We start from the raw sequence: 55,810 nt of genomic DNA, 5'->3' as shown, positions 1-55,810 counted from the left end.
CTGTAACTGGTGTCCACTTCCTGTAACTCACATCTTTATGACAATAATCATCAAAAATAAATATGTGAACTGAAGCCTCGGTCTTCCTAGTTCTGTTGCTGTTTGTCATTTCAGGGGAAGGAAGTTGAAAATGAAGAAGAAGGCTGAGAACAAGTCATTTATCCTACAAACCTTGCAGATGTTCTGTGTGCCCCAGACCACGCAGGTCTCTTCATTACCACGTTCAAGGATCATCAACTTAGACAATACAAACTTGGGATATGTACTGCTTTTGTATTGTTCCTTTGGTTTTAAACAATTATTATGGAGAAGTGTAAAATTTCTCTGATTCCTTGTTGGCCTGATGGCCCACTGGCCTGTTAACCCACTTCCTCAAATGTATACTGTCTTTTATTTTGAAAATTTCCCCTTAACTAAGCATGTAGTATCTAGTTACACTTCCTCTGACGCAGCGAAACTTATTTTTTCATACGTGGAACTTAAAAAGCAAAAATTCAACTGCCAGAAGAACAAATAAATTAGTGAGTTCGCCATTTTAGAGCGTGGGAATGGATAATTCAGAATTATTATCAACATTCTGATGTGGCATAACATTTAACTTCACAATTAGGCACCAAACAGCATGTCAAGAGATTAGGGCTTCAGGGTCCAGCAAACCGGTTCAGATCCCAGCTCTTCTACTACTGGCTGTGTGAGCTTGAGCATACACCTTCACTTCTCTGCCTAAAGGCTAAGAAGTATTGTCTATCCTTAATTACACTGTAGGTGTAATACAATACATCACATAGCAATAAATATAAAATCGGCATGCTCACACCATGTCACAGGGATGTTGCTAAGATAAGCAGTGATGGACCTACTGTTTCTAGAACAAGTCTTGGTTGCAAGATTATCTAGAAGATTCTAGAATTGTGTGCTTCAGACACATTATCTTAAAAAAAAATGTCTTCCGGGGCAGGCCCGGTGGTGTAGTGGTTAAGTTCACGCACTCTGCTTTGGTAGCCCAGGGTTCCCAGGTTCGGATCCCGGGCTCGGATCTACACACCACTCAACAAGCCATGCTGTGGCGGTGTCTCACATATAAAATAGAGGAAGACGGGCACAGATGTTAGCCCAGGGCCAATCTTCCTCAGCAAAAAGAGGAGGATTGGCAATGGATGATAGCTCAGAGCTGATCTTCCTCACAAAAAAAAAAAAAAAAGAGTCTTCCATTACAAAGTGGGAGATGCTGATGCTGATTTGAAACCAAATCAACCTTTCCCACCCTCAGTCTCCCCATCACAATAAGTAGCAACTCCTTTCTTCCGGTTGTGGAGGCCAAAACCCTTGTGCCACTCTGACTCTTCCTTCTCTCTCATGTCTCACATTCTATCTGTTGGGAAGTCCCGTCGGTGCCACCACTAAAATATCTCAAATCTGACTTTTACCACCTCCATGGCTACTGCCCTGGTCCAAGCCACCATCGTCTCTTGGCAGATGATTGCAATCACTTGGTAGCTGATCTTCCTCCCTCCTTCAGCCCTTTCCCCTCTTCAGTTGTTTTAGATGATCCTTCAGCAATGTAAGCCAGAATATGCTACTGTTTGACCCCAAACACTTCCATGGCTCTCTTCTCAAAGTAAAATCCCAAATCCTTCCAGTGATCTATGAGGAGCCTCATCACCTCTCTGACTTCTTCTCCCCCTTGCTCCCTCCTTTCCAGCCTCATTGGCCTCCTTGCTGTTCCTCAAGCACACCAGACATGTTCCTGCCTCAGGGCCTTTGCACTTGCCAATTTCTCCGCCTAGAATGCACTTCTCCCATGCTTGTCCTCACAGCTCACACATTCACTTCCTTCAGGTTTTTACTCAAATTTTATCTTCTCTGGGAGGCCTGTCCTGCTCACTCTGTCTTAAATTGCACCCCCCCACTTATACACATTTCCTACCACTCTTCCCTGATTTATTTTTCTCTTTAGAAAAAAATTTTTCTTCACTTTTGAACCTTGTATATTTTCTGTCTCCCCCATTAGAACATAAGTTTTACAAGCACAGGAATTTTTTCTTTTTCTTTTAATCTCTTTCAGTCACTGCAGTATCCCCAGTGCTTAGCAAGTACCTGGCACAGAGTAGGTGCCCAATAACAATTTATGGTTAAATGAATGAATGAATGAACAAATGAATGATTTATTCACTAAATTACAAAGTGTTAAGAAAAGCTGAAAGTATTAAGCGCTGTTTGTTGACTTGGCGTGATTTGACGTGCAGTGACATCTCGGAGGAGGATATGCCGGATTGGGAAAGCTAAACCTTCGCTACAGAGATTTCGATTTATAACGTGCTCTAGAACGCTTGAGCAAATGTTGGCAGCCATGGCCACTGTCACTCTCCAGACACCGTCACTTAGACAAGGATGTTAAGTTAAACCCTTAATAAGATACATTATTAAAAATTAAATCTTGAGCTTCCAATCTGGATGTTGTGGTCTGAATGTTTCTGTCTCCCCAAAATTCATATGTTGAAACCCTACCCCCCATGTGATGGTTTTAGGACATGGGATTTTTAGGAGGTCATTAGGGTTAGATGAGGTCATGAGGGGTGGAGCTCTCGTAAATGGGATTAGTGTCTTTCTCAGAGTCACCAGAGAGCTTGCTTTCCCGCATTGCTCTCTGCCACACAAGGATACGATAAGTTGTCAGTCTGCGACCCAGAAGAGGGCCTTCACCAGAACTCCACAGTGCTGACACCCTGATCTGGGACTTCCAGCCTCCAGAACTGTGAGAAATAAATTCTGTCATTTATAAGCTACCCAGTATTTTTTGCTGTATCAGCTCAAACTAAGACACTAAGGGAAAGTTTTTCTTTTTTTTTCCCCAATGAATGTCTCAAGAGAAAAAAGAAAAGAAAAAGTTAAAGGAGGCCATCCAAGTAGACTAGCTTCCCTCCTGTTATGGGCTGAATTGTGTCTCTCCCCTCCCCACTAAAAATTTAGATGTTGAAACCCTAGCCCCCAGGATCTCAGAATGTGACTGTATTTGGGGATAGAGCCTTTAAAGAGGTAATTAAGGTAAAATGAGGTCATTAGAGTAGGCCCTAATCCAGCATGACTGGTGTCTTTATGAGAAGAGATTAGGACACATCTAAAAAATACCTTCACAGAAACATCTGGGACAATGTTTGACCAGATATCTGGGTACCATGGCCTAGCCAAGTTGGCACATAAAATTAACCATCACATGATGCTTGATAAATGATTGAACAGTTGACCAATTCATTAAAATAAGAGAGCAATTGACTTAGTTTAAGCTATCACTGAAAGAAAAAAGTACAGTACTTTTAACCTTTAAAAAACAAATTTCAGGTTGGTTGGTTGTTTTTTTGTTTTTTTGGGTTTTTTTTTGGTGAGCAAGATTGTCCCTGAGCTAACATCTGTGCTAATCTTCCTCTACTTTGTATATGGGATGCCGCCAAAGCATGGCTTGATGAGCAGTGTGTAGGTCCATGCCTGGGATCCGAACTGGTAAACCCCGGGCTGCAGAAGTGGAGCACGTGAACTTAACCACTACGTCACTGGGCCAGCCCTGCAGGTTGTTTTTTTTAATAGACATATATATTTTCTCTAACTCTAATTATACTTAAGGTGTTTTTATGAGTTAAAAGAAAATGGGCAAACGTTCTGGATGGTGGTAATGGTTGCACCACTCTATAAAGTTATTAAGAATTGTTGAATTCCACACTTAGGATGGATGAGATTTGTGGTATATAAATTATACCTCAATAAAGCTTTTTTTTTTTTTTTTTGGTGAGGAAGGTTGGCCCTGAGCTAACATCTGTTGCCAATCTTCCTCTTTTTGCTTGAGGAACATCGTCCCTGAGCTAATATCTGTGTCAATCTTCGTGTATTTTGTATGTGGGATGCTGCCACGGTGCAGCTTGACGAGCTGTGTGTAGGTCCGCACCTGGGATCCAGACCTGCGAACCCTGGGCCACGGAAGTGGAGCGTGCAAACTTAACTACTATGCCACCAGGCCTGCCCCAAGCTATTTTTTTTTTAAATGACTTGGGCAATAAATGAGCTGTTGATCATGTAAAAACATTTCTACTTCATGAAAAACATCCAAACAAGAGAGAATTCTAGGGCTGAGATAAAACTAGTCTCCACAGTATTTCAACGTAAGTAGAATAAAGTCTGGGGACACTTGAAAAATAATACTACTGACAAAATCCTGATAGCCACAGAAAATAATCTTTAAAAAAATAACTTTGTTTCTGTTTACAAAGGTAACAAGTTTTTTCTTATAGATTTGGATGACACTGAAAATGTTGACAGCTTTGGGAAGAAAGTGGCTGAAAAGCCTTCTTTGAATTTAGCCACGATGCCACTTGTCGCCTGGAAAGGACTGGGTCTCCCTTCATACTCAGAAGGACATCCACACTGAGCTTCTAGAGGCGTCTAGAGGAAGGAGCTTCCTTCCTGCCCCCTCTGACAAAACCTAGAAGACGCAGACAGGCAGCATCTGCTCACCTCTGGGCCCCTGGTTTCCTCCCAACAATCACGTCATTCTCAGCCTGCCATTTCCTTGTTTATTCTCCTCCTTTCCTCCCAGCACTGCTGTCTTCTCTACTTTGTTCAACTTTGCCAATGTTTCTCATTGTTTTTAGGATAAGCACAATCTTTCTTTTTTCCCATCCTATGGGAAGTTTCCCACCCTCAGGGCATGACTGCACTCATCGCAATCTTTCAACAGGTGTGAAATGAGACTCAACAGGCTAAGGCCACCACCTGCTCAACCACCCCTCAACTGTCTTTCTGAAAGGCCGTGGACTGTGTGAGGATACAGACACAGATGTTCGGTCACACCTACTGATTCACACAAGGCCCAGGGACCCACCTGTGCAGACCCCACACTCAGCACTTGGAACGGAGCTCCACTGGAGGAAGAGAAAGCATTGTCCCTTTGAGAAATGCTCCTTGAACCCAAGGGTCTGGCTAGGGGGCCAGGTGACAGAGAAGGTGGCAGATCCTGGACATGCCCTCCCTGATCACCACTCGGGCCAAGCTCTATCAATCACCTGCTCTCTGCAGTGCCCAGGAGCCATGGGAAGATCAAGGCAGCACCCAGGAAACTGTGGGATCCTCTCTGAAAGGCCTGACCAGGGAGTCCAAGATGTCAGCACCAGGGAGAGGACTTGAAGGAAAGGCCAACAGCACACAGTAGGGCTGCTCGAAGCAGGCGCAGCTCTGATGATATGTGTGAGCCCTCCCCCTCTGCCTTCCCATCCTGCTGCCCGTCTTTCCCCATCCAGGAGCCCTAGAAGGAATGGCTAGGGAAAGGGAACCCTTGAAAAACCTGGACGCCCGGCAACACAAGCCAAAAGGACATCTGGATTGTTGAGATTTCAGATTTGCCATAAGGGTGACACAGAGGACACGCACACACTGAGTGTAGCCTGGGACACTCCAGAGATGCTGGTATATGGATTCGTTTTCATATATTTCATAAGTGATTCATTTTCATATATTTATCATTTATCCAGCCACTTTACAAAGCTAGTTAAAATCTTTAGCTGAGTCTCTTGAGTGTTCCAGAACAGCAGTGCTCAAAGTGTGGTCCCAGAAACCCTTTCAGAGAGGCTGTAAGGCCCAAACTATTTTCATAATAACACCAAAAGGTCATTTGCCTTTTTTACTCTCATTCTTTCACACATGTGCAGTGGAGTTTTCCAGCACCTGCTTTACGTGTGATGCTGCACCTGCTGGGTGCAGAGCAGACATAAGACTCCAGCTGCCTTCCAGCAGGCCAGAGATTAAAGAGATTTGCAAAGTCCCAAAAGAGTAGCACTTTTCTCACCAAATGCTGTTTTGTTTGGGAAAATCTAATCTAAAAATATGTTGCACTAACATAATTGATTTGTTACTTTTGAAGAATTAATAAGTGTTTTAAAAATTTTTATCAGTCAATTTCTAATATGGTAAATATCAATATATATATAACCCACATACACAAAAGTTGTTTGGGATTCTCAGTAAATTTTAAGAAGGTAAAGATCAAAAGGTTTGAGAACTGCTGTTCTAGAAAAAGTATTATACTTATGCAAATAGTGGTTGTTTTGTATACTTAGTACCAATAATTATACCTCTTTTTCACTTCTTATTTTACTTTGTTAGCCAGAACTTCCAGAGTCATGTTAAATAATTGCTGTGAGAGAGTGGGGAGATAATTTAGTTCCTAGCTGAAATGGAAAGGCTTCTAATATTTCCCAAAGCCTCATCATATTTCCTCAGCTGTGTCCTGTTCTAGGATATGTGACAGGTGTTCTAAAAGAATCCCCATTTGTGATGCACTGCTCCGGTAAGTATTGCAGGGTAAGGATTTTTCTTTTGGTATTAAAAAATGTAGACTTTTTTTTTTTTAATTATTTTTTTTTAATTTTTATTTATTTATTTTTTTTCCCCCAAAGCCCCAGTAGATAGTTGTATGTCATAGTTGCACAGCCTTCTAGTTGCTGTATGTGGGATGCGGCCTCAGCATGGCCAGAGAAGCGGTGCATCAGTGCGCGCCCGGGATCCGAACCCCGGCCACCAGCAGCGGAGTGCACGCACTTAACCGCTAAGCCACGGGGCCGGCCCAAAAGATGTAGACTTTTGAACCAGCCCTGATGGCCTAGGGGTTAAAGTTCAGCATGCTCCACTTCGGTGACCCAGGTTCAGTTCCCGGGCATGAAACCACACCACTCATCCGTCAGTAGCCATGCTGTGGCGGCGGCTCACGTAGAAGAACCAGAAGAACTTACAACCATACACAATTATGTGCTGGAGCTTTGGGGGGAAAAGGGAGGAAGATTGGCAACCGATATTAGCTTAAGGCAAATCTTCCCCTAAAAAAAAAAGGGCGGCCTTTTATCGCTAGCAACTTTGAGCAAATCTTTTTACCTCCCTGAACGTCAGTATTTCTCATCTGGAAATGAGGCTATTGGACTGGATCAATGTTTCTGAACTGTGGTTGCTTGACGTTAAAATCCCCTGTGAAACTGATGAGGGAAAGCTTTCTTCACAGAAGAATTCCAGCCAATAAAGGCAAAATTAATGAAGGAATCATAAAATTAACTGTTTACAACTCCTAATGGAATAATTGATTCAGGAAAGTCTCATCAATGGATCTTAAAACCATCCAGTGAAAACTTGGGGAACTGAATAGTTGCCCAGTGACAACATGCTACTCCACTGATTGCTTACTAATTGCAATGGGAAAATGGACCTTTACCATGGACAGATCTGGCTGTCACTGCCTGAACTGAGTGGTCACTAAATGCGAGGCACTCGACATTATGGGAGTAGCGATATGATGTAAAACTATGAGGTATTCTTGCCAAAACGTTTAACTTGAACCTAAGTGAGCCTTTAGGTGAGGGGTAGATCCAAGTCTTGTGGGGCATAAAGCTTATCCAATGTTGGGGGTTCCTCTTTAAGAAAAAGAATCCAAAATTAGGAACAAAAGTGATTACGTAGAATGAGAAAACAAAATGCAAGCTACAAATCTCAAAAATGGGTCAAATATCGTGGACATCACAAAAGCCAGGAAAATAACATAATATATGTGTATTAATTGACTGCCTGACACATCTGTACAATACTTTTCCCCTCCGTGTTTCCTTGCATGCTCTTTGATCTATTGTGTAATGTTCTTTTCTGTAGAAGGCAGGTTTTCACCCTGGCTGCACGGTCAAGGTGTGGGTCCCCATCACCCACTCAATTAACTCAGAGGCTCTGGGGACAAGCCTGGGCATCGCTAGTCTTTAACCAGACCCAGATATTTCTAAAGTACAGCGAGAACTGAGAACACTGGGCTGGGCCATCTCTGGGCCTCCCACACCCCCAGCTATGATTTGCTCTAACTCACACAGCAGGATGGCAAACGGAAGCTTGGCAAGAGAGAAAACCAAAACCCCAGGGCGACAACCGGCTCTGTGCCCCAGAAAACCCACAGTGGGGCACTGAGAGCACGTGGGCTGTGTGGTCCTCCCTCTGGCTGTGTCGCCCAGTTCTTCTCTCCTCACCCTCCCTGCGCCTCGGAGAGTCCTTCACGAAGAGCTGGTCTCGAAGACTAAACAAAGCCCCTGGATGATAGGCCCACAGGGGTTCAACAGCATGACACCAGGGGACACACTGGTGGAATGTGTGACCCCGAAAGTGATGTTCTGTACCCCTTAGCAGCCACTCCCCATCTCCCAACCCCCGGCATCCATTAATCTATTTCTGTCTATGGATTTCCCTATTCCAGCCATTTCATGTAAAGGGACTCGTAAAACACAGGCCCTTCTGTGACTGGTTTCTTCATTTACACAATGTTTTCAAGACTCCTCCACGTCGTAGCAGGTATCAGCACTTCATGTTTTTTTATTGCTGAATGATTTCTGTTATATGGCTACACCACGGTTTGTTTATCCATCACAAGTTGATGGACTTTTGGGTTGTTTCCACTTTGGGCTGTGAGGAAGAGTGCTTTGGCTGCCCACTTTTGACTCACATGAAGCCACTTCCTGAAGCCACCCCATAATGCATTGGTGGCCATGTCCCTCACAGGCTGACCCAGACTAACACTTCTCCCAGTGACTCAGGCGCTGGGCCCACAGTTCAGATCCGCCTGGTCTCCTAACCCCTTCAGACACCCAGCCCTTAGGGTGAATCAGGGCCCCTATTGTTCTTTCTTCCATCAGCCTCAGTCAGGCTCCCCTCTGCCCCTAATCCATCAGACATGCTCCAATAACACTGAAGGTCAAAGCAAAAGAGTAGAGAGCCCCAGTTGCTCTTTTTCAGAGTCTTCTTGCATCTCTGTAAATTAGTCAGTCTATTTGCATCTCCCAAATTGAGACATCTCCTAATTTCACCTGCCACAGCATGTGAACCCCAGGCCCTTCTCCAGCCAAAAGTGTTCTGCCATGATCCCACCACCACCATCAGCAGAATCCTTGGGAGGTTGTCTTGCGACTATGTAAGTTAAGGGGCCACTCATGAGGTTAGCCTTTGACCTCAAAGTAAGTTCCAATTTCCACTCCAAAAGGAGGAACTGCTACAGCCCCTAATTCAGTGCTGCTCCAGCTGCACCAGCCTTAAGACGCAGCCTCTTCCCCTGGTCTGCGTTACACATCCCTATAATGTGACTGTATTCAAGGGGAGACCGTCTCAGGGTAAGAGAGCCTGGGATTGTCCCCTAGGACTGGAGAGACCGTAGCCGTGACTTCTGCACGCCTATTTAACCACAGCACAAGATAAAACCAATGCATCCCAGTTTACTGGGACTTTCCCAGTTTCAGCACTGAAAGTCCCACATCTGAGGAAACCCCGAGCTCCCCAGCAAACTAGGACAGTGGGTCAGCCTGCAGAGCACGTACACTTTAGCCACAACACTGGCTAAAGACTGAGGTGTGATGAGGCTATAGGAAGTGTCACGTGGTCCAGGCTGTGAGGAGAACAGCAGGAGATCAACTGTGGCCGTGATGCGCTGGGTTATTCACCTGCCCCCCAAATGTTAGGATCCCATTTCAGAGACCAGCAAACTGTGGATGGGGTGACTTTCCACGGTTGCAAGGCTAGTGAGTAACAGATCCTTGAAGGGAGGGATACAGAATCCAGCAATGGGCTGGACCCGGCATCATTTTGGACTGGGTTTATTATTACTATTATTGAGATAAAATTCACATCATATAAAATTAACCCTTTTAAGTGTACAATTCAGCAGCATTTAATACATTCACAATATTGTGCAACACCCACCTGTATCTAATTCCAAAATATTTTCATCACCCCAAAAGGAAACCCTGTACCCATTAAGCAGTCACTTCCCACTCCCCCTCCCCCTAGTCTCTGGCAACCACCAATCTATTTTCTGTGTCTATGGATTTGCCTATTCCAGACGTTTCATATAAATGGAATCATACAATATGTGACCTTTTGTGCCTGGCTTCTTTCACTTAGCATAATGTTTTCAAGGTTCACCCATGTTGTAGCATGTAGCAGTACTTTGTTCCTTTTTATAGCTGAATAATATTCCATTGTATGGATAGACCACATTTGTTTATCCATAGTTCTGTTTATTGAAGATTTGAGCTGAGCTCAAATTTGTCCTGAGCCCCTCCAGGAAACAAGGTAGAACTCAGCAAAGTTCTCTTCTGGCTGTTGCTTTTTAACTCACAAATAAAATAGTAATACATTCTCATTATAAAACAAACAAAACAATACTCGTCAAGCAATGAAACACCAGCACTCTGAACGTGCTCCAGCAGTTAAGAAGCCCGGGCTAGGTCTGCGAACGGGGCTCCGAGAGCTTGGCGGATCACTGCCACACCGTCTGCATCTTTAACCCCTCCTCCGCTGGCGTCTTCCCCCGCCTATACACATGCTCAGGTCTCCCTCAACTTAAAAAAATAGACTCAAATTTCCTTTGGTCCTACCACTTCCTCAGCTCATCACCATGCTTCATCACCACACTTTTCTCGGCTTCCTCACACCCACTCATTGGTTAATCCCTCTCGATTTGGCTTCCCTGCCTGCCGCTCTCTGAAAGTTGCTGCTGTGCCCAGCAACACACCCCTGGCTTTGGTCCAACCTCTCCCATCCTTTCCTCTGCAGCAGCTGACCCTGTCAACCTGCCCCCTCTTTCTAAGAACTCTCTCTGCCTTCGTCCTCCTCTGCCTTATCTTGGCATCATTTGTGTTCCTGTCTTATTCTTTCATTGCAAGATTCTGGAGGCAAAGTCTGTATTGTCATTTTACATCCTTTGGAAAGTGACATGCCTTACCATTTCTCAATAAATATTTGTTGATCTGAAGTCAGTGAAGCTGTTTGCGTACATCTATTTCCAGAATGAGACAGGGTCCACCCATCCCACTCGAAACTACCCTGCATCTCAGTGAAATGATCAAGAACCTCTCGATTGCTCTTCTATGGGACCTTAGAATGTACCAAGGAGACTCGTCCGCCAGGGTCTGATTTCTCAGCATCCTGAGAGGGGTTTTAGCATGTGAAAGAGCACAAGACCTTGATCTGAGATGTACGTATTTTTTATGCAGTGCGGGATGTAATCAGAAGGCTTCGAGGAATAGTTTCCTGAGTTTCTTGATGTTTTCAGTGCTTACTGCTACTTTCACACTTAGCTAAGTAACCTTTGATACTGTGTGGTTATAACATAATAACCACATGTCACTTTGTCTTCTCTGTCAAAGGTGAAAAAATCGAAGGGCTTTAACCACTGGTAAAAGTGTCTTCTCACATCAACCACATAGTAGCAAGTATGTGAGCCAGAGGGCTATTTCCACTAAGCGGAGGGAGTACATATTGCAAGCAGAATACAAAATTGCCCGGGCTCGGCTGAGTTTAGATTAGCCAAAAGGCATTACTCTGGGCAGCTAAATCTCTATCGATCCCTTTCCAGGTAGTTCTAAACCAGCCTCGTGGCTGACCCCAGCTTCTAAGGTCTGTTTGATGATGCCGTCAGGAAGTCCAAGCCGTGTGTGCCTAAGCGTGCTCAGGGGCATCCCAGGCTGCAGCCATGCCTCCCTCTGCCATAGGGTCTTCCCCCAGCTGTAATGGAACTGCTTCATGGAAAGCAGGTCCTGCCTAGAGGGGTGCCTGGGGCACCGACTGGCCACCAGCATCACATGTCTGGGGGCTCTTCAAGGCCACACTCCCCTCTCCTCTCCAAGGAGGAGCCCAGACCCTTCCTGTCCTGAGGGTCTGCCTTCCCCCAGTGACCCATCAGCCCAGGCCGCTTCTCCATCCCAAAAAGCCAACTCTGGGTCTAAGGATGTTCTTACACCCCGCCACGGGGCTGGCCCTCACCAAGTGATTTTCTAAATTCAGTAGTATCCCAATGAAAATGCCAACAGGAAAAAAAGGACTGAGATCCTAACTTTTTCTTTACATGCACATGAGTTATAGATTGGTGAAATATGAAACAATAAAAGTCCTAGAAGAAAACATGAATGACTTTAACAATATTAAACTATGGAAATTCTTTCCTTCTAAGGAAAAAAAAATTCAGAAGCATAAAGTGAAATAATTATCAATTTAATTACATTAATAATTAATTCATTGATTAATCTCTTTTTAGAAGGTAACACTTCCACGTATCACAAAATTCAAAAAGAACAAAGACTTAAAAAGTCAGTCCCCCTTTCTGCTTTCTCTCCTGGATGGTGCGTATAATATACAGTAGTAACTTTGGGGTGGGGTACATTCCAACACCCCCAGTGGATGCCTGAATCCACAGATAGTACTGAACCCTATATATACTATGTTTTTTCCTCTACATACATACCTATGATAAAGTTTAATTTATAAATTAGGCACAGTAAGAGAGTAACAACAATAAGTAATAATAAAATAGGACAATTATAACAGTATACTGTAATGAAAGTTACCATACATCTTAGCAACCTCAGCATACGATTTTTTTTCTTCCCATATTAAGTCGAGAACTTTCACCTTTTCACTTAAAGGAAGCACTTTATGCTTCTCTTTGGCATCTCCGAATTGCCAGCATCACTACTCTTGCTGTTTGGGGCCTGTATTAAGTAAAACAAGGATTGCTTGAACACAAGCACTGTGATACCGTGACAGTCAATCTGATAACCAAGACGGTGACTAAGTGACTAAGGTTTGGGCAGCAGATACAGCGTGGATCCCCTAAGCAGAGATGATTCACGTCCCGAGTGGGACAGAGCAGAACAGTGCCAGACTCCATCACGCTACTCAGAATTTCACGCAATTTAAAACCTATGAATTGTTTATTTCCGGAATTTTTCATTTAACATTTTTGAACCACGGTTGACCTCGGGTAACTGAAACCCCAGAAAGCAAAACCACAGCTAAGGGGGGACTACTGTACCACCATTTGTCTTTTTAAAGGATACACATACATAAGAAAACAATTCGTGCTCGTGCATTGAACCATCATTCTTGTTTTCTTGTGTATCCTTAGAGAATATCCGGTGCATGCACAACTATATTTTAAAAATACAAATGGAAGTATAATATACACGTGCCCCTAGGATTTTTCACTTACTCCAACCAAGCGATCAACCTCTATCTCCACATTTGGTCCTACCTCATTCACTTTCAGTTGTTTAATGCTGCTCTACAAAAAAATTATGAATTTCTGTATGGGAAAAGCTACCACAAACCAATTCAAAAGACAAACTACAATCTGGGGACATATTTGCAACACATATGACTGAATAGGGTTAATATTACTAATACAAATCAATTTTAAAAGGGCAATAACCTACTCAAAAAAGGGCAAAAGATGTGATCAGACAGTTCATAGAAAAGAAAATTCAAATGTTCTTAAAAGATGGTCAACTTCATTCACAGCCAAAAGACACAAATCAAACAAGAAGTTTTTTGGTTTTATGGGGGATTTTTTGCTTATAACATGGGCAAAAACTACCCAGTTTAATACCTTAGTGCTGGTGTGGTTGTGGGGAAAGAATGTGCCCACCAGAGCCGCCTGGAGGTGACATAAAGACCATTCCCAGCCTGGTTCTGGGGCATCCTCACCTATTTTCTGGCTCACCCAAGGCTCTGCTACTTAATCCTCTTCCACAGACTTGTTTTCTGCCTGAACTGGCCATGGTGGGTTCTGTTGTGTCCAATTTGGACCCTAACACAAGGCCTCCGAGCCCCAGTTTCCTCCCAGGTAAGAAGAGGATACCAATTTCTTCTTTACAAGTGGGTTGGGAAGATGCCCCAAGATACCAAGTCCTGATGTTCAATAGATCGGAATAGTTATCAGCACAGGCGCACAGCCCCTTACCTGGAAACAGCCAGACATGTTTTGCATTTCGGGGTTTTAGAAAGGTGATATGGTACAGTGACATTATGTAGCACCTCCAGCAGAGTGTGGGCTGGCACCCTGTAATCAGACCATTACGGTTCCTGGTTCTCAAGGGAAAAGTGTAACTATTTCACATTTAATTATCCCATTAAATTTGAAAATTATCCCATTACAGCTTCTTGTTAACTCGGGTCATGAGTTAAGACAAACTTATGATTTTCAGAGCTCTTTGGATTTTAGAGTTGTGGATTAGGATTGTGGATCCATATTATATCTACTATATTTTCCCAAGCCTAATTATTTTATTCTGTGATACTTGGTTTTTAAAATCCTTCACCACCAGCCTGAAGCAGGACGTATCATTTTCAATGCAGCCAACTCTGGCCTCTCAACATATCTTCTCTCCTTATCAGCTCCAGTGACCTTTGGCCCGCAGGCAGGGTGAGCCGCAGTTTGTATATGACATCACTGGGTTGTTGGCATTCCCAATCTAAAGTGATGCTAGAGGTCCCCCAGGCCTTGGAACTACCTGAGGGCGTCAGAGCCTCCCAGACTGTGTGGGGATCATTGTGGTTCCTCGTCTGATTTCCAAAGGAGAAAACCCCAGGGATTCCCAATTCAGATTAAGGGTTGAATATCTTTAGAGTTAAAATTCCCTCTCACCGAGGTTCTCTAGAAGGTAGAATTTGACTCATGGGATACAGATTGATCTGCTGCCTCGACAATCATTGACTAAGCATTTTGCAACCCTATGTTTCAGGTCTTAAATGTGACATACAATTTTTTTCCTTGTATCTTTTTTTCAGCTTGATTGAGGTATAATTGGTATGCCTTATGCTGTGCATATTTGAAATGTACATTAATGAGTTTTTACATATATGAAACCATCAACACAATCAAAATAATGGATATATCCGTCACCCCCAAAGGTTCCTCATTGTGCAGTTTTAAAATAAAAGAGGTTGAGATTATAAAGAAAGTAAAAATTTCCTCTCAGCAAGTTTGTAAGGAACAAATCCAGTTGTTTGTCTTTTTGACTTGGTTTATTTGTAAAAAGCAAGCAAAACTCAAAAGGTTGCAACAGTACCACCAGGATAATATACAATTAATTCCACCCTTTTTGTAATCCTATATCTGCCACTTCAAAAAGAATCCAATGCAATGTAAGGTGGTACCCTGGATTGGATCCTGGAACAGAAAAAAGATATTAATGTTGAAATAACATTTGGGGTTTAGTGAATATTAAGGGACCAATGTTGGTTTCTGGGTTTTGACAAATGTACCTTAGTAATGTAAGATGTTCACCTTAGAGAAAGTCAAACTGGATAAGGGACATATAGATCTCTCTGTACTTTGTATCTTTTCTGTAAATCTAAAATTATCCAAAATGTAAACTTTATATAAAAAAGATTCCACTGACAATTAATTACTAAAGAAGAACCATGTTGTATCACAAGTGCCGTGTTTTGTTTTGTTTTTTTTGTGAGGAAGATCAGCGCTGAGCTAACATCCATGCTAATCCTCCTCTTTTTGCTGAGGAAGACCAGCTCTGAGCTAACATCTATTGCCAATCCTCCTCCTTTTTGTTTTTCCCCAAAGCCCCAGTAGATAGTTGTATGTCATAGCTGCACATCCTTCTAGATGCTGTATGTGGGACGCGGCCTCAGCATTGCCGGAGAAGCGGTGGTCGGTGCGCCTGCGGGATCCGAACCTGGGCCGCCAGCAGCGGAGCGCATGCACTTAACCGCTAAGCCACAGGGCCGGCCCAACAGGTGCCGTGTTTTAAACACAAAAAATTTTATTTTACCTCTAAACCATGGGCAAGCAATAGCTGTTATCTTGCAGTTTAAAGTAACAACAAAACACATTTCACTTTCTAGGGCTACCTTTCCCTGATAATTGGTTTTATCATCTTTTCTCATTCTTTTTCACTGCCGCCTGTGGCGTCCTTTACCTACCAATTACGACCATTTCTACATGCAAGGTTGAGCAGAAGGTTTCATTTATTTATTTATTTATTTATTTATTTTGTGAGGCAGATCAGCCCTGAGCTAACATCCGTGCTAATCCTCCTCTTTTTGCTGAGGAAGACCGGCTCTGAGCTAACATCTATTGCCAATCCTCCTCCTTTTTTTCCCCCAAAGCCCCAGTAGACAGTTGTATGTCATAGTTGCACAGCCTTCTGGTTGCTGCATGTGGGACGAGGCCTCAGCATGGCCGGAGAAGCGGTGCGTCAGTGCGCGCCCAGGATCCGAACCCGGGCCGCCAGTAGCAGAGCGAGTGCACTTAACTGCTAAGCCACGGGCCAGCCTGAGCAGGTTTTAATTCTTGGAAATAGGATTAATCTGCTTCCAAAATGAAGGGGCTCAAGAGGGATTTAATTCGTGGAGTAGAAACAGCCTTTTCTGTTTGGCGTTTGCCCTGCTGTTGGTACACCGCGGCCGTGGGGAGGCTCAGTAGGTGGAGCCAGGCCCTTGAGTGGCGGCGGGGGGCGGGGGGGGGGGGGTGATGGAGGACCCGGATGTGGATGCCTGAGGCAGTCGGGGTGCGAGGAGCAGGCCCAGGGAAAGCAGACCCATCTCTCTGAATGGGTTGACAAGAGTCTCAGCTGTGCTCACAGCGGGTTCAAGGCCAGTCTGCCCTCCCCACATTTCCTGGGCTTTGTGCGACCCTAGAGCCCTGGAAGGTTGGACTTGGAGCCTGATTTGATTTGATTTGATTTACGCAGCAAAAATGATTCAACAGCTCTTGTTTGCGAGTGTTGTGAAGCCAACGTTTTTAGCAGATGTGCTTTTTCTGCTGATGAAAAGATTTATCTGGGTCAGGAAGTGCAGACTATATCAGTAATCAATTTTGCCCACTAGTCTTCTCTCTTCTTGGCTTCTCTCACTTGGCTTCCTGTTTAGACGACATTTTTTTCCTCGTAGATAATTATTAAATTATTAAAGTCCGAGGGTATGTTGAAGTTTAGATTTAGCGACCATGCTTTGGTCACGGCTGTGTCTCAAGTGTCTAGAACAACGCGTGGCACGTGGGAGTACTCAGTAAATATTTGTGGAGGAATAAAAAGCAAACGGGTCCATCTCTTTCGATATTTGGTTAAGTAAAAACTTTGGTGTTAGAAGAGTGTGTTATTTGCTAGTGTTGCCTTCATTTGAAGCCAAGTTCCTTAGGAGGCAATGTGAGTAATGTCCATTTGGGAACCCAAAGTGTCTCTCTGTCTTGATTGAGATGGTCCAGGTAGGTTCTGGAGCTTCATTTGCATAGATGCCCCTGTGCCACCTTGGGGAGGAAGTGAGGAGGCGTTTGCAGCAACTGTATCTGGGTCCCCCGGTATTTGATTGGGACAGTGCCAGGAGGCAACAGCCCCCTCCCCACTGCATGTCCTGGGAGAGCCAAGGCAAGTGGGAGGCTCCCCTAAGTCAAGGGAGGTGGTGCAACTATGAGCTGGGGGTGAGACCCTTTGATAGGCGGGGAGAAACTCAAAGAACACCTCCGAGCACTTCCAGGTGCTGGAGCCCGTGTTTCCCACAGGCTACAGTTGGGGACCTTGAAAAGCTGTGTGGACTGGTACCTCTCTGGCACAGCTTGACGGGTCCCCTCAGTTCCTGCCAGGGGTTCCCCACTCCCCACATGGAGGGTCCAGCCCCCTCAGGACCTATCCCTAGCACTGGAACAGAAGAGAGAGAAGGGGCTCCTACAGAATCTGCAATGCAGACACCAAGAGAACCTCCTGGGACAGCGTTCAGTCCGACTCATCATCCGCCATCACCCAAGACACGAGATGCTGTGTTTGCTGATTGACCTGGGGGTCTTCTGCCACCTCCACTGAAATGTAAGTTCCAGAAGCTCAGAGTTTTGTTTTTTGTGTTCAGAACAGGGCCTAGCATGAAGTAGATGCTCAATAATCATCTGTTCAACAAATGAGAGAAGGAAGGCGGGAAGGGAAGAAGGAAGAAAGGAAGGCAGGAAGGACGGGCACATGCTCCCCAGTCCCTGGACTCCTTCTGTTCTTGCCTTCACCGAGAAATGTACCTAAACCAATTTGTTTGTTTTGTTTTGATTTGTTTTGTAGGGACACTCAGTAAGTTACATAACTGGTGTTTGAGGTTGCAAAGAAAAAAGGAAGGTTCATGTTGGCAATAGTGTAAGACTCTGCAAGAGAAGGGAAGTTCACAAGGCATTTACCAGCCACGAAACGTCGAGTCAGCGCCACGTAAAGGCTGCTGCAGCATGCCGATGACTTTGCGTGACTAAGCAGGGAAGGAGTTAGCCAACAGAAGGCTATCGCTTGAGGACTGCTGAAGAGTGAACCTGAAGCATCTAGCATCTTCTTCCCCTGGCCCAAGTTATGTTCCGGGCTTTGCAAAGTCAAGACTGTATCTGTAGAACGTCCGGAAACTACAGGCAGCCCGATTTTTACACAGTCATGAAGTTCAAGCATACGAGAAACGAAAGATTCCTTCCCGTGCTGTCCCCACTGTGGTTTCTGCAATCTTCTCAAATAGCGCGAAGTAATGCTGCCTCCTTGACGTTTTATTGGTGCCCAGGAATTTAGGAGTTTCAAGACATAGACTATGGTCATTGCTGGGTTGTAAGATTATGGGGGGATTTTTTTCTCTTGATTATTTTACTGTATTTTATAGCTTCACTACAATGAGCAAATACTCTTATTAAAACAAGGAAAAAACAGTCATGAAAACTTGCAGGTGTTTAAGTTTAGAAGTTCCGAATCAAGTAAAATTCCATTTTAAGTTAGCCCACAGACTAAAGGCCCAACAGAGGGAAAAGTCGCGACTGTCTAGAGCAGAAGTCAGACCAGAAGCAAAATGCACGTACTTGTAAACTGCCTTCTCTTACCTCACATACTAGGGCACCTTTGGACAGAAAGCAGCCTGGTTTTTATTTTGGTTACTAGGAAGCTGATTTTAGTAAATGCATAGGATTTTTTGACTTACATGTGGACATATTGCCTCCCCACCACAACATACTCTGTCTTAGTTTCCTAGACTGGTATATTTGCCCTAGGCCGGTGTGTGTATGTGTGTGTGTGTGTATATATATATATATATATATATTTTTTTTTTTTTTTTTTTTTTTTTTTTTTTTGCTGAGGAAGAGTCACCCTGAGCTAACATCTGTTGCCAATCTTCCTCTATTTTGTATGTGGGTCACTGCCACAGCATGGCTGACAAGTGGTATAGGTCCATGCCCAGGATCTAAACCCTCGAACCTGGGCCGCCAAAGCAGAGTGTGCTCGACTTAGGCACTATGCCAGGGGGCCAGCTCAGGCCTATAATTTTTTATCTAATATTTGGTACTATGTATTATTTTTTATTTACAAATCTTTATATTAAAAAATAATACATGCATATGGTACAAACAGCCATATAGTATATTTCTTATTCTAAGCTGCCTTAGAATTCCAGAGAACGAGATATGGCATTAATTTTTTTTATTATTGAGTGGTAGGATGCAGCTGGTGTTTCGCGGCTAAGCCACCACGTTGTTCCAGGTGACTGGCATTATTACATCACACACCAGCTTTTCCTGGAAGTCTCACCTCTGGCATGAGCCTTTTCAAGGGGAATGTGACCCCAGAAAGAATTGTTCATGGAGAGGAAGGAATTAAATGAAGAAACCTGCTGTTCCCGATAACCCTTTCTCTTCCCTACTGTGAAGTAATAGAAAATATATATTGGTCTCTGCCCCCAGTTCCTGGCACAGAGCTCCTAAAACCCTATAATTTCCTGAGTAAGATCACTAGGCGCATCTTTTGTTCTAATATTTGGTCTCTGCCCCCAGTTCCTGACACGGGGCTCTTGAAACCCTTGTAATGTCCTGGGTGATAGGAGTGGCTTTTGTTCTAATAAGGTGACTCTGGCTGGGCTCCAGATGGGGGCTGGTCACTGGAAAGACCAAGTCATGACTTAGAAGCTTGGAATTTTCAGCCCGCCCCCAATTCTTTTGAGAAGGGAGAAGGGCTGGAAATGGAGTTAATAACAGATCATGCCTATGTGAGGAAGCCTTCACAAAAATCCCAATACTATGGGGTTCAGAGAGCTTCCAGGTTGGTGAACACATCCACTTATGGAGAAAGTGATGCACTCCATCTCTACAGGGACAGAAGCTCCTGCACTCTGGACCCTCCCAGGCCTCACCCCACATATCTCTTCATCCGGATGTTCCTCCGTATCCTTTATCACCTCCTTCGATAAACTGGTTAATGTGCCTCCCTGAGTTCTGTGAGCCACTCTAGCAAATTAATCGAACCCAAGGAGGGGGTCGTGGGAACCTCCGATTTGTAGCCCAGTGGGACAGAGGTTGTGGGGAACCTGGGGACCTACTACTTGCGGCTGGCATCTGAAGTGGGGTGGGGGCAGTCTTGTGGGACTGAGCCCTTAACCTGTGGGAAAAAAAACCCCACACATTTGGTGACCAGAAGTGTCAGAAGTGTTGTGAATGTGGCAGTAGTGTGAGAGTAAAGGAGACACACTGGAGAAGGACGTGGTGGGGAAGACCTGTGTATTCCTAACCCACCAGTAGACCTGACGACTGGCCAGCACTGCCCAGGTCATGGCCCAGCTTTGCCTTTTTGCAACCAGAAAGTCATAGCCTTGTTCACAAATGAATTTATACAGATGACTCGAGCAAAGTGGCAAATCCTTTCCGCCCCACCTGCCCTAACCCCAAGCTCCAGAAAACATTGTTCATTCTTCTACCCCCTGTTATTTAAGGTAGGCTTTTATACCAACCAAGCTAATGATACAATGAATTTAACTAGAAGAGGATGAACGCCAGCCACAGGAAGCATTGCCCTGCAGGGGCCTCAGCCTGCGGATTTTGAGGGAGAGAAAGTGTCGGTATAGTAGCCAGCCTAGGGATACCAGGCTTCGGAGGTGTGTGTGTGCGCCAGGTGAGGGGACAGTGCAAGACTGAAGTGATCAAGAGCCCAAGGAAGAGGTGCTGAGAGCAGCCCCCACCTGTCTGGTGTCAGCCTGTGCAGCCCTTGTGGAGGGCTGAATAATGGACCCCCACGATGTCCACATCCTAATCCCCCAAACCTATGAATATGCTACCGTGCTTGGCCAAAGGGACTTTGCAGGTGTGATAAGATAAGGATCTTGAGATGGGGAGATTATCCTGGATTATCTAGGCAGGCCCAATGTAAGCATAAGGGTCCCTATAAGGGAAAGAAGGGGCAGGAGTGTCAAAAAAGAAGATGTTTCCATCAGTGAATGAATGGATAAAGAACATATGGTATATATATACAATGCAATATTATTCAGCCCTAAAAAGAAGGAAATCTTGCCATTTGCTACAAATGGGTGGACCTCAAGGGCATTAAGCTAAGTGAAATAAGACAAAGACAGGGGCTGGCCCAGTGGCGCAAGCAGTTAAGTGTGCGCGCTCCACTGCGGTGGCCCGGGGTTCAAGAGTTCAGATCCTGGGTGCGCACCAACACACTGCTTGTCAAGCCATGCTGTGGCAGCGTCCCATATAAAGTAGAGGAAGATAGGCATGGATGTTAGCTCAGGGCCAGTCTTCCTCAGCAAAAAAAAAAGAGGAAGATTGACATCAGATGTTAGCTCGGGGCTGATCTTCCTCACACACACACACAAAATGGCAGAGAAAGACAAATACCATAAGATCTCACTTATATGTGGAATCTGAAAAAACAAAACAAAATGAACTCATAGATACAGAGAACAGACTGGTGGTTACCAGAGGTGGGAGGTGGGAGTGGGTGAAATGGGTGAAGGGGGTCAAAAGGTCCAAACTTCCAGTTACAAAATAAATAAGTCCTGGGGATGTGATGTACAGCATGGGGACTAGAGTTAATAATACTGTACCGCATACTTGAAAGTTGCTAAAAGAATAGATCTTAAAGTTCTCATCACAAGAAAAGAAGATTGTAATGATAAGTGGTAATGGAGGGTAACTAGACTTATTATGGTGATCATTTCACAATATGTACATATATCAAATCATTATCTTATACACCTGAAACTAATATAATGTAATATGTCAATTATATCTCAATTTTTAAAAAAAAGGAAAAGAAAGGGAGATGTGATGACAGAAGCAGAGATCAGGGAAAGAGACTGCGAGCTGAAGGCACTCCACTGCTGACGTGAAGATGGAGGAAGGGCCCATGAGCTAAGGAATGCAGGCAGCCTCTAGAAGCTGGGAAAGGCAAGGAAACGGATTCTCCCCAGAGCCTCCAGAAGGAACGCAGTCCTGCCAACCCATTTTGGACTTTTGACCTTTAGAACTATAAGATAATAAATTTTTATTTTAAGCCACTAAGTTTGTGGTCATTTGTTACGGCAGCCAGAGGAATCTCACACAGCCTCCAAGAACATGGGGGCCCAGGCAGGCCTCCACAGGGCACATTGACAAGAGGGGCCATTGGGTCACCCATCTCTGAGCTGAGGGCTCCCAGCCTGGGTCCCCACGTCCCTGGGAGTCTCTGATAGAAGTAATGAAGGCTCTCAGAGCAGTCTCAACAGTTCAGAGAGCCCTGGAGAAATCACTCATTTGCCCCCAGTAAGGCTTCCCGAGTGAGTTAAGACATCAAGTGTCTTTACTTGTGACTGGAATTGTGCCCTCTCAGTGTGGCAGTGTGGTTCTGCCACCACAAGTGCCGACTGGCGACTTCTGCGTGGTTACAGAACAGGAAATGCACTACCTGTGACGTAGTTCATGTAGGGTGGTTATGTCGTGCCAGTACAAGCACAGACTTTCTGAAATGTGGCTGTTGCTATTCCCTAGCTGATCTTTATGAAATGAAGAACTTCCATCTGGTGGGAGCTGGGTGATTTTGTCACTTTGCTTTCCAACACTTCTGTTTCATAGTCTTTTTTACACATTGGCGTAGCCGGAGATCAAGACCCCTTGCCTTAGTCAGCTTGGCTGCCATGATAAAATACCGTAGACTGGATGGCTTAAACCATAGAAATTTATTTTCTCACAGTTCTGGGGCTGGAAGTCTGAGATCAGGTGGCCAGCATGGTTGGTTCCCGTGAGGGCTCTCTTCCTGGCTTGCCAGAAAGCCACTAATCTTCCACAAGGGGCCCACCCTCATGACCTCATCTAACCCTAATTACCTCCCAAAGGCCCCACCTCCAAATACCATTGCAATGGGGGCAAGGGCTTCAACGTATGAATTTTGGGGGATCACATTCAGGCCATAACACCCCTCCAAAACACATACACACATGTGCATGCATACACACACACGTAAGGAAGGCCCTTGTTCTCCCAGGTAAATGAACCCACAGTATACATTTGACAAGAGATTCTGGTACACATATTCCAAACAGGAAGGGTAATAGTAATCAAATTAGAAACCATGTTTGGAAAAAAAGATTCAAATCTACGTTTTGAAAACAAAGGGAATCACAATAAACCAGGTAAAGAATATATCTGAAAGGATAATCATATATATGTTTGCAAAGAGAGTTAGAATAATAAGTGTTTGTAACTTTTAGGATACGTAACTTAAAATTCTTTTGACTCTGTGGGACTGCTTTCACTCATGAAAAGTTCTTGAAGAATTGGTGTCTGAGGGGATCTCCTAGTGGTTCTTGGAGGTGAAATTTTTCATGGGCCATGACTTTTGGCCAAGGGAAGATGTATAGTGGAAGGAGGCTTGGCACAGGCTAAGTAACATGGCCGCAAAGGAGGCTGGGAATTGGAGTCTTCTGGAAAGGGGAGTACTCATAAGACTGAAAATTCCCCATATATACCAAGGGTATTCAAAAAGCGCTGAGTAGTCAGAAAACATGACAAATAACCACCGCCCCCCCTCATAGGTTTGTATGAGGATGGAGGGATGATATAGGGTAGGGTCTCAATAAATGGTACCTATTCTTATTGGAGGGTGTGGGCATAACTCCCAGTTTGCTGTTGGGGCTTTTAATGACTCATCAAATGCCCTGTCTGACACCTCCTGGCCGCACTTAGCTGATTTACAGCCGCCGTCTAGCCTGAGCTTGTCTGTTAATCAACTTCCGCTATTCGTGTCCAACCTGCCAGGTTTCTCCTGGAAGTCTACAGGCCCCAGATGACAAATTTAAACACAGAAGGATAATGATATGATCTGAATCTTTCTAGAAAATGGAGATCAGTTTGAGTTCCTCTGAATTACAAAACCAGAGAGGCTTCATTACACAAGTCCTGCCCAAGAACCCATGGAGAAATCTCCAACCCACCCCTTCCAGGTTCAACTGGCAGCTTCCTGAAGCCCTGGGCCCTGTCTCTGGAGTTGCTGGGGCTTTCCCAGGGGACTCACAGGGTCAGGAATATTAAAGCTTTGGCATTCACCTAAAATGTAGCCATAGCTTCTCTTTTTAAAGGGGTTAAAGGGACCAGTAAAATTTCCTGCCCTCTGCCTATTCTTTCTTCTCCCTGCCAAATTTCAGCATATTTTCCCTTCCCTGTTCCACAGAGGAATGAAATGCAGAACGTTGTATTAGGTAATAGTTCCTCTTACAGGGAGTCCCTCATGGGAGGAAGTAGAGGAGAAAAGAGTATGTATTTTTGGAATGCATTTTGATGGTGGCCCCACTGGGGAAGCAGAAATGCAACATTTGCAGGGAGATGAAAGGAGGGCACTGTGGCCCAAGATGGACATAAGGAGAAGACAGGACCCAGTCACTGGAGATGTGAGGTGAATTTGTCCTTTTACTCACATGCCAATCCCTCTGACCGTGCTGCTGGAATTCTTCGGAACAGAGGACACCAAATCAAGGCCCCACTTGGCAATGCTCAGGGCCTACCCCGGGCTCAGAGCTCTTGCTTCTGTGTTTGCATCTACGGGGGGACACTCACCCACCCACTTTGGAGGCGTGGGTCTCAGCGGAGATCAACACTGACTAAGATGGTGTGGAACAGTAGAAGACGGTAATCACGGGAGGCGACGATGTTCTCAGAAGTGGAAGCTCAGGCAAGAGAGGGAGTTTTACAATTTAGATTGTGGGTGTGGAGAGGGGGGGAAAGGGTGAGAGGTGAAGGAAAGAAGAGGGGCACACCGGCGGGGTGGACAGCGTCAGAAGAGAAGCAACACACAAGTGACCTTGTCGAAGGATATCTTCAAAGACTCGCTGGTGGAATAGCAGGTCTTGTTGAGGAGCTGTGGAAAGTGTGATTGGGTAGGTAGAGCCAGGCCTGATTAGGAGGAAACTGAAATGGCAGGACGAGAAGCTTGGTCTGAGATGCAAGGGGCTTTGGAGCCAGACTGACTGGCTAGGAGCCCCCGCCCCCACTTGTTGGCTGTGTGATTTGAGGGTATGATCGGTCGGGTTTCGATCAGAGAAGCAGAACGACCATGTGATATGTATGTGTGTGTGTGTGTGTGTGCGTGTGTGTGTGATGTGTGTGTGTGTGTGTGTGTGATGGGGATCTGACATTAAGCAATCATGGGTGTTGGCTACACAGTCTACGTGATGCTGTTTTTCCTGTGTCTGGGGCTGGAGCCTGAAGTTCTCAGGGCAGGAGGGCAGGAAGAGAAGGTGTATGAGAGGCTGACGATGCAGGGACAAGCAGGAACCACATCAGCCTCTCACCATCTCCAAGCCTCCAACAGGGCGTCCTGCAGGAAAAGCTGGTGCCCTTTGTCATGGAGTTAAACACACACCCGGCCCAGGTGACAAGGGAAGCAGAGGATCCGGCAGGAGCTGGAGGAGCCCCAGGCCTGGCTTCAGTCCCAGCCATCTAGGACGCCAGCTGATAAACCACAATGTTGTGAACCACAAGAATGCCTCATGCCCTCCCCCATCCTCCAGAGAGGAAAGGAATACCGCTGCACCTTCACTTCTGCCTTTCAAGTCTTATACAAAAACCTCTCTCCTGGCCCATGCTAACTCGGAACTATGCAAGGAGCTGAATTCTAGGAAATGCAGTTATGGCTTCGCAAAATTGACACAGTACAACTCCACCACAGGGCAACTTACTGAATTCTCTGAGCCTCAGTGTGCTCATCTGTGAAATGGCAGTTATAATCCCCCTAACTGTGAGGACTGAGTGATATTACACATAGAAGCACCACTGGGCGGTAACCAATGTTGGCTTCTCTCTGCCACCCCTCATCCGCCCTCCCGAAGGAGATGAGGGGAGCACCTCTAGATTATTAGCAGGAGGAAAATATTTAGAGAAGATCAACTGGTTAGAATGGGGCGATTCAGGTTTTGTAAGGCTGAAGTTTATAAATATGTGGGAGCCCTCTTTGTAAAAGAATACATAACTAAGAGTATAAAATTAGGTACAAAAGTATTTAATTAAAACGAGAAAACAAATTACAAGTTACAAATTTTTGAAAGCTGCCAAATACCACTAACATTGTGAAATTCAGAAAAATAAAATAATATTTGTATTAGCTAACTGCCTGACGTACCTCTCCAATAGCTTTTTACTTACATTTTGACTGTGTAATCTTTGCCTCTACCTATGACAACCTTTTGTAATATGCTCTGTAGAAAGAATAGAAAGTGAATTCATTCTTTCCTCTAGAATGATTTATCAAAATGTTTATTATTGGTAGTTTAGAAAAGTTTCTAACTTCACAATTTGTTGTTGATATATGTCAAGATAGGTCTCAAAAATGCCACAGCCACCCCAACACCACCCCCCATAAGAAGTATGTTAAAGGAGAAGTCAAAGAGGAAAGAGACAGAAGTCCTAACCATTGTGGGTAAAATCTCTTACTCTGCAGATTTCACAAAAGCATATGACCATGAGAACACAGTGCCAGCAGCCCCTTCCACAGCTTGTGCAAGGGAGGGCCCCTGAGGTTTAGGCTTTCGGTAGCTTCACAATAATTCTGCCTCCAAAGGGGGGAAACTGCAGAAGGTTATATGCCATAATCGAGGTATGGCATGATGCTATGTGGGGCACAGATAGAACCAGACAAAGGGCAATGGACGATAGACATCTTTCACAAGAAATACCAACAAGATTGGCTTCCTGTTCTCTTCAGATCAAGAATCTTCGTGGAAATCAGTCATCCATCCATGACTTCAAAAGTCTTCCAGGAAGAACAGGAAAATGGAAATGACAACCACTGAGAACTGGCTTTTCTATGGCGAGCTGCTTTGGAGTCGGGGAGACAGTTCCTTGCTTTGGGGATATTGTGTGCCTGAGGTGACAGCAGGATGCCCATCCAAGTATCAAACTGGGCATGCTCCTTTTAGCACTCTGCCAAGGACTTCTGTAAGGAAAACTTAAGCCCTCTAAGTTTTAGCAGAGAAGAGCTTTGGAAGAAGATTCTCCAGCTGAGGAGAAACAGCCCACCAGAAGCGTTTCCATCCCCCGCCCCCCCAAAGACCACAGGCTTTTCAGTCACTGTCCCTGAGAATTCTACATCGGAGGGAGATCACCAGCCCTCCCTGGCTGGGCTGAGACTAGTGCGCGTTTGTCCTTTTCTTCATCATGATATTTTTTCCTGATTATAAAAGTAAAATATGCCCACTGGGGGGAAAAAAGTATAAAAAAAGAAAACCGTTACCATTCCTAATCCCACTGCCTGTTTCATGTGAGTGTATTTTGGCATATTTCCTCCAGTCAATTTCAATGCATCATTTTTGCAAAGATTCTGATTTATGTCCCGCTTCTTTCACTTAACATAAGCACACGGCTCTAAGTCTTCCGAAACTCACTCAAAGCATCATTCAAATAACTGCTAGATAGTTCATCACGTATTTTTTTTACAGTGGTGGCCAATTTGAAAAGAATTCTACAAAAAGGAAATACAATGCAAGAAATCCAAAAGTAAAGCTCTACGTTCCCAAATACTCTGCTGCCAGGTAGCCCAGCAGGCTGCCAGCTGATGACCTTGTTCTTTAATTCTTGCTTTCCCCCCACTCATTCCCGTCTTTGCCCTCTTCCTTCCGCGCTGAGCTGGGTTTACAGCTCGTCGTGGGAGAACAGAGCAGCCTCAGATCCTCCTTCTGGCATCAAACTGGAAACAGCGCAGGCTCAGGCCCCGAGAGCAGCGCTCCCCTCCCCCGACCGCACTCCCTCCCCCCACTGCACCCCCGCTCCTGGGGTTACTTCCTCAAACACTTCACAGCCTGCACCAGGGCCAAACCCACCCATTATGAAATGTGGGACGTTCTCTACTTCCCTCCGCATCGCTCTGTGCCCAAAGCCCCCTCCTTCCTTCACCCAGGACCTTTCTAACCACCCTACCCGTAAAACTTGCTTTCAAAAAAGCGTTAAAAGCTTGATATGGACTCCAGAGGCTATTAAGAAAGCAAAAATTTAAACTGAAGGGAGGGATCCTCGAATTGTGCGACCCCAGGCCTCCGGGAGCAGAAGAGGAGGGGGTGGCCTTGGGGGGGGGCTCGAGGTTGGGCGCGCGGCCCACCCCGGGCCGTGGGTTTCGCGGGGCCTTTACAGAAGGCAAGCCCCCGAAGGTGGGCGTCTGCTGGGGCTCCCTCTGCGCCCCTGCTCTGTGCCAGGCCCCGGCCAGCCCGCTCCACGCTCAGGAAGGCGGCCTGGGGGCCCCGCAGAGGCCGGGCCTGCGCCGCGCCGAGCGCTCCGGCCGGAGGGAGCGCGGGCGCCCCCGGCCGCGGTTCCCGGGAGCGCCGGCCGGGGTGGGGGTGGGGGCCCGGGGAAAGTCCCCCTGGCGGGCGGGCGGCGGGGGCGGGGGCGGGGCGGGGCGGGAGGCGGGAGGGGCCGGCCTGGGCGCGGCGGCCGAGCCGGGCTCCCTGGCCGCCGGGACGCGCCACCGCCCCGCTGGGGAAGAGGCGGGCCCCGCGCGCCGTGCGAAGCCATGGCCGCCGAGGCGGCGGCGTGAGCGGCTCCGCGGACCCGCGCCGGGGCCGGGCCGCGCCCCGAGTCGCCACCGAGCCTGCGGCGCCCAAAGCCCCGGGCCATGCGGCCGCCGCCGCCGCTGCTGCTGCTGCTGCTGCTCGGCGGCTGCGGCGCCGCGGCGGCCCCGGCAGGTAAGCCGGGCCTGGGGGAGTGGGACGGGGGCGTCGCCGCAGCGGGTGGGAGTCCTCTAGGGGCCCCGATCGGTTGATGGTCTGCGAGGGTGTCCCCATCGGCTGGGTTCCGCTGGGAGCCCGGAGCGGGTGGGGGATCCCGGGGAGCCCCGATCGGTTGGGGGATGCACGGCGTGTCCGCAGCGGCTGGGAGTCCGTGGGGTGCCGCGAGTAGGTGGGTTCTGCTGGGAGCCCGGAGCGGGTGGGGCATCCCGGGGGTCCCGATGGGTTGGGGGTACACGGGGTGCCCGCAGCGGGTGGGGTCTTCCGGTGCCTGCAGCGTGTGGGGGTTCGTGGGGAGCCTGCTGTGGATGCGGGCTTGCGAGGAGCTCGAGGCGGGTGTGGGGTGGAAGGCGGGGAATTCCGGGCAGTCTCTGGCCCGGGAGCACCCGCGAGACGAATGTCGCCCCTCCCGGCCTCTGGGGCTCTGGGTCACCCTTCCAAGGAAGGAGACACTCACTCTGCCCCCGCATGAATCTGGACACACTGCTTCTCCTCTTCTCCCACCCCCGCGCCGCCGGACCCTGAAACTTGAGTTCGGCTGAGTTCTTTGAATTTCCCAAAACGAACAAAGGAAAAACAGGATCCAGGGCTCGAGAGAGGGCCGCCTCTGCCGGCCACAGATTCTTCATCCTGGCCTGACCTGGCGTGTCCTCCCCAGTGGCCTGAACTAGAGGCAGGACCCAGGCCTGCCTACCTTGCAGCTTCGTTCCGTGGAGGTCAGCCACCAGCAGGGCCCTGTGCCCTGGAGGTGTAACCGTGACTCAGTGTCACTGTGGCCAGGGTGTGTTTCAGAGTGGGTGTGAGATCCAGACGGTCAGTTCCCCAGGAGCAGATGGATGAGGGGCAGCACTCAGAGCAGGACCCAGAAATATCCAGACCCCCAGTTGCTTTGGGGGGAGGGGGTCAGCTGACCCAGATTTTTAACCCCAGCTCTACTGGAATCCAGACAGCCCCTTGCCTGGGCTCAGCCACCTTCTTACCTCTGACACTGACCATACATGTGAGCCAAATATAAAAACTGAAAGAAAAGAAAAGAAAAGAAAAAAAGTGACAATGACAAAGGTATAGGTAGGAGAACATTCTCTCTGGGTATGTAAATGTGTTTGTGTTTTGCTGGTTCTTTCCCATGGAGAGACTGATATTATAGGTGGGGTAGCACTTTAATAGTCTCAAGAATTTAGAAGTTTCCTTCCATTTGAAGTCTCAAGGTGTTTGGTTTGTTTCTTCTACCAGCATCCCTTGCAAAGGCCCTTAAATTCCGTAGCTCCTTGATAAGGGGAGCTTTGCCTGTGAGGATGTGTGCTCCTGGTTAAATGTTAACTGTTTTCCCATGGGAGTCAGACAAATGGGTTTGAATCCTGACTCTACCCTTCCCCAGGTTCAAGTCTAGAGCAACCTATGTCCACCCCCTCCCTGGGCCTCCTTAAGATCTCCCTGGGCCTCCTTTAGATGAGATTTGAGGATTGGCACAATGTTGACAATCGCCCGAGGTGGATGATGGGCGAGTGGTGGTCCTTTATATACGAGTGCTATTCCTGACTAGTGGTGGTCTGTGAACTGTTTGTGACTTGTCTGCCATGAGTCCAAAGGTTGAGAGAAGTATTTAGAAACTTTGCATTTTGACGTTGCTGCAACACCCAAGGGCATGTGCAGCTTTCTACTAATTGTCTTTTATTGTATTCTACAAAAGTTTGGGTCAGTGTGATGCATTGGAAATAAACTGGCCCTTCACCAAAGATCCTTTGAAAAGCAGCACCACCTTATACTAATCTTTATTTTTGTGACCATGTGGAATTTTTTCATAGTAAATAATTTAAACATTAACTGGGATATTTTAAAGAGAAACTCTTCACTAGTCAAAACACAAAGTGAATGAGCCAGCCCTGATGGTCCAGCGGTTAAAGTTCAGCGCTCTGACCACTTTAGTGGCCCAGGTTTGCTTTCCGCTTACGGAACCACACCACCTGTCAGTAGCCATGCTATGGCGGCGGCTCACATAGAAGAACTAGAAGGACTTACAACTAGGATATACAACCATGCACTGGGGCTTTGGGGAGAAGAGAAGGAAAAAAAAGAGGAAGATTGGCAACAGATGTTACCTCAGGGCAAATCTTTTCCTGAAAAAATAAAATCACTTTAAAAAAAATGTTAATCTTAAAAAAAAAAAACACAAAGTGAAAATATTAAGGATGATTATATAGTAAATGGGCAGTAGAAAAAATTTCCACACTTTTCCATAATTTACAAGTGTCCTTCGGTATTCATGACATTGCTTTTATGGTTAGAGGGAAAAAAAATGAGTATTGGAAACTTTTTTTTTTTTTTTGACGAGGAAGATTAGCCCTGAGCTAACATCTGTTGCCAATCTTCCTCTTTTTGCTGAGGAAGATCGGCCCTGGACTAACATCCATGCCCATCTTCCTCTACTTTATATGTGGGATGCCACCACAGCATGGCTTGATAAGCGGTGCATATGTCTGCACCGGGATCCAAACCTGTGAACCCTGGGCCGCCAAAGCGGAGCATGTGAACCCAACCACTCTACCACCAGGCCCGCCCCAGAAACAAATTTTTTAAAGGGAGGCTTATAATATCTACCCCTTAGAGTTGGCATCAGGATAACATATAAAATATTGGACCTAACCCAGTTTGTGGTAATGCTTTAAGTAGTGGTGGTTTACTTTGGATAGAAAACTAGTTGACAGCACTAAACTGCAGTAAGTCAATGAACTCTTTAGTAATTTAATTCCGAGTGTTGAAGAATTGAGTCTTCTATTTGTTTTTTTTTTTATATATAAATTTATTTTATTTTATTTTTTTTTTAAAGATTTTTTATTTATTTTTTCCCCCCAAAGCCCCAGTAGATAGTCGTATGTCATAGCTGCACATCCTTCTAGTTGCTGTATGTGGGACTCGGCCTCAAGATGGACGGAGAAGTGGTGCCTCGATGCGCACCCGGGATCCGAACCCGGGCCACCAGCATTGCAGCGCGCGCACTTAACCACCAAGCCACAGGGCCGGCCCAAGTCTTCTATTTGTAATTGTCGTAGCTGCTGCTTAATTTGGATTGGATCTGTACTTATGCCATAGAAATTTTATTACCATGATTTGCTGATTTGAACATCCAAAGTTTCTAATGTGCTTAAAGACCATTGAGAAAGATGGTAAATCCCCCAAAAACCATTGCAAATGAATGTACATTAAGTAACTCCTGTTGTCCATAATCTCAACAGTTGAAACTACTAAAGAGCTAGACTGTATCAGGGCAAACTCTATAAATGATCGTGGGCCACTCTGCTAGGTCAACCATTCTCTTGAAGTGGGTAATAGCCCCAATTACCCCCAAGGAAACAAAACCATCCTTTATAGGAAGAGACAAATGGTCCAGGTATATAAGCTGATGTCCAGCATCTACTGGAGAGAGCAACTTGCTGGTTATGGCTGAGCATTCAGGGAGTGTTTTTCTGACTTCTCCTCACCTGCGGGGTGTTGGAGATAGGATCGTTGATGTTCATCATAATGCCCCATCCTTGGAAAGATCCTGAAGGGTCTTAATTGTCAAGATTAAATGATTAATTTTAATGTTAATTGTACTTTATTTTATTATCTATGTGTGATATGTGTTAGTTAAACTATGCTGTTAAGACCCAGATAGCCTATTCTTAAATATGTATAAAATCTCAAACGCCTGGATCCAGGGTGCTTCGGAGGTGGAGGGTTGGGGCAGGAAGACGGAACAGAAGGAGCTGTGGTTGTGAGGTGCAGAGGACACACTTCATACAGGTGACACATAGGTTATCTCTTCTTATCATGAATAGTTTATGAATCACTGCTCCAAAGACCGTTGAAACGGAAGGTAGAATGGGGCTTTGTACATCCTACTTGGGACTGCACTTTTACCTTATAGGAGCTGGGGTTGTCATTAAAGCCCTGGTGTCCACCTACAGGGACTGTGTTAGTTTCCTGTTGTTGCTGTGCAAATCACCACCAACTTAGTGCCTCCAAAGAACACAAGTGTATGATCTCACAGTCCTGGAGGTCAGAAATCTGATGCAGGTTTCACTAGGCAAAAATCAAGGTGTCAGTAGGGATGTCTTCCTTTCTAGGTTCTAGGGGTAGAATTATTTCTTTGCTTTCTCCAGTTTCTAGAGGAAGACCCTTGTGATGATATTAAGTCTACCCAGGTATTCCAAGATAATCTCCCTATTTTAAGGTCTTCTGATTAGGAACCTAAATTTCATCTGCAACTTAATTCCCCTTTGCCATGTAACCTAACATATTCACAGGACACCGACATCTTTGGGGGCACACAATTCTGTCTTCAACTGGGTCAGACCGTTGAATACAGTGCTCAGCACGGGGCTGGGCACCCAGTCGGTGGTCACTGAAGGCAGGGTCTGGGTAACTGGTTGCTGCTTGCCACCTGCAGAAGAAGCCATTCCTGCAGAATCAGGACACCCTGAAATAGTAACGTCTTAAAAATGACACTTAGGTGGCACTGTCCGCTTTGCCTTTCATTCATGCCCTTGCCTTGGCCACTCACTACAACTCCGGGAGAGAGGGTATCATTTTCATTATTCACAAGAAACTGAGGCTCAGGTGGGCGTTTGGCAGGATCAGGATTCCAGCTGAAGCCCTTTGTCCATAAATCCCATTCTCTTCCCACCAAGCCTTTGTCAACACCGTTGACAGCAGGTGCTATGGCCCAAATATATTGACTGTTTAGAACCGTCTAGATAAGTCCACGGCCTGGAGTTGTCTACCTGCTCCCTGCCCCAGCCTCTGAGACCTGAGAAAAGGGAGGACTTAAGCATAAAGCCAGGAAGGGAGAAGAGATCCTGAGCTTTGCACGGTTTCGAGCAGATGAATGCAAGATGAGGACACAAGAAGTTGGCAACGGAATCTCTGAAGGAGAGCAGACTGCTGGGCTGCAGGCCACTCATTCACCAGACCTTGAATGCTTACTCTTCCAGGCACTGGGGATGAAACAGTCCCCAAATCCAACACCACCAGCCTTGCTGGAGCTCCCTGCTCTGGTGTCTAGGGGAGGCTGTCGATAAGCTGTCAGCAATGAGAAGAGGCAGTGATAACAACCCTCTGAAGTCTTTACTGTTATTATTCCCATTTTACAGGTGAAACAACTGAGGCACAAAGAGGCTAAACAATTTGTCCAAGGAGTGAGTGGCTTTGAACCCTAGCAGTCTGGTCCTGGAATCCATGTTCCTAACCACAGGACTCAGGTGGTGAAAAATCTCCATGGAGAGATGTAAAGGTTTCCCAGGAGCAGGGAGGAGGTCACATGGGCCGGAATAAAGGGGGTGAGGCCGTTCGGGGACAGGCCTTCCGAGAGGGGCAGGGGGCACTGGCATAAGGCGGCTGTTAATGAGTAGGCAGTCTATGGTGCTTCGCTGTGGAATCCACAGTTCTGAGACTTGTTTTCTTCTCTGTGGTGAGACAGGGGATTCCAAGAAACTCAAATATCAGGTCAACACTGCCGGTGTCTCTCCCACGCTCAGTAGAATGAAAGCCGAAGAAAGTGAAAGTCTGTAGACTCCAGCTTTTACACTTTTACGGGGAAGCCTTTCTTCTGGTCCACGTGTCGGTTGGGGTGGAATCCCTTCCTTCCTTGCTGGCCCCTTGGTGCTCCCTCTCTTAGCTGCATGTCTAGACTGAGGAGATGGGGGCACTAGGAGAAGGATGGAGGGAGGGGAATTCCTGCTGGCTCCTCCCCAGAGATGGCAAGATGGTGAAGGGGTGCTGTGGCAGGCAGGAGAATGGTCCCCAAAGATGCCCACATCCTAATCCCTGGAACCCGTCATTATGTTACCTTACACAGCAAAAGGGACTTTGCAGGAGTGATTGAATTAAGGATCCCGAGATGGGGGGATTATCCTGGATTCTGGGCTATGTAGGCCCAGTGTAATCACAAAGGTCCTTGAAAGGTGGAAGAGGGAAGCGGAAAAATCGGAACCAGAGAGATGGCAGCACAAGAAGGCCTGGCCCAGTGTTGCTAAAGGAAGGGGCCATGAGCCAAAGGATGTGAGCAGCTTCTAGAAGCTGGAAAGGGCAAGGGCACAGAGTCTCCCCTGGAGCTTCCAGAAGGAACACAGCCCTGCCAACAACTTGACTTCAGCCCAGTGCGACCTGTTCCAAACCTCCGACCTCCAGACCTGGAAGGGCATGAGTCTGGGTTGTTTTAAGCCACTAAATTTGGTAATTTAGTTCAGCATCAATAGGAAACTAAGACAGATGGTAAAAGGAGGCTTCTAAGATTCTTTGATGAGTGCCCAGCCCCAGCCAAGGTGCTGCACAGCCTCCCTGGAAGCAGGCCTCCCTTCTCAGCTTGGTTTTGGGATCCGCTGTGCTGTAGTAACCACGGTGTGCGGGATTGGCCTCCCAGGAAAGCAGCCTCCCGCCACACTGCACCTGTCTGTCTGCCTTTGGCCCTGGCTTTCCTGAGGCCAGGTTTAAATGGGGAGGAGTGCTGGTTAGCTGGTTGAATAAAGATCTGGAATGAAAGTCAGCCCGAGCTTGTAGATGTGGAGACAATGGCATTCTGTAAGTAACCAAGTGGCCACAGTCTCTTGCTAATGCACCTTCAGAAGAAGAGCTGGTGGTCCAGGTGGTAGGGCAATCTGGGCACCATTCTTCTAGACTGGATGCATTGACTGAAAATGTGTGGTTTGAATGTCCTGCTTTGAATTCTGGGACAGCATGTTTTTCAAGATTTTCTTTCCACCTTCTCATTAATCTTTCAATCTCAGAGAACGTCTTATCATTATCGTGTTTTCTTACTAGAGAAAAGGTTCCCACACTTGCAGTCTCTAGCCCAGTCCTGTAAAGCATCTACTTGGGGTGGCAGGGGATGAGGTTGTGTTTGTCAGGTCCCCCCAAGGAGGGGGATTCTGATATTTGTGGTGGTCCTCTGGGGAGTGTGTTACTTTGCTGTCTGTAGTTCTCAAACTTTAACGTACATAAGAATCAGCTGGGAAGCTTGTTGAAAAATGCAGATTTCCTGGTCTGGGGTGGGGTCTGGGGGTCTGTGTTTTTAACCGGGACCTCAGGGATTGTGATGCTGGGCTGCTTCAGAAACAGCAACTCTGGTGAAGCCCAGAAGACAGGTCTCACCTTCCCATGTGCCTTTGGGCTTTGCACACCTGCTTTGGTGAGTGTGTGTGTGTGTAGGTTTACCAAACACTCCCTTGGTGCTAAGTCTGGGGCTGGTGTCACATGGCCACCAATTTAATATTCACCACAGCCCAGTCACACGCAGTTACTGAAGGTGGGACGGGCATTATAGTCCGGCCAGACTCTGGTGCCCAGGACCTGTTCATACGAACTGGAACCATCCGGTGGAAAGGCAGCCCCAAGCCCCTCTTCTTCCATGGACGGTGTCAATGGTGCCATCTTTAGTCAAAGGCAGGGGTGCGGGGACATGCCACGGAGCACAGGTGATACCATTTCTGCACCTTGACAAAAACCGAGTTGTATGAATGGTTCGGTAGTGTGTATCTAAACACTGTTGTAATTGATTTTTCTCCTTTTGACCCTCCCTCTGTCTCCTGCCTCTTCCCCCCTTCTCTCATTCTCTGTCCTTTTCAAGACTCTCTTTCCCAGCTGCCTGCTCCTCAAAACCCGAAGATTCGCCTGTACAACGCCGAGCAGGTTCTGAGTTGGGAGCCGGTGTCCCCCAGCAATGGCTCAGGGCCGGTGGTCTACCAGGTGCAATTTAAATAGTAAGCCAAATGTTTCTGTTAGCGTCCTTACTGGGAGCTATGGGGGAGTTGTTATGGAACCCTGGGCCAGCAGCTTGTTACTGCCTCTTGGCAGGATTGTAAGCAAATTCATGGGAAGCAGATATTTCTCTTGTACTTTCAAAATCTCCAAGGACAGAGATTTCACAACCTCCCACTCATTGGAAGGCTTTAATGACACTGGCTGTCAGACATCTCTGCTGTCTAACCACGTGGCTTCTTAGCTTGGTGGAAGTTTATTCTCTCCTTGGTTTCAGGAGGAGGTTATATAAAAGGGCTTCCTGTCTTGAAAGGGCAGGAGGTACCTTTTAGTCTTCATCTTCTTCAGGGTTAAAAATCAGGTTTACGTAACCTTATAGGCCAAATTTGGCCTCATAAGGAATTTGTTCATTTAATTACAATTAATTCTCAGTTTCTTTCTTTTTTGTGTGTGTGAGGAAGATCGGCCCTGAGCTAACAGCTGCCAATCTTCCTCTTTTTGCTGAGGAAGACTGGCCCTGGGCTAACATCCGTGCCCATCTTCCTCCACTTTATATGGGACGCCGCCACAGCATGGCCTGACAAGCAGTGCATTGGTGCGCGCCCAGGATCCGAACCCGGGCCGCCAGCAGTGGAGCGCAAGCACTTAACTGCTTTCGCCACTGGGCTGGCCCCCTAATTCTCAGTTTCTAAACAGGCTTTCCGTTTTGCATATTGTTCTGGCCACCTCGTTCTCTCTCTCACCTCCTTTCAGGCTTTTCCCCATTTGCCATCACTTGATTTGCGGTATAAACACATATAGGAAGAAGAAAGGCAAAAATCTAAGTCCTCAATTACTATTTGTTTACCTTCTTAAATAGGTTCACGAAGACTAAGTTAAAATTATTGGCTACCTCAATTACTATTTGTTTACCTTCTTAAATAGGTTCACGAAGACTAAGTTAAAATTATTGGCTAAGTCATTTTATATTACTAATTAAACAAAATTTAAAGAAATAAATGGTAATGCTCAGAGCTTGTGAGGATGTGGTTGATAGATACCATGCTGGATCAGGATCCATTAGTGCAGCCCTCCTGGGAAGTCATTCTACTCCACTTTTAGGGTCATGGAAATGTCCATATTACTTTTACCCTAAGCAGATAATACAGCAGCCCATCAGAAAAACAAAACAACACAAAACTTATGTTCATGAAGATATACATTGAAGTGTATATACATGTCCATCAGCAGGAAAATGGCACATTGTGTCATGTTGACTTGTGGTGAAGCAATTAGGCAACCACTAAAAAGGATAATTCTGTGTCATCTGGTAGCAGTTGCAACTGTCTAAAATTTGGAGTGTATCTACCATCAAGAACAGGTGGGGAACCTGGGAAAATTACAGGCGGTTAGTTTGTTAGAGGAGTGGGTTTCCAGATGGCGTCTTTTTCATCTTTACATGTCCATTGTAACAATATTTGCTTAATACAAATAGATTCTAAACCAGGATTTGGGGTTGTCTCTGAATCACGTTAATCTATTCCTCAAGTAATTATAAATCGCAAACATGATAACCTATATAATACATGGACCAGTCCTTGAGGACCAGTTACATAATTTGTGGGGCCCAGTGCAAAATTAAAATGTGGGGCCCCTTGTTCAAAAATTATTAGAATTTCAAGATGATGACAGCAGAGCATCAAACCAAGTGCCCTCCTGAGAGCAGGTCTTTGTGCTGCTATGCAGCTGGCCCTACTTGGCATTTAGTAAACATAATATCCTAGAGCTAAACATTCCAATAAGAGGAAGTCACAGCTGATTTATTGACCAGCGTGCCTTAGCCTTGAACTAGGAAAGTACATTTGTAGGTTGGTGGAATGTCTCTAAATATTATAAAAAATTTTTTAAAGCTTTGACAGTTTCATATCACAGACTAACTTGTTTCACTTTGTTTTCTTTTTAAAAAGCATTTTGTAGATATTTTTCAAGATAGAGGCTGGTTTTGGTGAAAAAAACAAAGGGCAGGGTGAAGATGAACATCCTTGTTTGGCAAAGTTGAGGGGTCACTAAAAACTGACCCCAAGGCTGATTTCGTTTTTTTTTCCAAGCACAGATTTGTTGATGGAAGTGGGCCTTTGTTTTGTTTTGTTTTTTGATACTTGTACATGTTTGGGACATTTTTGTTACATTCAGTAATTTAATTTTGAGGCCCCTGGGACTTAAAACTTTCCTTTCTATTTCTCTACAGTAAAAACTATAATTACAAGTGAAGAAGCCTCTGTTTTTTGACAGTCACAGTAGCAAAGTCAAAATTACATAGAGCACTTTGTGGGAAAATTTCAAGTTTAAATCAGGGGTTGTGGCCTACAGGCTGTGTTTGGCCCACAGTGTTTAAATTTTTTTTTTTTCCCCAATTAGTGCCAACATTAAAAAATCTGGAGATTTCACTTTCAGGAAAAAAAAAACAAGCCAATTTCTGGTTTTCCCTGAAAATACAGACAGTCAGGCAGCAAGGCCCTTTCTAGTTCATGCCCCGCCTGGCTGGCCCAGCCCAGTCTTCTCAAAACATTTATTTTATTTTATTTTATTTCTGATTTTAATAGCAATACGTGTTATTTATAGAAAATCTGGAAAACCCAGAAGAATAGAAAGAATAAAATTAAAACAACCAAGTGTTCTACAGTCTAAGAATAATCACTTTTATCATCTGAGTGTATTTCTCTCTAGATGTTTTTCTAAACGCATGCACTTGTTTGAAAATGTGCTGGTCTGTGTATAAAAATGAAACAAAACTGGGGTTATACTTTTGGGTCCTGCTTCCTTTTTTTTTTTTTCCTTTTGACTTAACGTAATTAAGTATATGAGCATTTTTTTCATATGAGTATTTCTGTGTAAACGTTTTTACTGCATGTTTTATTATATGAGGTATCACCCATGATGTATTTAGCTTTTCCCTACTCACGGGTATAGGTAGTTGACAGTTTATGACTGCTGTGAGTAATGTCTTCATACATAAATCATCTCTGATTGTTTTCTCATGTTTCTAGAAGAAAAACTGCTGGGTCAAAGGGGACGAACTTACTTACTGTTTTTGGAAGTGACCGAACAGGCTGACAGTGAAATAGTTGCCCAGGTGTTTAATGCGTAATTTACATAGCGCTTACCAGGCACCAGGCCCTGGCCCAGGCTCTTTCCTGGCGCCCCCTGGTTCAACCTTCATGACAACTCTGGGAGGCAGACACTATAGTTTTTCCCGATTTTATAGATAGGGAGTCTGAGGAACAGACAAGTGAAGTAACTGGGATTTGAATGTGATGTGTGTAATGTGACTCCAGAGTCCAGGTGTTTAACCACTATGCTCTGCGCCCCCTCGTGATGAGGGTTGCTTTCAAAATTAGAGAAATTCGCGGACAGAGGTAGTCCATCATGGGTATGTTGCCAGAAGGAGCCAAGACAGCTTTCTGGGTAAGCCAGACTGGCTGATTCGACAGATCCCTGGGCAAGAGGCTGGGTGTTTAGTGATGCGCGGTGTCATGCTCTTGAGGCTGTGTTCGTTTCATTATTCATTTAAACGGAGCCAACATCACCTTTTTTTACCCTTTGCAGATAGTTAGGGAGGCAGCATTCCGGAACTAAGCTTCCTTTCCCACTCTTCCTTCCCCCAAAACTGCTGGCCTTCGTGTGTCAGCCGTCATTTAAATTTGGATGGCTTATTCCGTTTTAAACCCGTTTTTTGAGAAACGTTTTTAAAATTAGTTATGAGAAAGGGGCAAGTTTGGAAGAGAGGGGAGGAGCTGGAACATGGTGGTCAATTTCCTAGTGAATCGAGGAATGTGCCCTAGACATGTAGGGGGCCTTTTGCTCAAGTTCAATAGCTGGGATCTGTGGGGAGGAGGTTAGAATATCTTTAAGTATCTGTATACCTCAAAAAAGAATCACTTAAAAAAAAAAAAAAAAAAAAAGAATCACTTACCCCCTCTGAAGCACACCCCCCAATCTGTGAGGGGGTGCCTGTGGTTTGAGATCCCTCTCCCCATCAGGGTCTGTGCCCCCAGGGCTTGGTGGTATGTGAATATGGTGGGCGTCTTCTGTGGAAGCCCTGGCCACGCGTCTTCAAGTGGCTCTCATCTTGTCAGTTGCACTTTAACAGAAGAGAAGTCTCTGGTTGGGGTCAGAGGTACCCCCCAGAGGTTGGGGTGGAAGCCCATGTGGTGTGTAAAAGCCAGTGAAGTGACCCCCAGCCTCATCTCCTCTGTCCCTCCTGGCCTGGCTTTCCAGGCCAGTGTAGCTGTCTAGGGCATAGCCTGTCCCTAGAGGGGACACTGCCTGCTGCCCCCCACTGAGGCTTCTGGCAGCCCTGGCTTTTCTCAAGTCTGCCACCTAAGACAAGGACAGAGGTCAGAGCTGGGGACTAAAGTCCTGTGTAGGGGTGTGGCATTGGGGCTCTGAGGAATGCATTGTCACTTACAAGGATGTGTGGCCTTGTATTTGGCAGGGTTTTCATATGTGTGAGGCAAACTCTCTTTAAATGGGCAGCTATGGGGTGAAATCAAACTTCACACTAGCAGGAAGCATGAGGGGGGTTTGTATGAACATAGTATTATTCCTAAGACATAGGTTGCAGAGGCTGAGTTTCAACATTAAAATCAGTTGTAGGACGGAATGGGAGAAGATATTCACAAACTACATATCTGACAAGAGACTTATATCCAGAATATGTGAAGAACTCTTACAACTCAACAATTAAAAGACGAATAACCCAATTAAAATATAGACAAAGGACTTGAGTAGACCGTTCTTCAAAGATATACAAATGGCCAATAAGCTCATGAAAAGATGCTCAACATCATTATTCATCAGGGAAATGCAAAGCAAAACCACGATGACATACTACAGCACATCCACTAGGAAGGCTGTAATAAAAAAGGCATAATAACAAGTGTTGGTGAGGATGTGGAGAAATTGGAGCCTCATACAGTGCAGGTGGGAATATAGAATGGTGCAGCCACTTTGAAAACCAGTTAACAATACGGTTGCCATGTGATCCAGCAATTCCACTCCTAGATGTATATACCCCAGAGAATTGAAAAGAAAGGTCCACACAAAAACATGTATGGGAATATTCTTAACATTATTTATAATAGCCAAAAGTGGAAACAACCCGCATGTCCATCAAGAGAGGAATGGATAAACAAAAGGTGCTGTGGCCATACAATGGGCTATTATTCGGCCATGAGAAGAAATGAAGCGCTGACACATGCTATAACATGTATCGTGCTTGAAAACATGCCAAGTGGAAGGAGCGAGTCACAAAAGACCACGTAATTTATGATCCCGTTTATATGAAATGTCCAGAATAGGTGAATCCATAACGACAGAAAGTAGATTAATGGTTGCCTAGGGCTTGGGCTCGGGGGAAAGCGGGGAATGACTGCTACTAGGTACAGGGTTTCTTTCGGGGTTGATGGAAATGTCCTAACATTGGTTGTGGTGGTGGCTGCACTACCCTATGAATACACTGAAAGCCTTCGAATCATACACTTTAAATGGGTGAATTGTATGGTGCGTGAATTACATCTCAATAAAGCTGCTTTTAAAAAATCAGCTCTTGGGAAACTGTTATACATGTAGAAGAGAGAATTCTGTGAAGTGAAATCCTTTTTTCCTTTCCAGTACCACTAGTACTAAGTGGTCCAACGTCAATAACGACCCCGAAGGGGTGAACTGTATGAAGATCACTGCGACAGAATGTAACTTTACCAAAACCAACATCTCAAAGGGTTTCCCACTGCATTTCAACGTCTCTTTACGTGTCCGAGCTGAGCTGGAAGAACGCGTTTCTCCCTGGGTGACGGTGCCTTGGTTCCAACACTATCGGAATGGTAAGAGAACTTGGGTGTAAACCCTCCTTTATCATTTCCGAGTCTTCTTCACTTTCTTCTTCGCTGAACAGTGTTGACTCCATGCACGTCAGTCCTGCCTCTCGCTCTAGATAACCAGCACACAGGTCGTTATGATGGTCAAACCCAAGTACTGCCCATGGAGGCTGCTGCTAGGACAGTGTGATTTGCTAGACCAGGGGTCAGCAAAGTACAGCCTGCAGGCCAAATCCGGCCCACCGGCCTGTTTTTGTAAATAAAGTTTTTTTGGAACGCGGTTTCACCATCTTCTAACATATTGTCTATGGAGTCTTCCATGCTACAACAGTAGAGTTGAGTAGTTAAAACAGAGACTGCCAAGCCTAAATGTACTCTAGCGCTTTACTGAACAAGTTTGCCGACCTCTGTGCTGGAGGGCTTACTAGCATGTTGGCTTCACTGATCACCCTTACCTGTTCTGGCACAACTTCTATGTTCAAGAAGGACTTTAATTCAGCCCTGACTGGTGCCTGGCACATGGCAGATATTCAGTAAATATTTGTTGAATGACTGAATGAACAAATGTGCTCCCAGGTATTGGAAAGAGGCATAAGAATCATCAGATACCAGTTTGTACATTTATTCCTTCAATGAGTTGTTTTTGACATGGTCAGCTGTGCCTGATGTTTCTTCAGTGTCTATGGTTTATGAAAACACAAAGTATGGAAATCTAGATATTTGATGATATATTAAGCAATTATTGTTAATTTATTTTAGGTGTTATAATGGAATTTTGTTAATGTTTTTTAAAAAGGAGGGCTCCTATCTTTTAGAGATACATACTGAAGTATTTAGAGATGATATGATGTGATGTCAGAGATTCATTCAAAATAATCCAGAGAGGGCCAGCCCCGATGTCCTAGTGGTTAAAGTTTGGCACAGTCTGCTTCAGCGGCCCAGTATCAATTCCCGGGCATGGAACCACACCCATCATCTGTCAGTAGCCATGCTGTGGCCGTGCCTCACACAGAAGAACCAGAAGGACTTACAACTAGGATATGCAACTATGTACTGGGGCTTTGGGGAGGAAAAAAAAATAGAGAAAGCAAATAAACTGTGTATTTGAAATTAATAATAATAATAATCCAGAGAGTGGGAGGGGCAAGGACAAGGTGGATGGTCACAGGAGAAACAAAATTGGCCATGAGTTGACGGTTGATTTAAAGTTGGGTGATGAGTACATGAGCTTTTGTTACGATCTTCTCTCTACTTTCTGTGTGTTTGAAATTTCCCGTAATAGGAAGCTAAGAAAAAAAAAATCAATGGTCTGTGCTAGGTGATGCGGGGAAGGAAAGAGCAAACAGTGCAGTCTTTGCCAGCCGATCATCTACTGTGGACAAGTCATTTGTCGTTGAGTAGAGAACCATCACACATTTGAGCCATAAACTGTCACCTAAGTGGGAATTAGTTAAAAAAAAAAGTAATGGTGGTTACTGGCCACTGCCCAGGGGAAGAGAGATGGTAGCAGAAGCAGGACCTGTCGTGACCATGTTGGTCCAGTGTCAGCCAGCGACTGCTCCCTGGCCTCCGGCCTGAGTTGGGCAGCAGTGTTCTCGGTTAGTTACTGGCTGGGTTGTCATTCTCTGCCCCTCACCTGTAAAGTTTGAGGCAGTGGTGTTCTCAGATCCCATCGCTGCTTTCAGCACTTGTGGTGCATTTAGGATGAATAACAAACGTGGAGATGAGTCGCCAAGTGCTTGAGGGTGGAGGGATGAGATGGTGGCTGAAGAGGGCAGGCTGTGGCCTCATGTAAACATGAGTTCAAATCCCAGCTCTGCCATTTACTGGCTGTCACTCTAGGCAAGTAATATCACCTCTGGGCTTCAGTTCCCCCTCTTCGAAATGGGGATAACCTTCTATGGTTGTTACGTGGATCTGTGTGGACACGCATGTAAAGTCCATGTTGCCTGGGTGGTAGTTCTCACTGTATATGTGGAGGCTGCTATCACCAGTTCCCATAGTTCCCCTGAGCCTGCCTTTGGTGTGATGAGAGAAGGCAGATTGCTTCCCTCTTGAGAGACGGGCGTATCAGGTTGGTATCAGATTCCAGGTCCAGGACTCTCTTCAGAAGGGCAGGTCTTCCAGTGCTGACCTGTCAGCAGTTAAGTGACTAGGCATGCCTGGCGTCCATGCTCCCATGCCTACTCCCATGTGTATGTCATGGAAAAGTCCAGAGAATATGTCCTGCGGAGGTGAGAGACTTAACAGCAGGCGGCTGGGCCCTGCAGGTCAGCATGCTTGCCAATGCTTCGGTCACTTAGCTGTTGAAAGGGAAGCTCGAGAATGTGTGTGCCGGCGTATGTGAGCAGGTTGAACCTAAGAGCTTTTTGCCACTCGCAGGCCATCCGCTAACATCCCCTGGCTGGCGGTGGGCCAGGCCCGGCCCTGTCTCTGTCTAGACTCAGTGCCTCCAGCAGAACAAATGAGATCAGAGGGCACAGGTGCAAACCCGGAAGCACCAGTTACTTCTGCACAGAGAGGAAGGTGGCCAGACCATATGCCTAACCTGCGCCAACCTGGGAGTGCCCGGGCAAGAGGGTGGAAAAGTAAGAGAAATCCAGGCCCACTGTCTTGAACACTTAACCGTTCACAGTTAGGTGATTGCCAGTGGGTGTGAAATGTGCAGAGACAGGCCTCTCAGAACTTGCAGCACCCAACCTGCACTTTGATCTGAGTTCCTCCAGTTCATTATGCTATTTAAGCGCTCTCTTGATACATGCCCTAACCTTTCATTTATAGCACAGCATGAGTCACAGTCCTTGGCTGTCCTGTGAGTTATATGAAAAGCCTTAACAAATAGACTTACAATGGTAACATTTCTCAGCCATTATATATTTTTCGTTTTTTAAATTGAGATATAATTACATATAACATTATATTAGTTTCAGGTATACAGCATGATGATTCAATATTTGTATATATTGCGAAATGATCACCATAATATAAGTCTAGTTAACATCCGTCCCTCACATAGTTGCAAATGTTTTTTTCTTGTGATGAGAACTTTTAAGATCCACCTCTTAGCAACTTTCAAATATGCGATACAGTATTGTTAACTCTAGTCTCCATGCTGTACATTGACTCCTCATGACTTATTTATCTTATAACTGGAAGTTTGTACCTTTTGACCCCCTTCACCCATGTCTCCCACTCCCCAGCCCCTGCCTCTGGCAATCACCAATCTGTTCTCTGTATCTATGAGTTCATTTTTTATTTTTGTATTCCCCAGATAAGTGAGATCATACAGTATTTGTCTTTCTCTGTCTGACTTATTTCACTTAGCATAATGCTGTCAAGATCCCATCCATGTTGCTACAAATGGCAAGATTTCCTTTTTAATGGCTGAATAATATTCCATTGTGTGTATGTATATACATGTATGTACATATATACATATATACATATACATATATATACACATATATATATGTATATATATATACACACACACACACACACACACCACATTTTCTTCATCCATTCATCCTTCAGTGGACACTTAGGTTGCTTCCATGTCTTAGCTATTGTAAGCAATGCTACAGTGAACATGGGGGTGCCAATATCTTTTCAAGTTAGTGTTTTCATTTCCTTTGGATAAATACCCAGAAGTGGAATTGCTGGAGTTATTATATTTAAACATAGTATTTCAATAAGCTAGGAGACAAATGTATTTAAAGGTTTGTAAATACCACTTTTGTTCATTTATATAGAAATTGTAGATAAGGGCTAACAAAATCTTTTCTCCCTCTGCATGAAAATTTGACCTTTGGTTAACCTTCCAGCTCTCTTTCTCTGGAAACCTGATAAAGGAGGCATGTCAACTCTGTTACTAGGCAGCATTGCTTATGGTCAAAATGACCCCGGATTGGTAAACTGCAGACAATCTTAAATACCTGGTAGGAAGCCGTGTCTTGGGGCTTTGCTGAGTGCAGTGGTTCCTATAACTGGGCATGTTCCTTGTGGGGACTCTGGAAACTATTCCTGTGGAGTTGTTGTAAGAGATATTGGCTCTTGTGGCTCTTAAGCCAAGGAGGCTCCTGTACCTGCCCATCTCGGGTCTCGGCTCCTTGCACCCGAGCTGTCTCCTGGGGTGGGGGGACTCTGGGCCGCTGCGTGGACTGCTGTAAGGACCGCTGCTTCCCCTGAAGGCAAGAAGCCCCTGGTATTGCACTGTGGCCCCACTGGGCTTCCTGTCCCTTAGCCGTCCGAGTAAATCTTGTGCCCGGAGCAGTCTCTGGTAGTCTTGTGTGCCTGAAAGCAATCTCATTGCATATATAAACATGTGTGTGTGTGGAGGGGGTGTGTGTGTGTGTGTGTGTGGGTGTACACACTATATATATATATAGAGCGAGAATTATATATTAATATATTGTATTATATATAATTTGTATACATACAATATACATATTTTGTGTCTGTATATATACAACATATGTGTTTGTATATATTCATATATTTTTTTGTTTTTGTAATTCTATTCCAGTTACCATCGGGCCTCCAGAAAACATTTGGGTGACCCCAGGAGAAGGTTCCCTTATTGTCAGGTTGTCCCCTCCCTTTGACATCCACGACTCCATGGTTGTTTTTCAGTATTATGTCCATTACTGGGAAAAAGCAGGAATCCAACAGGTAAGAGCATTTGTCTTCTTTGTTTAATTTTCTTTTCTTTGGAGTTTCTGATACAGCAAAAGAAAGTAAACGTTAAAATGGGCAGGGAGAACGGGGTGTCCCACTGTCGTCTTCAAGCTGAGACTTAGCTGGTTTCAGTCCTCCTGTTCAAGACCTGTGTTCTCCTCACTGTGCTGAGATTTCTCTTCCACTAGGCCCATCGGAGGGGCGCCTCTGTCTGGTAGCACCCAGGTCCCATTGTCAGGGGTCCAGACTTTGCTGGTGCTGAGGGTGCTTTTGCCCCACTCTGGAGTTTGGGGGAGAGTCAGGGGGCCTTTTTCTACAACAAGGAATCCACCACTGCAGTCTGCAAGGATTAACTATATAAATTTATCTGGTTTGAACGGTTTGCAAAGAAGGCATATGTGAATAGGTGAAAAATCTAGTGGAAGGAAAGAGAACATTCTAGGGAGAAGGACCAGGGGGTATGAGAAGGCTTGGCACATGGAGAACGGCGAGTGCCTGGCTCTATCAGAACGCAGGCCAGGGCCGGCCCCGTGGCTTGGTGGTTAAGTGCGCGCGCTCCGATGCTGGTGGCCCGGGTTCGGATCCCGGGGGCGCACCGAGGCACCACTTCTCCGTCCATCCTGAGGCCGAGTCCCACATGCAGCAACTAGAAGGATGTGCAGCTATGACATACAGCTATCTACTGGGGCTTTGGGGGAAAAAAATAAATAAATAAAATCTTTAAAAAAAAAAAAAAGAACGCAGGCCACCTGAAGGGCTGTGGTGGGGATACAGTTGACACAGGTGCCTGGGTAGTCCAAGGAAAAAATGTTGGCCTTTAATCTTCTCCAGTCCTGATTATCCAAGCTGCATGTAATGAGGTTTTACTATCTAGGTAAACTTCATGATTTCCTAATTTCAACATTATTTTAATTTTTATAATAATAATAAGAGCTTATGTTTATCAAGAGCTTTCTTTGTGGCTGGCACTGGGCCAGGCATTTTAGATACATCATCTCATTTGATCTTTATGACAACCTATTTCACAGAGAGGGAAACCAAGTGGCAAAGTAACTTGACCCAGGTCAGCAGCTGACAGCTAGCAAAGTAAAGCCAGACATCTGACCTCAGGGGCCATGGTCTGACTCACAAGTTTTCTCCCACATGGTTTATATTTGCACTGTCTCTTTGTTTCTTTTTTTTTTTTTTTTTTTCCCCCAAAGCCCCAGTAGATAGTTGTATGTCATAGCTGCACATCCTGCTAGTTGCTGTATGTGGGACGTGGCCTCAGCATGGCCGGAGAAGCGGTGCGTCAGTGCGCGCCCGGGATCCGAACCCGGGCCGCCAGCAGCGGAGCACGCGCACTTAACCGCTAAGCCACGGGGCCGGCCCTCTTTGTTTCTTTATGGTGTGTCTAAAAACACTGGGGAAGGCAAAACTCATGAAGAACAGACTCTCAGCATGTAGGGAAGAAGGAAATAACCATTTCCGCAAATCAGAGGTCAAGAGCTGGTCAACTGGAATAGAGAAAGCCTGGAAGAATCCAGAAGGGAGAGGTGGCTGCCTCTTCCGTATACATCCTGGGCCGTATACATCCTGGACTTCAGAAATGCAGGAGATAGGATGGGCACTCTGACCACATTTTTCCTCCGCTGTTGAGTTGGCTTCTTATGCAGAACGCACCATGTTACAGTGTTCCCTACCAGGGGCCTGTCCATACTTTCGTTGCTTATGATGGAGTTGATGGCTTCACTTCACTGAATCAGCCCCCAGAGGGTGAATTGCTATTGGTATCCTAGAGCTGGGCAGGGCTGCCCAGTGCTGGAGCACTCAGCCTCCAGGACATTGAAACTAGCCTCACTGAGCAGTGTGCCCTAATGAAAAGTACATGGACCATGCTTCTACTGCCTGGAACTAGTTCGATGTCACTTAGCCATTCTAGGCTGCAGTTTACTCTTGTGTGAAATGAAACAGTTGAGTTATAAGTTGGAATCTGTGGGGACCCCAAACCCCTTTTCCCCTTTCAACCAGAGCTTCTAGACTTTGGACTTTTGTGGACAAAGATTCTAGGGCTAAAATGACTGAAAGCCACCAGTATGATCTCCATTCCAGCTGTGAGTCTGTGTGTTGGGGGTCTCCAAGACCAACCCTAGATTTGCTCGAAGGACTCACAGGACTTGGTATATAGTTGAATTTATGGCTATGATTTATTGCAAAGACAGGACATAAAGCAAAATTAGCAAAGGGAAGTGGCACATGGGACCAGTCTAGGCACAAGTTTCCAAGAATCCTCTCCCGACAAGCTCACACAGGACACACTTAATTCCTCCAACAACAAGCTGGGACATGTGTGAAATGTTCTCTACAGGGAAGCTCATTAGAGACTCAGTGCCCAGGGTTTTTACTGGATGCTCGCTCTGCCTAGCACACGTCAAAATTCCAGACTCCCAAAAGGAAAGCAGTGTTCAGCATAAACCACATTGTTTCTACAGTAAACCACCCTTATCAGTTAGGAAATGGTAGGAACACTCCTGAAATCCACGTTTCCAGCTGCCAGCCATGGGTCAGCCTTGCAAGCAGGCTTTTCCAAGGGCAGCAGTCTCAGGCCAGAATGTTAGCTCTCCTCTGCAGTCTGTGATTCTAAATTTCAAAAATGCCAACTGGCTGCTGAAATAAACCCAAAAGGAATTTTGTCCTTAAAATTGCTTTATATGGCATCAGGAGCAAAAATTTGTTCCTCAGCCCTGGCAGTCCATCACCATTAGAGAAAAGAAAGAAAAAAATAAAAATCATCTGTAATCCCACTATTCATAAATAATATGATTATTTTGAATTTTTAAAAATAAGATCATGTTCTGTATATTATTGAATAATCTGCTTTTTTTCAGTTAACATTATAGCAGGTTCATCTCTCCATGTTATTGAGCATAGGTTATCCCACCATTTCAAATGGCTATAACATATTCTTCTGTATCTCAAAATAAGAAAGACATCCTTTAGAAGAAATCCTATATTGCCATAATACATATTTTTCTTGTTTCCCTGGGGAACGATGACAACTGTGTCCAGGACGAGAGTGAGGAGCCATTGACTGGAGTGCCCCAGGTATGAAGGTGACAAGGCCTCAAGGAGGGCAGCAGCAAGGAGATGGAGCGGAGACAGAATCCTCTAAGAATTTGGAATCTGACTCTTTCCCAATTACATAAATTGCTAAATCATTTTGACCAAAACTGTAAGAGGAATCAGCACGTTTCAGTTAAAACTAGAAGCAGGTTGGGAACTAAAGGAACATTATTTCCTAGAATGATTGTTTTCTCTCTTTGCTGACTAATTTGAAGTATCTAGATAAGATGAACCATGAAATACAAAATGTTCATTTTAAAGGAGAAAATTGAGATTTGCTAAATTCCAGTTTTGGTTCCTCCATGGCTGCAATGGGCCCTTCGAGGCCTCACAGCCAGAAAAACAGCTTTGAAGCCATTGGCATCGTTCTTCACACTCTTCACCAATTTTCACATATAAAATCTATTCACTGTAAGCCAGTGACTCTTTAAAAACAGAATCTTCTTATTCTTTGGTTATTGTGTACGTTGTGAATTTGAGGAAACATTGGAGAAGATGGAAGTGGCTTGACCATGTTTATTTGGGTAATTACACGTGTGATTGTCGGTGTTTTTCACATAGGTTAAAGGCCCTTTCATGACCAACTCCATTGTGTTGAATGCTTTAAAACCTTTAAGAGTATACTGTTTACGAGTCCAGGCATGGCTGCTTTGGACAAAGCCAAACATCTCTAGACCCGGACATTTAAGCAACATATCTTGCTCCAAAACAATGGAAGATGGTAGGTAACATATACCTTCTTATGTCCTTTTTGTGTTGGGAAAAGAATACTCCTAAAATAGTGAAATCAGGGATCGCTTACTAGGTGAAGGGTGGTGGGAGTGGGGAGACCCAGAGAGAAGGGGGTGAGAAGAGAGCACTTAACTGTGGGTCTAACAAGCTCTTGCTGAGATCTCAAGAAGCAAGAGCCGCCAAACAGCTAACACTTGCTTTATTTTAGGATTGCCTTGACTAGCTATTAATTTAAGCCTATGGGGCTGAGTGAGGAGGGGCAGTGTCTGTCCATTTTACTGGGGCATGAATACTATTTATGCAGTGGTGAATGAAAAATTGCCCGATGTTTGTATCATGTGTCGGATGGTCATCCTGCCCACTTTTATGTCATCTTTTTAGCCTCTACCAAGCTTCAACAAGTCATTCTCATCGCCATGGGAACCTTTCTGTTGCTGTTGGCGATGGCAGGGGCCTGTCTCTTCATGGTCCTGAAGTACAGAGGCCTGGTTAAATACTGGTTTCAGTCTCCGCCAAGCATCCCAGTGCAAATAGAAGAGGTACGTGTGCTCACATCTAAATGGGTGATGTGTCAGTGCTCCACAGCCCCCTGGTAACACCGAAGAGTACAGCAGTGGACAAAGCTCTGGAAACAGAGATTTGAGATAAAAGTGGTACAAGGTTATCTGTATGCCCGTGTTCACAGCAGCATTATTCACAATAACCAAAAGGTGGAAGCAACCCAAGTGTCCATCAACAGAGAATAGATAAATAAAATGTGGTATACACATACAATGGAATATTACTGAGCCTTAAAAAGGAAGGAAGTTCTGACCCATGCTACAACATGGATGAACCTTGAGACATTATGATAAGTGAAATAAACTTGTCACAAAAAGACAAGTACTATATGATTCCATGTATAGAAGGTACTTAGAGTGGTTAAATTCAGAGACAGAATGTAAAATGGTGGTTGCCAGGGTCTGGGGGGAGGAGGAGATGGGGAGCTAGCATTTAGTGGGTACAGAGTTTCAATTTTGCAAAATGCAAAAAGTTCTAGAGAAAGATGGTGGTGATGGTGGCATGACAAGGTGAATATACTTTCCACTACTGAACTGTATACTTAAAAATGGTTAAGATGGGGGGCCAGCCCGGTGGCATAGCAGTTAAGTGTGCGCGCTTTGCTGTGGTGGCCAGGGGTTCAGATCCTGGGCACGCACCGACACACTGCTTGTCAAGCCATGCTGTGGCGGCGTCCCATATGAAATGGAGGAGGATGGGCACGGATGTTAACCCAGGGCCAGTCTTCCTCAGCAAAAAGAGGAGGATTGGCAACAGATGTTAGCTCAGGGCTAATCGTCCTCACACACACACACAAAAAATGGTTAGGATGGTAAATTTTATGTTATGTGTATTTTACCACAATTAAAAAAAAAATTTTTTTAATGGCAAGAGGTTGGCAAAAAAGGTGGCCTGGCCAAGGGATGGGCTGCAGTAGGTCCCTCTCGCGAGGCAGCACATCGGTCCTACGCTCTTTGGGGGATGCCCGCAGGGAAGCCCGGCTGGAGGATACTGAGGCAGTGGAGACAGTGGTCAAGGGCATGAGCTGTGGGTCAGGCAGTGTGCACTTAGGAGGATCCTGGAGTAAACGCACGCAGAGCCGTGAGCACGAGGCCTTGTGTGCCAGGTGCTCAGTGGATGTTAGCAGTATTTTAAAGGACTTGAGAAAGACAAGTGGAGTGGGTCTTGTGCAAGTCTTCTGTTCCTACACAGCCCCAGCCCCCTGAGGCCCTGCGAGGCAGCTGGGTCCTCTGAGGACACAGTCGGGACATTCTTAGGATCAGAAGCTAGCTGACAGAAGAATGTTTAAAAGTATTTGCTTCTGGAGGTTTTTCTCCAGTAAAATCGGGGTGAAGGCACTGAACACAGTATCTTATTCTGTTCTCTCTGGTCTGTGAAGACAGAGTGGTGCTTCTAGAAAGAATTACAATCATTTGTTTTCCTTCATCTGTCAGGAGGTATTTAAAAAGTACACAGACATTATAAAAATTACATGTTAAATTCCTAACTAGAAGCTCCATATAAATCCTGCATGACTCCACTTAGATGAGGCATCTAAAATAGTCAGATTCATAGAAGCAGAGAGTAGAATGGTGGTTACCAGGGACCGTAGAAGGGGGAAATGGGGCGCTGCTGTTCAACAGGTATAAAGTTTCAGTTATGCAAGATGAATAAGTTCTAGAAATCCGCTGTACAACCTCGTGCCTATAGTTAGCAATGCTGTATTGTGCACTGAAAAATTTGTTAAGAGGGTAGAACTCATGTTACGTGTTCTTATCACAAAAAAAAAAAACAACCCTTCCCTGGTTAATACTGTCACAAAATAACAGCTTTCAACCGTCTCAGGATTTTACCTGTGTTAATAATCTCTCTCTCACAGTAGGACTACCAGCTGGGCCCTAGTAAATGAATTTACTACTAGTTGTTCCTTTGGGGCTTGAATCTAAAACATAGTCTTTTGGTTTACTTCCTGGGAAAGTGTGAAACATATATATGAAAAGTCACTGAAGTTACATGAGAATAATGAACGCTGTTTCACTTATTTTTGAGGTTTCACAAGTGCACGTGATTCATCATTGTTCCTCTTTTAATCAGTCAGCTCTCAGCTTACTGTGCTCTGGTATCATTCGGCATTTCTAAGAGCTAGGCAGTAGTTCTTGGGAACTTGGTGAATTTAGGGTTAAGCCTAAAGCAGAGGCAGGAGGGAAAGGGAAGGTTAGGCGCTGTGGCATATCACTTTATATTGAGAACCTCTGCTTTCTCATGCCCTCCACTCCAGGGCTGCACTGACCATTGCACAGCAAGCCCAGATTCTCTGCTCGTTGGGGGTTGTGTGAAGTAGAAACAACTGGTGGGTGGAGTGGCTGAGAAAAATGCTCGTGAACTCGGCCTCTTTTCCCCGACTGTAGGTGAATGAGAGGTCCTGTTTCCTCCTTCACGGAAAAGTTAGAATTTCAGAGACATTTAAGGATTAAGAATCCACAAGCCTGCCCTCAGTGCAGCAAGTCAGAGCTTGGTTTTCCTGAGTTATGCCCTTTTACACCTTCAGAGTATTATCTTGTTGGCCCCTGGATTCGTGTTGAAGTTATTCATGAGATGGGGAGAAAGGGTATTCAAGCTTTAGAAGTTGTTTCGTTGGTGGACAGAATAGGAAGTTATACTTGTATAAAATATGATTGTGCCAAGTAAAAGATCTGGTATTTTGAACTGAGAAACTAATTATAGTGTTGGTTTTCATCCTTTTCCAGTATTTAAAGGACCCAGCTCAGCCTATCTTAGAGGTCTTGGACAAGGACAGCTCGCCAAAGGAGGAGGCCTGCGACTCTGTGTCTGTTGTTTTGTTTCCAGAGAAGGAGGAAGAAGGTGTTCTCCAAAGCACTTTGAAGGAAAGCATTGATCTGGTCCACGAGCCTGCAGGAAGAGGACTGAGCTAGTGACGCTGCTGATGTTTCGGTGGGACCTTATGGAGATCAGTGCCCCATATTCCTGTCGCAGAAAGGCCCATTGGTACCTGGAGAGTAGTGGGTCTCATTGGGACTACAAGCTTATTTTTTTTCTTTAAACTAAGAATTTTCTAAATCATACAAGTTTCTAGAATGATTCTACAGAGATATCCCAGAAAAATTAAGGTTTCTCTTAAACACTAAAAAGGCATGTAATTATTTGTTTGTTAGCAAAATGGCTCTGGCACACCTCTGATATTTTGTTCATTGTTGGCTGGGCCAGGCAGTCCGGAGAGTCAAGGGTCCCCTCCTTGACTCTGACAAATGAGCTGTGGACCCTCAGGCAGTTCATGTAACCTGTCCCAGCCTGTCCCAGCAAGGGACACTGAGCAGCCTCTCACATCCAGTCTCCCAGCTTAAAATGTGATTAATCTTGTAAATATGTTCCTAGTAATTTAAGCGTTTTTTTTCAAGCTAGAATTAAAAGACTATATAATTGACTTTTTAAAAGTCTATGTGAAGTTTTTCCTCTTCACTTTGCCTTCTTTATTTTGGCCTATTTTCTGCAAAGTTTCAACTTTTTAGAATTACTGTATCAAACTTTTGTTTTCGTAAATAACACCCAGTAGAGCTACTGAGGCCTCATGGTCACTCAGCAAGAACTTTCTACTTGTGTCACTTGGTTCCTCGAAAAAGTATGAAGGGGATTTTCAGAAGCTGCATTAGCGCGTCATTTATATGTGATGAGTCACATTTGTTGGGCAAGGCAGGGGCTTGTGAGCAGTAAAGAGGATTAACTAATGGACATAGTGGTATCCACTGGGCATGCAAGTCTTCTGATTGTGCAAGTATTGATAGGCTCTTTTGTTCAAAGGGTATGGATTGAAAACCTAATTTATATGAGTCTTTGTATTTAGGAAATGGATGTTTAGGTTCATCCCCCCCACACACACACACAATATGACACAGTTGCTGTAGGGTCTGCTTTAGAAAGATGCCCCTACTGGCAGCCTAACCTCAATGGGGAGAGGAGACGCAGATAGTAGGTATATGAAGCTTCTAGCACTAGTTGATGGAACCACCTTCTCTCTCTCGGTTGGAGCCCTGTGCCACTGGTGAGGGATTGGCTCTCGGGCTGACTTTCTAACCAAGCATTGGGTACCCTGCCATCCGGGGTGGCAAGAGATAAAAAGACACCCACCCACAGCCCCCACCCTAGGCAAGTCTTCTTGAGAGACATCTACTTTACCTCTTAGGTGCACTTTGAGTTGGGACAGGTTTGGAAGAAGAGTTAGTAGATGGAAATTGTGAAGACCTACCTAGGATCATTTAGGAAATTTAAGATGGAAGCGCCTCCTCTGTTGGGCCATGGGATGAAGCTCTGTGAGAGAGGAGGACATGTATATAGCAGAAAGAGAACAGGTT

General features: G+C 45.4%; 1 protein-coding gene across 5 annotated transcripts; it reads left to right on the top strand.

Annotated features, from left to right (window-relative positions):
* The first annotated feature begins 28,594 nt into the window (after positions 1–28,594).
* Positions 28,595–54,886, top strand: IFNGR2 (interferon gamma receptor 2). Of its 5 annotated transcripts, none has more exons than XM_087418133.1 (8): positions 28,595–28,761; positions 36,407–36,539; positions 42,190–42,398; positions 46,918–47,063; positions 50,118–50,153; positions 50,733–50,892; positions 51,285–51,442; positions 54,191–54,886. In XM_087418133.1, exons 1-8 carry the CDS (start codon positions 28,692–28,694, stop codon positions 54,374–54,376), a joined length of 1,098 nt encoding a protein of 365 aa, XP_087274259.1. In that variant the 5' UTR covers positions 28,595–28,691; the 3' UTR covers positions 54,377–54,886. The 5 variants fall into 5 exon arrangements, with proteins under 5 accessions (XP_087274259.1, XP_087274261.1, XP_087274262.1 ...); XM_087418136.1 differs by lacking the exon at positions 28,595–28,761 and adding an exon at positions 34,160–35,968; XM_087418134.1 differs by lacking the exon at positions 28,595–28,761 and adding an exon at positions 36,006–36,254.
* Positions 54,887–55,810: the final 924 nt, after the last annotated feature.

The sequence above is a fragment of the Ceratotherium simum genome, chromosome 27, assembly GCF_057802395.1.
Source record: "Ceratotherium simum simum isolate JZ-2026a chromosome 27, ASM5780239v1, whole genome shotgun sequence".
NCBI lineage: Eukaryota > Metazoa > Chordata > Mammalia > Perissodactyla > Rhinocerotidae > Ceratotherium > Ceratotherium simum.
This window is presented reverse-complemented; position numbering and strand designations above follow the sequence as displayed.

Coding starts and splice junctions, on each gene's coding strand:
- IFNGR2 (XM_087418133.1), top strand. CDS start 28,692: ATGCGGCCGCCGCCGCCGCTGCTGCTGCTGCTGCTGCTCGGCGGCTGC. Junction 50,893..51,284: donor CTCCAAAACAATGGAAGATG/GTAGGTAACATA, acceptor TCATCTTTTTAG/CCTCTACCAAGCTTCAACAA. Junction 51,443..54,190: donor TCCCAGTGCAAATAGAAGAG/GTACGTGTGCTC, acceptor ATCCTTTTCCAG/TATTTAAAGGACCCAGCTCA.